Consider the following 70489-nt stretch of genomic DNA (forward strand, 5'->3'; position numbering starts at 1 on the left):
TCACCAAATTATCTTTATAAAAGTGGGATGCTTGTAATGTTTGATGCCCTAATAAGCTCTTGCACACCCAAGAATGGTATGCGTATGTATGAGAATTTATAAGAATATTATAGCGTTGCTGTAATACCATACTCTTGAAAACACTGAATTGTTTGGAGGAGTGGTTAAGTCACCTGGTGATATTCTCCCATAAGGATACCCTGCAACAGCTTTAAAAATGAGCTTTAAAAATGCATGTACATGGAAGATCTTCAAGGCAGAAGACAGCAATCTGTAGAATAATATATTCAGTTCCATTATGTGAACAAGCCAAAACCAAGCTGGATGATCAAGTATGGAAAGAACAGAAAACCGCTGGTTATACTCAAAACTTTTAGCAGTGGCTCTCTTTGGGGAGGTAAGTGGAATGGAGAGTGAGTGCAGACTATTTCTACATTTTATTTTTTTTAAAGATTTTGTTTGTTTATTTAACAGAGACACAGCAAGAGAGGGAATATAAGCAGGGGGAGTGGGAGAGGGAGAAGCAGGCTTCCCGCTGAGCAAGGAGCCTGATGCGGGGCTCGATCCCAGGATGCCAGGATCATGACCCGAGCTGAAGGCAGCCGCTTAACGACTGAGCCACCCTGGCGCCCCTATTTCTACCTTTTTAATCTATATACTTCTGTGCTGGAATTTATCCTACAGCAAGCAGGTATTCATGTTTGCAGTCTTCTAAATTAAGAGACTTTAAAGGAGCAAACACAAAATGATTATACATAGCCTGATTAACTAACAGTGTAGAAATGTAGAAATGTACAAAGTCAGAATTAAGTTTTGAGAAAAAATAGTTGGGGTTTTAACTTCACGGTCTCCCCCCCACTAGGTAATGTGCTTTACTGTACAAATTAAACTGTTAAAAAATAAGTGAACAAAATCACACCAAGGAAAATCTGCATGTCTGTTTTATTTCCATTAGAAAAATATTATCTATTAAAATTGTGGTCCACTTTCTTCTCCTTCACTTCTACCATTCAAATTTTAGTACTTTAATTTTACTCAAGTAAAGCAGAATTATATAGCTCATGTGAGAACTAAGTATTTCACATCATTCAATTAACAGGATTTAACTGAACTGCGTGTGCTCTTAATTATCAAGAATAGTAACCCCTCTTTCCTATGATTTATTTCCCTTTCCTTTCATTTATTTGTGTAAAGATGTAACGAGCGTCTCTCTCCCCACATCTAGGAACATGAGTGTGAGTGTGATTTATGTGTGTAACTGGAGTTGTCATCTGATCCCCAGTTCAGGCTTAACTCCCCTTATTATATGGTTATTTCCATAATGGCCCCAAATGTTTTAAGTCAGTCATACACTTTCCAATGTCAACTGTAAAAATTAAGATGTTAATCTGAAAACATTGTTAAAATTCCAGACTAAATAACGCTGGGCCCACTTAGAGCGATGCTGTTGTCAGAGGTCCTTGGACAGCCACTGCCTCAATCTCCACACGGCCTCCCTGCAAGGAAAATCATCGAGCAATGGGTAGGTAATTTTTTACAAATGAAGAGAGCTCTAGAATACCTACTAAAAACATATACAACTGATAGTGATACAGCATTATTAACATTACATTTTCCAAAGAAGGGAAGGATAGGGAAGCATTCACGGAGAAGCCTGGACAGGCCAGGCTCCCATGCCAGATGTGCTCATGTGCCTTAGCTCACAGGACGCTCTAGGCAGCTCTGTTAGACAGTGTTCTCCCTTCCATCCAGAGAAGCTTGGAGAGGGGGTTTTAACCTGTCCCAGGACACCATGCTAAATGGCAGAGGTTCAAACCCATGTCTTGAGATTCTAAGTTCAGAGCTCCTTCTACTACACCCAATACCTTAGTTTGAGAATACTGACCACTCCAAGTAACAACCGATTAAAACAACAAACATACCACTCACAGGAGACAAATTTTCGTTATAGGGAAGTCAGTAGGCTGCTTTTTTTGTAGGTAGGAATATTGTGCTGCTAGGGGCTTCTCATCACATTCGAGTATCACGGTAACAATGGTGAGAGAATATGTGGGACATGGGTTTTGAGATTATTTTTCGAATGGAAGTCTGGATATTTCGTTATGCAAGTGAATTAAAAAAAAAAAAGATTTTATTTATTTATTTGACAGAGAGAGCGAGATCACACGTAGGCATAGAGGTTGGCAGAGAGAGAGGGAGATACAGGCTCCCTGTTAAGCAGAGAGCCCAATGCAGGGCTTGATCCCAGGACCTTGAGATCATGACCTAAGCTGAAGGCAGAAGCTTTAACCCACTGAGCCACTCAGGCACCCCTCAAGGCAAATTTTTTATTGCAGAGCTCACTACCCTGGCTCAGGGTATAGTCTCTTAAGTATGTGAAAACAATACAGCTGATATTTCACTTTTTCTTACAATTCAAGTCCCTCTGATTCTGTTGTGTTCATGTTCATGTGTGACCCTGAGTTCTCATTTTCTTAATTTTTAAGACAAATTTAAAAAATTTCTCCAGTTTCTTAATACCCCCCCTGCATATAATATTGGGTATTTCCTTTTAGTCTTTAAGATCCTGGAAATCAGAGATTATTCCTTTTTTTTCTTTAAAAAATTTCCTGCAAAAGTGCTTAGTTTGTTATACTCAGAAAACAACATAGAAATTCATAACCATGTACATTAGTCAGTTTAAGATGTACTTACTTTGGGCAAAGCAGCAACCTGGTAAGCAGCTCTTGCAGGAAAACTATCCTTGAAATCTAAATGTGAAAGAATTTCATTTTAGTTTTCAGAGCTTGTATTGTGACTATACAATTAAGACTCTGGTAAGTGCTTCATAGATCTGTCCATTCTTAGATATAAGCAACACTAAGAAAAGCTCACTTTCGTATCTGTTTGATAAAATATTTTGCCCTAAATTCCTATGATATTGAATACTTTTTATGATATTCATAATAACATTCATAATATTATATAATATTATAATATTATATTATATATAATATAATAATATTCATAATACTCATATTGAATACTTTATGATACTCGAATACTTTCTGGAAAAAAATGAAAGTACATCCTTTGAGACTTTGATCTTGTTTGATATGAACGGGATCTCATGTTTAAAGCAATACTTACTGCTGTATGAACTCTTATTTAAGCATCCCAACAACTTTTTAAAGCTTTATCCCTATTTTGCATGTGAGGAAACCAAAACATAAAAAATGTTAATGAACCAGCTAATGATTCTGAGAACAGAGGTGGTGGTGAGGCCTTATCACAGCAGTAAAAAATAAAATCTCTGTGTTAAAAAAATCATCAGGAGGGCTTAAAAAACCTGAGAAGCATATAACAATATTAAGCTTGGGGAAAATGAATTCGTAGGGTTGTAGTATATTCTCCTAGGGAGTGCCATAGAAATGTCTTAGATCTTTTTCGTGGGGCCTCACTGCATGTTCTCAATCTGACTGTTCTTTTGGGACAGAATCTATGACCATTTCTTTAGCATCTCCTATCACTCTTGATGCCTAACAGACATTCAGTAAGGTTAAAAGATTCATGTCTTGTTAAAATGGAATACAGCAGTAACGCCAGATTCCTTACACTGTTTGTAGACGTCATTGACAGTGTTGAAGTCATTCATGTCCGCCAGCAAAACAGTTGTTTTTACCACTAGAAGAGAGAGACATTGTTAGCAGGTTCAGCTTTTCGGTCTCACCCAAAACATTACTGAGAGAAACATACAGTTCTGACGGTCTTGATTAAAATGGGCCTGAAATTAAAACAACTTTCAAAAGCAAGGAAGATGTGGCATGATGTATTACTGAGTGCTCTGTGCTCTTCAAAAAGCCCGCAGAAACATCAAACAGTAATCTGAAGGAGGATCAAGTCGCTCACCGTTAGAGAAGTCACAGCCTGCGGCTTTCAGAATTTCGCCCATGTTTTTAAGAGCCTAGGAAGCAAGGCGAGAAAGGCCAAAGGCACTAATGTTATATAGCAAAGCTTCAATTCAATGCAATTAATCAATTTTTGCTAATAACCCCTCGAATAGCTTACGCTGCAGAAAAACTCTCCCGTTCTAGGAAATTCTATTCTTTCTAGGCCTACCTTTACACAATCGAATTGCTTCTTGGCTTTTAACAGAAATGGATCTTTCTGACATACAGTGAGACTTTGTCTCTTTTTGTGAGTAAAAAGACTAGACTGAGGTTTCTTCTTCAGTGTTTGAGTGTGTGAAGTTCTTAGCCGATGTTCACTCAGCTGAAACAGAGAAAGCCCTTAGAGTTCCTAATCATCACTTGGAGGATAAGTATGGGCTGGGAGCATTAAAACATACTTTCTTTTATTTATTTATTTTTAATTTAATTTTATCTTTTCAGTGTTCCAAGATTCATTAAAACATATTTTCTTTTAAAGCAAAAATTCACTTTAAAGAGTACTTCTGTCTTTTTCTCAAAAAAAATCAGTAAACTAAGTATATGTTCGACACTCTGGACTTTGGAAAAACATTTTTCACTCTTTCCTTAACGTATTATTTTTTTCAATTCATTGCTCCCCTCCACTTTACTGGTCACATTATAATATTTGATATAAATATTTTTAAAATCCATCTTCTAAACAGGTAACATACGGATATGGCAAAGAATTCAAAAGCTATTAAAAAGCATATCCATTAAAAAAAAAAAAAAAAAAAAGCATATCCATTGAAAGGATGTTTCTCACCCTGACTGCCCTTTGCCCAGCTTCCTTCAGAGGGAACCACTGCTTCTGGTTTCTTGTGTATCATGGTGGAGACAGTCAGTGCTTATACCAGCATGAACAGGAATATGCACACACATGCAGATGGTAGCGTACTGTGCAAACTGTTTTGCATCTTGGTTTTATTTTATCACATATCAATTTACCTTGGGGGACTTTTCTGCATTAATTTAATGTATGGCTCCAGCATGATTTATTTCACTAGTTCTTACAGACAGACATTTGGTTTGTTTTGTGTCTTTGGATAATACCAATGACTCAGTGAATGCATAAAATTATAATTTAATTCTATTTATTGGATTAGAATTGTACTCCCCACTCTCATTTAGAAAAACACATTACACATCATCTTTGATAGTTCTTACTAACAAATGTTGACTTTTACTTTTGTGGTGTTTTTCTTGTAGGTCAGTGGCCATGATAAGAAATTTCCCAATCCAGGGACACCTGGGTAGCTCAGTCTGTTAAGTGTCTGCCTTCAGCTCAGGTCATGATTCCAGGGTCCTGGGATTGAGTTCTGCACTGGGCTCCTTGCTTGGCGAGGAGCCTGCTTTTCCCTCTGCCTGCCACTCCCCCTGCTTGTGCTGTCTCTTTCTCTCTCTGACAAATAAATTTATTTATTTTTAAAGATTTTATTTATTTATCTGAGAGAGACACCATTAGCAGGGGGAGAGGCAGAGGCAGACTCCCCACTGAGCAGTGAGCCTAACACGGGGCTCAATTTCAGGACCCTGGGATCATGACTTCAGATGAAGGTAGATGCTTACCTGACTAAGCCACCCAGGCACCCCATAAATAAAATCTTAAAAAAAAAATCCCAATCCATGTAGAAGTGACAAGATACTATCTGATTTCAATACTTTGAGAGTTAAGTAATTTTACTGAGATAATGGACACAAAATATTGTATCAGTTTTAAGTATATAATTCAATAATATGTATATACTGTAAAAGGATAACCACAGTTTAGTGAATACCCAATAATTCAGGTTTGAAGTCACCTTAGACGGTAGACTTTTGCTTGTTAAATGATTCCTCAAATTTCGAACTTTCTACTGACAAAGAACTGTCTTCAATCAATCAGGATGTAACTCTAAAGGCATTTACCTGATAATCTCTATAAAAAATGTCAGCCAAATGGATGCTTAACATGAAAAAGTGGTAAAGAAGAGAATTTCAAATGTGAAAAAAATGACTTACTTGTTTGGCTTCTTCTGCCACCCCTCCTGGCATGAGCTGTCCACTTGCAGGGTCCATGCCCAGCTGTCCTGAAATGTAAATGGTCCTGTCGACTAACACGGCTTGACTGCAATAAAGAGAGACTGGGTGTATGTATAAGATACAAAATATGAAAGTCAATGCTCAAAGATTTCTTTGCTAAGACACATAAAGCACAAAATGTCAAATAAAAGAATTAATAATTGGGCTGCATTAAAATTAAAAAGACTTGCTTTTTGAAAGAGATCTTTAAGAAAGTGAAAATAGAAGTCACAGATTGGGAGAAAAGATTTACAAAACATATATCCAACAAAGAACTTGTATCCAGAATATATAAAGAACTCTTATAATACAGTAAGAGAAGATAACCCAGCAAAAAAATAGGCAAGTGATTTGAAAAGATATTTCATAAAAGAAGACACATGGGGATGCCTGGGTGGCTCAGTTGGTTAAGCAGCTGCCTTCAGCTCAGGTCATGATCCCAGCGTCCTGGGATCGAGTCCCATATCGGGCTCCTTGCTCCGCAGGGAGCCTGCTTCTCCGTCTGACTCTGCCTTCCACTCTGTCTGCCTGTGCTCGCTCTCGCTCACTCTCTCTGACAAATAAATAAAATCTTTAAAAAAAAAAAAAAAAAGACACATGAAGAGCTAGGGAGTACAAGAGCGAGGGAGTTCAACATTTTTACTCACTAGAAAAATGTAGTGCAAAACCATAATAGATATCACTATCCACAAGTAGAGGTCACTGGTAATAATAAGTATTGGTGAAGATGGGAAGCAACCAGAACCCTATACATTGCTGGTGAGAATGCAAAACAGTACACACTTTGGAAAACAGTTTGGCAAATTTCTTAAAAACTTAAAACATATACTTAACCTGCAACCCAGTAATTTCTTTCCTAGGCAACTACCCAAAATAAATGAAAATATATGTCCAAAGACCTATGGAATGTTCAGAACAGCACTATTCACAAAAGCAAAAAAGAAAAACAAAAAATTTTTAAAAATCCAGAGATATCCAACCAAAGGCTATATAGTATTTGATTCCACTTCCATGAAATTCCAGAAAAGACAGAATAGCAGCAGAAAGTAGATTAGTGGCTTCCTAAATCAGTGGGGATTGACCACAAATGTATGGTATGAAAGAATTTTTTGGGGGAGACGGAAATGTGCTGAAACTTGCCTGTGGTGGCAGGTACACGAGTCCAGACACCTACAAAAACTCATGGAACTCTACACTTAAAAATGGGGGGATTTTTTTTTAAAAAGGTGAATTTTAATGTAACTTATACCTCAGTAGAACTGTGAAACAACAAAAACACAATGCCAAGAGCACCCTAAGAAAATAAGTATTCTCAGACAAGATTCATCTGGAAGGGTACACCCTTCATTTCTGCCAAGTACTTGCTTTTGGAAATGACTTGTGTAATGAGGACACTAGATTTCAGAATTAGGATAAAATAACAAGAAACAGAATAAGCCACACTGAGACCTGAAAAAGAACCAAACACATCAACTTCAATTTTTTTTAAAAAACTTTTTGGATAAAGAAATCCTCTCTCTCTTTTTAGCTGTGGTAAAAGGTATTTACCATTTTAACGATTTTTAGGTACACAATTCAGTGGTAATAAGTGCCACCATTTCTAAAATTTGATAAAGAAACCTTAGTAGCAGTTTAAATTCAGAAATAAAATATGTTGTACCATTTCCATGCTTATCTAGTAATAGCATCTCCTCATTTCTAATTTTACATTTCCAATATTACATCCTCATTTCTAATCTAGTTCCCTATGGCGTTTTCCAATATGCTCCAAGCTTTCTTTTATTTCATGATGTTTCCCCTGATTTTCCTGAGCATATGTTTTTTTCTTTATAATTTAAACAATGGCATTTATGTATGTATGGATGTATGTAAGCTCTGTGCCCGATGTGGGGCTTGCACCTATAACTCTGAGATCAAGAGTTTATCAACTGAGCCAGCCAGGGGCCCCTTTAAATTTTTAAAATTTTTTGAAGAAGATAACATTCCATGGTTAAAAAATCTAGAAACTATTCAAAGAATCTCAATGAAAAATCTCCTCCCTTCTTTCCTTATCTTCTTCCTGCTTTATTTCCAGTCCCTACAGATAACCAGTGCTCTTCTTGACAGAGTCTTCCAAAGTTTCTTCATTTATATGCAAATAAAAATGAATATATTTATCTTCTTCCTGTTTGTACATGTAGTATACTAAGCTCTTTTTTTTAATACAACATGAAGTGTATTAAACCGTTCTCTACATTTTGCTTTTTTTGCTCAACTGTATATCACGACCTTCCCATAACTGTATATAGAATACATCTTTACTCTTTTAACAGTTGTGTAGTATTTCACCCTGTGGACATACTTTAACTAGTTACTTTTGATTCCAGTACTTTGCTATTGTAAACAAAACGACACCGAAAACCATCACACATACATTTTCCCTGGGCAGGTAACTAAGCCTTTTTTTCATCTAAACCTCAGAGGAGCTTTTCCTATATCACGTGCAGGATCCTGCCTCGCAGCATAGCTCAGTCTGTTATCTTATCTCTGGGGTATGCCAGACTGTAAACTCCCGGATTACAAGAGCTGTGTCCCACTTTCTCCAGCTGCACAGGGCCCAGGTGACTCCTTGCACATAGTGGGCACACAATACCTTCTTGTTGATGTTTTGCTAATGACTTACTAGCTTAATTGACTTTGACTGTCAGTAAAGAATCTTTTTAGCAGGACCTACTGGCTTATTGTGTTGGGCTTTGAAGCGTGGAAGAGGGTAGATCTAAACTTGGTAACAAGACTTAGAAAGTCTAGAAATTCTTCTCAACTACCTGGCTTTCACCCTGGCCCAGAAACAGGTAACTACTGAATTTGTTAATGTGTAAGCTTTCCTCAGGTTGAAAAGTATCATCAGCTAACAAGGTTTCTTATTAACTGTCCTGTGTAGAACTAGGCTACCCTAGACCCTTTGCAAAAGTAACTTTAGCTCTCCCCATATATGAAACATAGATTAAGCCCATATACATTACCATTGGTCAAAAAATTTGTGATAGTAAAAAGGAGTTCATTTATTCTTAGAAAATTAACAGATGTCTAAGACTATCTGACCTATGTGAGTTAATCTCTTACAGCTTAGTAAAGAGATCGTTCATAAAGGTAATTAAATAGCTGACCCTCTGATCATTGCATCCTACTATCCATAGACAAGTCATTAGACTCTAAAACATTTAAAAGTCTACTGTTCCATTTCCAGGTCAAAGGGTAGTAACACTTTCAAAAGCATCTTAGTAAGAATTCTCATACTATAATCTATGCCACCTGGACTATCACTTCCAAATTTCACGACTATTTTGGTAGGGTGTTGGCAAAATGGAAAGCCAGGCAATGTGATGTTGAAATCTCTCAAGGTTCCGTCCTGATTTGAAAAGTGAAATGCGCTGAGCTGATTAGCTAATTGGTGACAACACCCTGTCTGTCACAAGGCCAGGGACTGGAGGTTCAACACATTTGAATTCTTCCTGAAGACCAGAATTTTCCAACTGTGCTCACTACCAACTCCATGCACAAAAATTGGTTTCCAAATGGTTCTTCAAATATGTCTAATTAACTTTATGAGGATATGACTAGTTAGTTGGAGTGTGGTTTTCTTCAAGATAAAATATTGAATATTAGCACCATTTTTAGTGGCCTTGTATGATCTCTGGGTAGAAAAAAGCACAAGAGGACAACGTCCTAGGAAGTCTGCCCATTGTGAAGCTGGTTGATGTTTTGTCTTTAATCACACTGGTATATTCATTTGATTCCCTTTTTTTCCCCTTGCAGCTTTATAAAGTTAGCTGACGTCAGGTCAATCAGGAATATTGCTGTTATGCTTGCTTTCCTGAACAAAGTACACACTTGAGGAAGGTCTATGCTCCAGGCTCTATAATCACTTCGTGTTTGTTTCTGGTAAGGGTTGCTTTTGCTCTGAAGTAAAACCAGTGGATAATGGAGGAAGAGGGACCAGGCAGAGGAGCTAAAATATTACTGATTTTTTACTTTTATTGTAATACCCCCTGAACTAGTCTTAATGTCCTTCCCAAATAATTATCAGAGTACTCAAAAAGAAAAGTGATCAAGTCACTTCCTCTTCAAAAACATCTGAAGGCTCTTCAGTGCCTACAAAATAAAGTTTCTACTCTCCAGGTTAGAGTTGGGAAAGATCACAATCCAGACTTTGGTAAAAGCTAATTTTTAGCAGGAGACAAAACAATTCAGAGTCAAAGTCCAACTGTGAACCAGGGTTTCCCAAAGTATAAGTCACACGCAAACTGAATCACAGTAAGGAAAGGATTCTTTTTTAAATCCTCTTTGAGTTCCTCCATGGTAGGAGACAGCAAACTAACTGATGAAGATTGAGCTCTAGAGCTCTGCCTAAGTTCAAATTCTGTCACAGCCCATCTTGGTGGTTGACCTTGGGAAACTTATTTAACCATATGTCTATCAGTTTCTTCATCTGAAAAATAAGTACTGTCACAATAACTGTGCACATAAAGCATTAAAGCACCTAGAACAGTGCCTTGTGCTCAGAGAGCATCAGTAAATGTTAGCAATTATGACATCAATCCTCTGATTACATCAAGGAGAAAAGAGATCAATTTTAGAAAAAAAGAAATGTATCACTTTTAACAAAGAGAGCTGGCCTCGGGTTCTGAGCCAACTGCAGCAGCTTCCTAGGATTTAATTATGCTTTTTATTTAATTGAGCTTATTTTCTTTTTTCTGTTACCTTCCACTGGGTTGTCTTCTATTTAGAGTACTGCTGTAAAATTTCCTTTTTAATTTTGTTAAAGTGAGCCTGCTTAAATAAAAATGCTAAGTAAATTATGATACAGGTGGTACACAGATTTGGCAAATGGGAAAAAAAAGAGAGAAGTCGTTGTTGGATTACTAAAATTTCCTCCAAAATATCTTTATGCCATGTATTCTTCTACAACTATGCCTCATGTCCTTCCCTCTGACTTCCCACTTAATTCCTTAGCAAAGTAATTTAAAAATCATTTACAACAGTACTATACAGATGGCAAACAGAACCTTCAAAACCCAGCCCAAGGACTACCTCTTGCAGGAGCCCTCCTAGATCTTTTTCTTCCTCTGCCCAAGTTCCATGAATTTCTTTCTTCTCTTTTCCCATCCCTCACCCCCCAACCCTTTACTTCCATTGCATTTTGTTTCTAACCCTGCTATAATAATTATTGTTCTGTACCTCTAAGTGTCATTTCTCACAGCAATGTGGTACAGAAGAGGGAGCTGGGGCTTGCTCAAATCAAGCTCTGCCACTTATGAACTATCTGACCTTGGACAAGTTCACTTTCAGGTTAAGCTTTCTTTTTGCAAAATGAAGATGGGACTCAGAGAAGGCGGAGGTCAGTTGTCATGATGCATGCCCCAAATGAAAATGTTACTTTTTCTTCCCCCTCATGCCCGAGTATCTTTCACACTCCTTTAATTCTTACACATTTTTTTGTAGCTTCTGCAGTGCGTGGCATATAGTAGGTGCTCAATATATGCCTATCATAGCTGAAGTGTTTCAGTTGTAGAAGTTTTCCATCTGTGGTTCTTTTAATAGTGAACACACACTATATTTTAAAAAGGAAAAATGAGAAAAGGTTTACACGGTATACTTTAGCGAAGAATTTAAAATAACAAAAATTACATTAAGGGAAAAACGTCTCCAAGAAGGCATAGGAGAGGATCTAATTGTTTTAAAGCTGAGACGTTTTAAGGAAAAAAAGAGGGATTTTTTTTTAAAAAAGAAATTAACCTTTTTATATTTGCAGCATTTCTGACAAGTGGAAATGCATGTACACAGGGTAGGGTTTCTGGCCAGTATACATATAGTTAGCTAGAGCATGTCAAGGCAATCTTAGGAAACGATTTTTGTTGTGATTTGTATTTGACTTTACTAGTGGGAAATGAGCATGGGCAACGAATTCATAAACATCCCAATGCATTTCGGTATCGGTCGTAAAAAAAAAGAGTGCCTTCGGTAGATGGGCATGTATCTGCTAAGCATTTCTGTGAAAAGAATTCAGCTCTCTCCAGATCCATCTGCTCATGGAATTTACTCCTTTTAATTGAGAGGGTTAGACCAAATATGATGCTAAAATGGAAGCTGTAATCATAAAGTCCACATGTTGTAGTCATTTACACAAGAAGTCCAGAACAGGCAAATTCATAGAAACTGAAAATAGATTAGCGGTTGCCAGGGGTTAGGGGAAAAGACTGGGGAGTGACTGCTAATGGATATGTGCTTTTTTGTTTGTTTGCTTTTTTTTTTTGGAGGCGATTAAAATATTCAGAGATTATATAGTGATGGTTGCACTACTTTGTCAGTAGAATTTTAAAAAATCACTGAACTGTACCCTTTAAAGGTGTGAATTTTATGGGTATGTGAATTATATCTCGATAAAATGGTTACCGGAAAAAAAAAAATCAAAACCTGACCGCTTATGGCCGGCGAAGCGCTCTGGCCCTCCAGGTCCGGGGTAGAGTCCCTGGGAGCACAGGCTCCCGCTCTACGGATCTCCAGGTGCGCTGCCTCTTTCCTGAGTTGTTTCCCGGGTTCAGCGAGTTCGAGCTAGGTTAGACCGGATGAAGCCCGCGGCCGGCGCCAGCTCTGGCCCGGAGTGGCCGCCGCTCCGGACCCCCGACCCCACATGCCCAGAGTGCATCCGCGCTCCCACACGTCTCGTTACCTGTAGGGACCAATGGCCCCTGGGGCTTTCGCAGTGCTGATCACCTTTCTTATCAGAGACGCCATGGCTAACCCTTTTAGCTTGCTGTCCGTCCCTCCAAGAGAACAAACCCGTACGCCGCCTCCAGTAGCGTCTCACCAGGACTAACCAGCCCAGGGGCCAGTCCCCTCAGTAACTCTTCTCCCGGAGCAAGTTCGCTCGGCATTCTGGGAGTTGTAGTCTCAGCCAGGTTCCCGGCCACGTGGAGGCCGCGGGGGCACTGGCGCATGCGCTATGCAGATTGCTCGCCGCACACGTCTCCACGGACGGGACTGTCGCAACACCTTGTCATTCTGACTCGGGGAGCCCTGGATTTCTCCCTCAGAGCTTCTGGCAGGTAGGTCGTGCGGGACTGGTGTGCCTCAGGGTCCGCGAGTTTGGGGGGAGTGGACGACGGCCCGCGCACCGGCCCAGCTCTCCTCCCAGTTTTCCCTCAGACCCCCCTGACCTCTGGCAGCCGGCGCCTGGGCCCGGCTTGCCGCCCCGCGCCTCCTTCGGTCCCTGAGCTCAAGCCCCCTGCGTTTGTCATTTCTCCGTATTGTCCCGCCGGGCGGACGCCGCCCTTGGAATGGGCTTGCGCCCCCGTCCTGCCGGGCACTCTGAAGGAATGAGTTGAGTCCTTAAGGGGACCGCGCTGAGAATCTGGGCGTCGTCCACCGTCCGCCCCTCCCATATCCCATTCCTGGGGGCTCCTCCGGCTTTGCAGGGGCTCTGTGCATTCTCCTTAGATCTGAACCGATCCCGAGTGACTGGGGTCTGATTTCAAAAAGGAAGATAGGCTGGTCGCTTGGCAGATAGTCCTGCCGTGTCAGAAGGCGTGGTACTTGGCCAGGTATTTCTTATTCTGTTAATAAAGGCATCATAAGCACGCTCCACTCCATTTATGCGTGCAGGTTTACATTCAACAAATACATACTGAGCCCTGCTTTGTGCAAGGCACATTGCTTGGAGCTGGAGGGACAACAGTGGAAAAGACAGGTAAGATTCCTGTCCTGCCCTGCTTCTAAACGTAATGTTAAGAAAGTCCTTGTTATTCCTTCTCCTTTGTCCTACATACTGCAACGGTTTGGTTTTCTTACTTCCTGCTCAAGAGCCTTCAGAGCTTTTTCATTGGTTTGGGGCTCCAAGCACGGAATGAAATAGAACTTCCAGTATGGTTTCCCTGGCCTGCTCAGTGTTACCCCTCCTACTGTCTCATCCTACTCAGGACATCCAGAGCCCTCGCTCCAGAAATCACACAGAAGATTCCTGAATACTCTTTCTTCCCCATCCAAATTCCAACCCCCTAAAATCCTATTTTTTCATTGACTTTTCCGGTGGATCCACATTTTCCCTTCTTACTCAGTTTCCTATTGTACCACACTGCAAAATTTGGTCTTTTAATGTTGTAGTCTTTTTTTCCTAATTGTTTTGGTTTTTAAAAATAGTGACTAGAGCGAGACTGCCTGGTTTGACTCCCAGCACACTTACAATCTTATTGGCCTGGGTGAGGTTATGTTACCTCTCTATGCTTCAGTTTCTTCATTTATAAAATACAGGTGGTGCTAGTATTTCCCTTATGGAGTCTTGAGAATTGAATGAGTAAGGCATGTAGAATAATGCTTAACACTTAACACAGTTCTCCATAAATGTTAGCTGTTTAAGACAACCAAATTCTGTAAGAAAAGAAGCTACAACCTTATGCTACTTTTGTATACACACAGCCTGAAACTAATAAGCACAGAATAGATACCAAAAGTCTGTTAAATTTGATTAAACTGGACAATTTAGGAGGTACTTTTAAATACAAAATAATTCACGATATGATTCTTTAAATAAGAAGCTCTCTTGGGGCATGACAAATAATTTAACTTGTGTGAAATATTTCTTGTGAAACAAGATACCTGCATTTTTTCTAATAAGATATTTATTTATTTGAGAAAGAGAGAGAGCGCAAGACTGTGTGTATAAGGGGGGGCGGGGAGCAGAGGGAGAGAGGGACAAGCAGACTCCACATTGAGTATGGAGCTGGAGGGGGACTTGATCCCAGAATCCTGAGATCATGACCTGAGCTAAAACCAAGAGTTGGACACTTAACTAGCTGGGCCACCCAGGTGCTCCAAGATAACCGTGTTATTTATTTATTTATTTTTTAATATTTTTAAAAAGATTTTATTTATTTATTTGACACAGAGAGAGATCACAAGGAGGCAGAGAGGCAGACAGACAAAGGGGGGAGCAGGCTCCCCACCGAGCAGGGAACCCGTTGTGGGCCCAGGACCCTGAGATCATGAACTGAGCCAAAGGCAGAGGCTCAACCCACTGAGCCATCCAGGCGCCCCAAGATACCTGTATTCTTAAGGGAAATTGTATATCTGTCCAAATCACCAACTTTTTAGATCTGGGAGAAATCAGGTTAATGGTTAATGCTCAGGTTGTCAAACTGAAGTAGTTCTAAAGGGGTATATCTCTGGTCAACCAGGTGATAGTAAGCGGTGTGAGAAAACATGATATGTCCAATTTATTTTATTATTTTATTTTTTTAAAAGATTTTATTTATTTATTTGACAGAGAGAGATCACAAGTAGGCAGAGAGGCAGGCAGAGAGAGAGAGGAGGAAGCAGGCTCCCTGCTGAGCAGAGAGCCCAATGCAGGACTCCATCCCAGGACCCTGAGATCATGACCTGAGCCGAAGGCAGCGGCTTAACCCACTGAGCCACCCAGGCACCCCTATGTCCAATTTATTTGAAGATTTTAGGGAAAACACATTTGAAAATACTGGCATATACTTAGTGCTCATTAATAGCTAAAGGAGTAACTGTGGAAACACACAAACTGAATATTAGGAATAGATGTAAAACTCACCTGATTGTCCAGGTAGGAGTTAAAATATCTTCTGGAAGCTATTTTTAAGCAAAATCTTTAGACCTCATAAGGATATAATCTATAGTCATTCTCTTCTGCTGTTAGAACTGTTAGAGGACCACTGCTAGTTCAATCTGCTAGTTTTTCAGTCTGGTATCAAAGCTTACTCCAGTCCCCGAGTGCCAGCCTCCTCCTGTCTGTTTTAGTGCTCAGTAGATTCAAATCCAGATTGAATCAGTAGCATACTTCCCTGGCAGTGTGCTCTGTCTTGCTAGGTAAGTTCTGATTCAAGCAGATAATAGTAGCTGAATGAAATTGTTTTGTGAAATCATTCTGAATCATTCTTAATGCAGACTGATCTGAGCCATGTCATTCACTAGCTGATTGGTTCTGCAGAACTTCATTTGCTTCCTATATATTTTTTAAATTTGAGAGATGGTTTTGGATGTACATGTACTTGTCTTTCATTTAGGTGAAAGTGAGATGACATAATCTTTGTAATTTCAATCTGGCCTCCCTGGGCCTGCTCAGTTTTATCTCTCCTCTGTTTGAGAGTAATAGCTACCGTAAATGAAGCCCTTAGTTTTTGCAAAGTGCCATGCTCGGTATGTTATGTACATTACCTTATTCTCACAGCAACGTTGTGATGATTCCCATTTATAGAGAAGGGGACTGAGGCTCAAAGAGGGAAAGTAACTTTCCTAAGATTATGTAACTAAAAAGTGTTAAGGAACATACTTGGTCCAGATTTTTCTAACTCCAAAGGAAGGGTCCTTAAATATTATACAACACTGGTTACTTTTATTTTGAATGAAGCCCTGCATTGGGAAGGAGGTAAGTGAATGGGTGGCAGTTAATTCAGTGGCATTCGGTGGGAGTGGTGCACGTCTTGATGTGGCAGTCTGTTAGTTTTTGCAGTGTTTTTGGTTGGCATAACTAGTGGGGTAACACTGCTGGCATTTCTCGGGCAGGGACCAGGGATGTTACACATGCTGGTGTGTGCAGGGAAGTGTCACAGTAAGTAGCCCAGTACCTGTTTTACATAAAAGCACAAACTATCCGATACATGGTTTTAATAGACACTGAACTTTCTCGGAGTGCAGTAAATCTAAAGGTTGTATTCCTTCCACCTCTCTTCCTTTCGCTGCTTTAGCAAGGGATGTTCACTAGTTTGGAAAGCTATGTTGACAGTGGCATTGCTGCCTTCTCTTTGAGGCTCTGGTACAACCCACCTACATTACTTTGCCTTTGTAGCTGTTGCATTCGTGGTAATTCCATGTATAGGTACCAGTAAGGACTAGTGTTAAAATATCGAAATGCTTTGAGAACGGCTTGGCTCTGCTACTCCGAGCTTCTTTTCTTCGCTCCAGACTCTTCAGATTCCCTATAGTCAGTAAGAAAAGAGTTAATGACCATGGCATGGGGGCTTCCAGGCCTCTTCTCCAGCTCTATAGGTTGCAGCAGTGCCTGTACTTGGGCCTGTGTTGTGATTACACCCCTGAGTTCAGACTGTCTCCCTATTACATAAGGCCACCCAGTAGAGGTGACATAGTTACACGCAGAAGGTACACGCTATTTTATTAAAATTACTTTTTAGTTCTCCTTTACATTATAGTTAGGCCACATATTGTAGGGTATATATTGTCAAAAGTTAGATGACTAGTAGGTTATGTTATTAATTTAATTTCAATATAGAAAACAGATGTTTCAGACCATTCAGGAAAGAAGAGGGAGGAGCGCCCCGGTGGCTCAGTTGGTTAAAGGGTTTGACTCTTGATACCGGCTCAGGTTATGAACTTGGTCATGAAGTTAAGCCCCATGTTGGACTCCATGCTTAGTGTGGAGTCTGCCCAAGACTCTCTCTCCCTCTCTCTGTTCTTTTTTTTTGTTTTGTTAAAGAGTTTATTTATTTATTTGTCAGAGAAAGCGAGAGTGCACGCACAAGCAGGCAGAGTGGCAGGAAGAGGCAGAGAGAAGCAGGCTCCCTGCTGAGCCTGATGCAGGACTCGATCTCTGGACCCCGGGATCACGACCTGAGCTGAAGGCAGCGGCTTAACTGACTGAGCCACCCAGGTGTCTCTCTCTGCATCTTCTGTTCCCCACTGCTCTGTCTTTCAAATAAATAAATAAACTGGAAAACAGAAAGAAAAAGAGGGCTGTTGAGTTTGAGAGTTGAGAACTACTGAGTAAATCCATGAGGCTACTGAAGGATTTTGTCCTTTATCCTTGTTTTAAATTGAAATCTTTTGGCTATTATGAATTACAGGTACAGCTGGCCTTGTCTCAGTGGCAGAAATGAAAACATCAGTAATTTATGTGTTTGTAGAGGGCATCATATCAGAGTAGCGAGTAGTCTAGATCAGTGATTCAGGTGGCTCTTGTTTCAACTAAGAATTTTTTGCCTTGGCAGAGGGATCTTCTCTCATAACTTATTTTTCATTCTTTCAATAGACTTTGTGCAGTGTCAGCATTGGGATGTGATTGAATTATCTGGCAATACATTCTGGAATATACTAATAATGGTCTCTTCCATCAGTAGACTTATTTTTTTCCTGTTGAATTGGTTTTTTGGTGTTAATACCATTCATGGCTCCCCTAGAGGTGCCCCTGGTGATGCATCTTCTGTGGATCAGTATCATGATAACATTTTGATCTCATCAGCCCACCTCTAAGTAAAGATTCGTTATAGTGAAGAATCAGATTTTGTACATGAATTTTTGTTTACTACACGTATTTCTATTTTTGTATGGAAGTTCCCTGTGCCTGTACTAAATTTATTACTTTCTTTCCAGAAATGTCTAATGCAAAAGAAAGAAAACATGCTAAGAAAATGAGGAACCAGCCCACTAATGTGACTTTATCTTCTGGCTTTGTGGCCGATAGGGGCACAAAGTACCATAATGGAGGTGGAAGACCTTTCCACCAAGCTCAAAAACAAGGTAAGATACACAGTACTTTCTCCACTCTGTTTGGATAAAAATGCTCTCTTTTTTAAGACTTTTATTTTATTTACTTGAGAGAGAGAGAGCGTGCATGTGAGCCTGAGTACATGCATAAGCAGGGGGAGGGGCAGAGGGAGAGGGAGAAGCAGACTCCCCACTGAGCAGGGAGCCCGACTTGGGGCTCGATCCCAGGACTCTGAGATCATGACCTGAGCTGAAGGCAGACGCTTAACCAACTGAGCCACCCAGGCGTCCTTTGTCAGTTCTTTTTGATAGTTTTTTTAAAATAGTGAATAACCTGCATTAAAAACAGATACAGTTGACCCTCATTATTCCCACGTTTTATATTTGCAAATAAGTTGATTTGTAACCCCCAAATTAATACTTATGGTACTTTGGTGGTCATTCGTGGACTTGTGAAGAAATGGGAGAAATTTGAGTCGCTCCATATGGACGTTCTTAGCTGAGATTCCCAATTGTGTTCTTGCTTCTGCTTTCTTTTTTTTTTTTTTTTTTTTGCTTCTGCTTTCTAACAGAGATGACCAGATGGGGGACACTAGCAGGGTTTCGCAGCAGAGCCCAGGGAGCTCTGTCTCCCACTGGGGATTGAGTTCCAGCAGATCACTTAGCACTTCTGAATCTCTTTTTTCCTTTGTAAATAAAGGAAACAGAATGTACCAGGATGAGTTGTTTTAATGGTGTGAGATGGCAATCAGTGTGATATGTGTATGTATTTCCTCTAGGAACAGTGGTTCAGTATTTGCTAATTCAATGTTCTTTGTGACTTTATAGTACATAACTGCTGGGAATATAATTGGCTATATTAGAGTGGGTAGGTTATAACTCTGCCTCAACACAATTACTATTAAAGCACACTATTTTCGGGGCACCTGGGTGGCTCAGTCTAAGCATCTGTCTTCGGCTCAGGTCAGAATCCCAGGGTCTGGGATGGAGCCCAGCATAGGGCTCCCTGTTCAGTGGGGAGCTTACTTCTTCCTCTCCCTCTGCTGCTTCCCCTGCTTATGCTTGTACTCTCTCTCTCTCTGACAAATAATTAAATAAAATCTTAAAAAAAAATTCACACTATTTTATTTCCTAAGAGGCACAGTATGTTTATTTTATATGCGTTTAACTTATGTGCTGATTTTAGAACCTTATGATATGAAGGTAATAGTTGTTCATTGGGTAGCAGTAGAAAATGCCAGTTTGGAAAGACAGCAAGTCGGTGACTAAGAACTTTATGGGGACACTTCAAAGAAGAGCATGGATTGGGTCTGATTAACTGAGTTTTAGACACATGTTCAAAATTTGAGATTCGGATCCAATAGTTGATGCCTACTATGCCATGTCAGAAGCCTTAACACATACTATCTCATTTAAACCTCCTAGCGACAAACTATAATGGAAGTAAGCTGGAACACCATAAAATTCTCTATTGAGGTCTCCCTCCATTTACAGATAGGGATTCAATGTTATCTCAAAGTCAGTGGTTTCATCGCCCAGACATTTGTATAGAGACTTTGCTTTTATTTCTTTCTTTAATTTAGCATGGGCTCCCAACTTGAGTGTGCCAGAAAATTATGATAAAAGATTAAATATACAAAATCATGTAAATTGTAGCATTTAAGAGAGCTGAGATTTAAAAATCTATTTTGTACTGTTTGGAGAAAAGGTCCCTTGTATCAGTTATATGCAAGGTTAGTTTGTCATGCTGACAACATTAGCCAGTGTAAGGCCCGCTAGCATGGTCACCTTGGGCAAGGTAATTCATTCACCTCACTCTCTGAGATTGCCTCCTCTTTAAAGGGAAGATAGTAATAACCTCCTTACAGGGTGGTTGTAGGATTAAAAACATGATTAGTGTTGCCACTTAGTGAATGTTCTCTACTGTAATGCAGATCCCTGGTAAGGCTGACCTATTTCTTTCTGTTTCCTTTCTGAAAATAAATCAGAGCCTTTCCCCGGAACTTCACGACAGCGGCAAACCAAAATGACCCACCACTCCCCCGTGGATCCTGATGTGAAGGAGCAGTCTTCCTCCAAAATCATGTTTAAAAAGAAGGGAGGTTGGAAAGCAGGTCCCGAGGGCATGTCTCAGGAAATTCCCAAGTATATAACTGGTAGGTGTTTGTGAAGAAGTGAAGTTTGATTACACGATGAGCTCTCCGTTTCCGATAAAGCCGGATTTCAGTATCTGTCTGGGCCCTGCCTCCCCATCTCCCCTCTCCTCCTCCCTTCTCGCCTCCGGCCTAGACTTTGGCTGTAGCTTCCCTGAACCTGATTGATCTCCTCTCTTCAGTCTCTCTTTTCCCTCTTGCTTGTCTTCTTATAAGTCCATATCTGTGAACTCTTCCTTTTTGTCCTAAAATCTTCTTTTCCCTTCCCCTACCTGTTTTTAAAATATAAAATGCCATCTCTGCGTCTCAGCACCCATTTTGCAAAGATGAAACCAAATTTAACACAGTCCTAGGATACGACCTCCAGGCCCTTTAGACCTTGTCTCCTGTCGCCTCTGCTATCCCCCAGCCCTGTATTCTGTAGGTGTGTCTTCTAACCTCTGTGCCTCCTGTTTACATCCAAAAAATTTCCGTTTTCCTAAAAGGAAAAGTAGTAATAGTTATGGGTACATATTTGGAAAAAGCAGAAAATATATATGTATATAAAAAAAAAAGCCTTTGAAGTCACAACCATTGTTAAAATCTTGCTTTTTCTTTGTTTTCTTATGGGATTGTTGCCCTTAAAAATGGCTGAGATTATATTGCCTGAAGGCCTCTGTTTTAAGAAATTCTTTGTAAACTTGCTTTAAACTTTTTATCTGATTAGAAAAGTAACACTGAATCCTGGTAGAAAAGAGAAGTTGAAACAGAATAGTTTCATAATCTTTAATACAGAAATAACCACCCTTGGTATTAATCTAATTGGGGGTTCAGGTGGTGGGTGAGTTGTAAGCCCACAGACTTCAGCTCTTTCTTCCTTCTGAGATCTACCAGAAGTACGGATTTGAGACTTAATCTTTATTGATGGTGCTGGTTTTGTTGACAGCTTCTACTTTTGCTCAAGCCCGAGCTGCGGAAATCAGTGCTATGTTGAAAGCAGTGACCCAGAAGTCTTCTAATTCGCTGGTTTTCCAGACCCTGCCCCGGCACATGAGACGGAGAGCCATGAGCCACAACGTTAAGCGCCTTCCCAGGCGGTTGCGGGAGATTGCCCAGAAAGAGGTATGAATTTCACTTAGTGTAAATGTTTCAGTTAGTAGTTCCTAAAAAAAATTGAGAACTGCTAACCTAATAGAGTTAAAATGAAAAAAGCAAAGTGCTCATTTTGCATATTTTGATTTAATCATGGTTCCTCCCCCACCCCTTGCTATCTAATTAGCGGGCATTTGGATATTACACATACTATTTGGAAGCCCCCCCTTTTTTTTTTATTTTCAGGTTGGAAGCCCTTCTAATGGCATTAAATAGTTGATGGTCCCCTGCCAGATTTAAAATAAAATCCTAACCTTACCAAATAAGCGATTTTAATTCTGTATTTTGGGGGTGTGGCCAGCTCAAAGTTGGAAGGGTAAGAGAAAAAAGCATCAGTGTCTGGTATTTGCCTTTTGAGTTTTTTAACATCGAAAACCTGACACTAGGGTTTGTCATTCAAGTCTAGTTGTTTTCAGCTTCACCAAAATCCTTGGGTTGGGCATTGTCAGATGTCTAGGCTACTCATGTCTCTGCTAGTTGATTCAAAAGTTCTCCATGGAACACCTTCTCTGAACTGGTATTATTCTGGTGGTGGGGTTAGAGTTCATCAACATAAACTCTTTATCCTAAGAGGCCCGCAGACTAAAGGGGAAGAGTTTTTGGGCTTGTTTCCCCCCCACCTAAAAGTTTTGCTCTGCTATGAAGGAGATTAAGAGTGAAAACTGAACAGGGATTTTGTGCTTTCTAGACATAAAGTAAGGTTTGTTTCCTAGTGATCAGGTTTGGCATTTGTCTCTCGGGACCTAGCCAATGTGAAATATATAGGTTTTCCTCGCTTGATATTTTTCATCCTATGTTTTGAGTTTCGTTCTAATCTCAGAGGTTAAAAGCCCAATAACAAAAAAGCTAGCATCTCACTGTTGTCTTGCTCTTTCAATGAATAGCCACAGTAAGCTTGTGTTATTGTGTGGAGCCTTTTATAAATATTCTAATCCTCATAGTCCACGAAGCTTGCCCAGTTAGTGATAGGACTGGGCTTCCTCTCTAAGTTTGCCCATCTCTGAGGTCTTCATTCTGTTGCCTCCCCTTCTGCTCTTTGGAGAGATAACCAAGTTAAAAAAATAAGCATACTGGGGTGCCTGGGTGGCTCAGTGGGTTAAGCATCTGCCTTCGGTTTAAGTCATGATCTCCATGTCCTGGAATCGAGCCCCGTGTCGGGTGCCCTGCTCAGCGGGGAGTCTGTTTCCCCATCTTCCTCTGCTCCTACCCCTACTTGTGCTCAGTCTCTCTCAAATAAAATCTTTAAAAAAAAATTAAGCGTACTAATGGAGTCTACCTAATCTAAAGCTAGTCGTTTGAATTCCTCACACATAACTTTGTTTTGAAACTGTTACAAAGTAGGATCTGCCTCTGTCCTTGAAACCGCAGGCCGAGAAAGCAGTACATCAGAAAAAAGAACATTCAAAGAATAAATGCCATAAAGCTCGAAGATGCCACAAAAACCGGGTGCTAGAATTCAACCGTAGACAAAAGAAGAACATATGGTTGGAGACTCACATCTGGCACGCCAAGCGGTTTCACATGGTCAAGAAGTGGGGCTACTGTCTGGGGGAGAGGCCGACGGTGAAGAGCCACAGAGCCTGCTACCGAGCCATGACAAACCGCTGCCTCCTTCAGGTGTGTGCTTCCGGCTGCGTTTCTTTTTCGATTTGTTTCGACAAAATGGAAGTGATGCCTGGGCTCAGTCCTAAGGGGTAAGACAGTGGGAGAGTCGGGGAGGCAGAGGAAGTCAGGTAAGACGGAATAACAGAAATAAATTCGATGTGATTAAGACGAAGAGAGTGGGATTGAAGATAACGTGAAGGGGAGGTTAGTTTGGGAAAAATAAGGAGGAACCAGGTCCTGCAGGGTCTTGGTGGTCACATTTGAGATTTCTTCAGTACTGATTCATTTAGAAGTCATTGCTCCACACCAAATATTTGTGTGCCCTTAGAGCTATGTTCAAAATGCTGCTCTGGATGCTTATGATTCAGTGGGATGCTGGGAAGTTTGTTCCAAATTCTTTGAGAGGACAGTTTGTTGTAGAGCTGGTGGTAGTATTAATCTTGTCCCTCTCCCCTATCCCAGTTGCTAACAAATTGCTTTCTCTCTCCCAGTAAATATTTAGAAATCTCCTCTAGGCAGAGGATCTTTCAATGGCAGGGTGGCCTTGGCCAGATTTTTTTTTTTTAACTTTTTTATCTGAGTGTAGTTGACACATAGTCTTAATGAGTCACAGGTGTACAACAGTGATTCTGCTTCTCTCTGTTATGCCACACTCACCGCAGCATAGCTGCCATCTGTCACCACACAATGCTATTACAGTATCATTGACTGTATTCTTTGTTGTGCCTTTTAGCCCCGTGACCTGTTCATTCCATAATTGGAAGCCTTGACCAAGTTTTGAAAGCCATTGATACTGTGATTCTTTGATACCAAGATCTGGAGAGCAATATAGCAAAATAATCAATATAAGAACCTTTAAAAAATTGTGGTTAAATGTGTATAGCATCAAATTTGTACACTTTAATTACTTTCTTTTTTAAGGTTTTTGTTTTTTTTATTTTGACAGAGAGAGGCAGAGCAAGAGAGGGAAAACAAGCAGGGGGAGTGGAGAGAGAGAAGCTGGCTTCCTGCCGAGCCAGGAGCCTGATGTAGAGCTTGATCCCAGGAACCTGGGATCATGACCTGAACCGAAGGCCGATGCCTAACCAACTGAGCCACACAGGCGCCCCAAGATTTTGTTTTTTAAATAATCTTTATACCCAACATGGGGCTTGAGCTTACAACCCTCAGATCAAGAGTTGCATGCCCTACAGAATGAGACAGCCAGGCACGCCCTTTAATTAAGTGCGTACTCCTGTGGCATTAACCGTAGTCCTGTTGTTGTGTAACTATGGCCACCGTCCATCTCCAGATCTTTTTCATCTTCTCAAAATGAAACTACCCCTGTTAAACAGTAACTCCCCGTTGCCCACCCTCTTGCTCCCAGCAACCACCATTCTACTTTCTGTCGCTAGGAATTTGACCATTCTAGATGCCTCATATAAGTAGAATCACACAATATTTATCCTTTTGAGACTGACTTATTTCACTTAACATAATGTCTTCAAGGTTCAGCCATGTCGTCTCATGTGTTGGAATTTCCTCATGTTTGAGGCTGAATAGTACTGCGTTGTATGTGATACTCCCATCTTGTTTATCTGTTTATCCAACAGTGGGCATTTGAGCCAGCTAGGAGCACTCACAGATATTCTTTCTGACAAGGATACCGTAACTTAACATTTTAAATGAAAATTCATTTTGACTTTGCTTAAGATTGGTTTAAGAATATTTGGGGTGCCTGGGTGGCTCAGTGGGTTAAAACCTCTGCCTTCGGCTCTGATCATGATCCCAAGGTCCTGGGATTGAGCCCTGCATCGGGCTCTCTGCTTAGCAGGGAGCCGCTTCCTCCTCTCTCTCTGCCTGCCTCTCTGCCTACTTGTGATCTCTGTCTATAAAATAAATAAATAAAATCTTAAAAAAAAAAGAATATTTGCTAATGTGCTAGGAATAGACAGATTTCAGATTTTGATTTATGAAATGATAGCTTTAGCAATTTGGTCTGTGTCATGGACCTGTGGAAGTTTTTCTGATGTGGCCTTTGGCTTCTCACAGTTTTCCCCCATGTCCTTTCCTGAGTATTTAATTATGTCTCTCCCTCTGTGCAGGATTTATCCTACTACTGTTGTTTGGAGTTGAAGGGCAAAGAGGAAGAAATCCTGAAGGCTCTTTCTCCGATGTGTAGCATAGATGCAGGTAAACCTTTTTCAAAGCTGAGCACTATTTTAGTCTTTGAGTATTTACTCATATCCCTAGCAAGGAAGCTTTTTGGAATTTAAACATATATCAAAATGCGAGAGTTCTTGTTCCCAAGGAGCGTGTTAATGTTAGAGAAGTGGGGGTTGTTTCAGATCATTTCTAACGTTGTCAGGTGTTAAGTGAGAGAGCCATTGTTCGGGTGGAGTGACTTCAGTCAGGCAGAAACCTCTTCAAATCATTCATTCACTGTTTATTGAGAACTTACCATGTGCCAGGCTTTGATCTATGCAGTGATCAAAAGCAAACCTCATCCCTCAGGGAGATAGACAACAAGAAACAGTGTGGCGATTGGGCGATAGCACCGCCATCTAAGCACCGAGATCATGACATGTTACGTGTTGTCTTTGTTTACATCAGGACTGACTTTCGCGGCAGTTCACTGCCTGTCTGGGAAGTGCCAAGGAAGTGTCCTGCTCTATCGGGCAAACAGATACCCTCGAGAGATGCTGGGGCCTGTCACGTTTATTTGGAAGTCTGAGAGGACCCCCAGTCACACTTCTGAGAGCAGGCAGTTGTGGATCTGGCTTCATCCAACGCTTAAACAGGTATAATCCTTGAGATGATTTCCTCACAACTCTGTTACTGCATTCTTTTTCTTTTTTTAAGATTTTATTTATTTGACAGAGCGAGAGAGGAAATGCAAGCAGGGAGAGTGGGAGAGGGAGAAGCAGGCTTCCCGCTGAGCAGGGAGCCCGATGTGGGGCTTGATTCCAGGACCCTGTGATCATGGCCTGAGTCTAAGGCAGATGCTTAATGACTGAGCCGCCCAGGTGCCCCTGTTACTGCATTCTTAATTACCATTGAAATCAGTGCTTTGGAAGTTTAAGTAGTATAAAAGTTGGGCGGATAGCTTGGTATTTGAATAGAGGGAAAAAAATGTTATGTGAATATGAAACGAAGCAAATCTTGACCTTTTACGTTTTGGTAAACCATATGCAAAAGTAGAGATAAAGACCCACTGAATAAATAGTGGCTTGAAGGGCTGCATTTGGTCTGATGCTCCCATGATGACTGAATTCACTGGTATCTATGTGCTTGTCAGAGCCTCTTTGATGAGGAGTAGCTGTTTTAAGTAAGTCTGATGATTTTTAATCTCTGTTAATCTTTTTTTTTTGGTCTATTCACTGGTTTCATATGGTAAGCCGTAAATTTTCTCTTTAACCTCATTTTCAAAAAAATGTTAACTGTTCAGAGTAGTCATGTTGTTTTCATTACTCTTTCATTAACCTTCACAAACTTAGGAGTTTGGTTTTTTAAAAAGATTTTATTTATTTAAGATTTTTTCTTTCTTTCTTTTTTTTTTTTTTGGTCAGAGAGAGAGAGCGCAAGTAGAGGGAGAGGCAGGCAAAGGGAGAAGCAGGTTCCCTGTTGAACAAGGAGCCCATGCAGGACTTGATCCCAAGACTGTGGGATTTTGACCAACCGAGCCAACCAGGTGTCCCAAGATGTTATTTATTTATTTGACAGAGAAGTGCACAATCAGGCGGGACTCAATCCCAGAACCCTGGGATCATGACCCAAGCCTAAGACAGAGGTGTAACCAACTGAGCCACCCAGGCGCCTCTGACACTTAGGAGCTTTTTTGTTTCAAATGCCATGCCATGTTTAGAAGCAACAAAAAAGCTTTTTTTTTTTTTTTTTTTTTTTTAAGATTTTATTTATTTGATAGAGTGAGACACAGCAAGAGAGGGAACACAAGCAGGGGGCTTGTGTGGGAGAGGGAGAAGTAGGCTTCCCACTGAGCAGGGAGCCCAATGCAGGGCTCCATCCCAGGACCTTGGGATCAGGACCTGAGCTGTAGGTAGACACTTAACGACTGAGCCACTCAGGCGCCCCAAAAGCTTTTTGATGATGGTGAATTTCATTTAATTTGTAAAGGGATAAAGATGTAAATTTTTTATTTATTATTATTATTTATTTATTTATTTTTAAAAAAGATTTTATTTATTTATTTGACAGACAGAGATCACAAGTAGGGAGAGAGGCAGGCAGAGAGAGAGAGGAGGAAGCAGGTTCTTCTCTGAGCAGAGGACCTGATGTGGGGCTCGATCCCAGGACTCTGGGATCATGACCTGAGCCAAAGGCAGAGGCTTTAACCCACTGAGCCACCCAGGCACCCCAAGATGTAAATTTTTTAAAGGGAGTAAAAAATCATATGAACTAAACCCCCTGAAGTGTCTCAATATTTCCTTAGGATATTTTAGAGGAACTCAAAGCAGCGTGCCAGTGTGTGGAACCCATCAAACCCACCATCTGCACCCCCGGCCCCCTGCTGACAACATCCGAAGAAAAAAGCCAAACTGAACTGCCTGATGAGAAAATTGGCAAGAAAAGAAAACGGAAAGATGATGGAGAAAATGCTAAACCTGTTAAAAAAGTCATCGGTGACGGAACTAGAGACCCACACCAGCCATATTCTTGGATCTCCGCAGCCACAGGCATTATAATCAGGTACAGGCTGGATTCGCTCTGAACCCACTGAATAGTTTTAGTGAAGACTTGCTCTGTTTTCACCAGTGGCTCAGACACTGTGTACGGTGGACGTTTCCATCTCGAGACCTTTTCTCTCTTTCAGTGATTTGACGATGGAGATGAACAGGCTCCGGTTGATCGGTCCGCTTTCCCACTCCATCCTGACCGAGGCGCTGAAGGCCGCTTCTGTCCAGACCGTGAGAGTAAATGCGACTGTGGTGCTTTATTCCACTCATGTCCTTCTTAGCAAATTTGTGAGACCTAACATATTTCGGTACCGTTTGGGGCCACAGCCTATAAATGTTTCTTTCTCTGTCTCTGCTTCTTATCAAAGACTTGGTCACCTTCCACTTCTAGAAGAACAGATCTCAGTGAATCTAATAAGTAAACAGACTTGTTCTTATTAAATGCAGACTATCCATGTAGATGGTGAGTTTTGTGAGTTTTGTGGGTAACAGAGCCCTTAAAGTTAGTAAAATTCTGTGCCATTTTTTGTTTGTTTGTACTTGTGTGGTGCATATTTTCTGGGGCTATTTGTTTTTTTTTTAATTTAAATTCATTTAACACAGTGTATTGTTAGTTTCAGAGGCAGAGTTCAGTGATTCATCAGTTTTACAGAACACCCAGTGCTCATTATATCACGTGCCCTCCTTAATGGCCATCACCCAGTGACCCCATCCCCCCACCTCCCCTCCAACAACCCTCAGTTTGTTTCCTATGATTAAGAGTCTCTTACAGTTTGTCTCCCTCTCTCATTTCATCTTGTTTTATTTTTCCCTCCCTTCCCTTCTGATCCTCTGTTTTTTTTTTTGTTTTTGTTTTTGTTTTGTTTTGTTTTTTAAATATTTTATTTATTTATTTGTCAGAGAGAGAGCGAGCGGGAGTGAGCACAGGCAGACAGAGTGGAAGGCAGAGTCAGAGGGAGAAGCAGGCTCCCTGTGGAGCAAGGAGCCCGATGTGGGACTCGATCCCAGGACGCTGGGATCATGACCTGAGCCGAAGGCAGCTGCTTAACCAACTGAGCCACCCAGGCATCCCTGTTTTTGTTTTTGTTTTTTTTTTAAAGATTTTACTTATTTATTTGACAGAGAGAAATCACAAGTAGACTGAGAGGCAGGCAGAGAGAGGGAAGCAGGCTCCCCGCTGAGCAGAGAGCCTGATGCGGGACTCAATCCCAGGACCCCGAGATCATGACCCAAGCCGAAGGCAGTGGCTTAACCCACTGAGCCACCCAGGTGCCCCTGATCCTCTGTTTTGTTTCTTATTCCACATGAATGGAATATTCCACTCATTCCACATGAGTGAAATCATATGGTATTTGACTTTCTTTGAGTGACTGATTTCACTGATTTATCATATCATAAGTGACTGATTTATCATAACATACTCTAGTTCTATCCATATTGTTACAAATGGCAAGATTTCAGGTTTTTGATGGTTGCATATTAGTCCATTGTGTGTGTGTGTGTGTGTGTATTTTTTTAAAGATTTTATTTATTTATTTGACAGATAGATATCACAAGTAGGCAGCGAGGCAGACAAAGGGGTGGGGGCAGGCTCTCTGCTGGGCAGAGAGCCTGATGCAGGGCTCGATCCCAGGACCCTGGGATCGTGATCTGAGCTGAAGGCAGAGGCTTTAACCCACTGAGCCACCCAGGCGCCCCTCCATTGTATATTTATATCACATCTTCTTTACCTGTTCACCTGTTGATGGACATCTGGGCTCTTTCCATAGTTTGGCTATTGTGGACATTGCTGCTATAAACATTCGGCTTCACATGCCCCTTCGGATCACTACATTTGTATCTTTAGGGTAAATACCCAGTAGTGCGATTGCTGGGTCATAGGGTAGCTCTATTTTTAACGTTTTGGGGAACCTCCATGCTGTTTTCCAGAGTGGCTGCACTAGCTTGCATTCCCTCCAGCAATGTAATAAGGCTCTCTGGGGCTAGTTTTAAAGGTCTGTGGTCCCGAAAAGGTTAAGAGCAGTATGTCTAGCGTGGCCCTGTCCAGCTTTCGGCAAGGGTGCGCCGAGTGTGGTAGCTGTTAGCCCATGTAGCTCTTGAGCACTTGAGATGTGGCTGGTGTGACTGAGGAGCTGAATTTGTACCTTCATTGAATTTTAATTACCTAGAAATTAAATAAAAATAGATCTCTGTGGCTGGTGGCTACCAAGTTGCCCCTGCAGCTCTAGAGAAGAGCGACGAGGTTAGGAATCAGATGCTCCAGGTTCAGATTTGGTTTGTTTCCTTGTGTTAGCACAGCTGACCCTTGCGTGCCGGGGCCTCCCACAGAGTTCATGTGGTTAGACAAGATGTAGGTGGGAACAGATTTTGAGCTGTTAGAAGAAAAATACTTTAAAAATCAAAAGCTACTTCTCTCTCTCTCTCTGCTTCTACACCGGCCTCAACCAGTGTGTCTCACCGAAGCAGCTTCCTCACTTCCTCTGCTCTTCCTTCCTTTCACCACAGCCTCCACACAGGGAACAGAATGGTCTCTTACCAGTTGGTTCATATATTGTCATTTCCCGATCTAAAGCTATTGAGTAGCTTCTTACTGTATTTGTGGTCATTCATGTGACTGCGTGCTCTCATGGCTTCCTGCCTCTGGCTCTGTCTCTCCGCACTGCAGCTCAGCCGTGCTGTCCTTCTCTCAGGTCCTGGAATATGTCAGGTCTCCGCTCCCTTAAAGCCTTCACACCTCCTTTCTTCCCACCTGGCCAAATGTTCTGTCCTCGCACCCTCTTTGCTTGGTAAACCTTCCTTAGTCTTCAGATTTCAGCCTTCATCTCATTTCTCTCTGGAATCCCTTCCTGACCCTCAAGTTAAATGAAATCAATTATATTGTATTTCATTGCATTTTGTACATTTCTCAGTTTATATGTTTAGATTTGCTTGTGTACTTAGGCGATGTTCATATTGAACTTGGTGAGGGCAAGGACTCTGTCCCCCAGTTTTTAGCGCAGAGGAGGGGCTCCATTCCAGCTCGTAAGTCGCTCAGGGAGGATTTGAACCTGAGAAGTTTGGTTCCGGAGCCTGTGTTTTAAACCAATAAGCTATGCTATCTGAGTGACATAAATAGCTTGTATGTTAACAGGTTGCTTCCATAGAATCTGTAGGAGCACGTCCTACTTCAGTGAACTTCCGTATGAATCATGGCTGTAAGTCTTGTGCTCTGTGTGCACCTGGTAAGGAGGTGCTTTTTGGTTTTCTTTTTTCAAATTATTTATTTATTTATTTAGATTTTATTTATTTATTTGAGAGACAGAGATAGCAACAGCATGAACCAGGGTGGGGAAGGAGAAGCAGGCTCTCCGCTGGGCTTGGGGCCCGAGACGGGGCTCAATCCTAGGACCCTGGGATCACAACCCAAACCAAAGGCAGATGCTTAACTGACTGAGCCACCCAGGCACCCCAGGTTCTTATATTTTTATTCATGTAAGTAATCTCTGTACTAGCATAGAGCTCAAACTCATGACCCTGATATTAAGAGTTTCAGTCTCTTCTGACTGAGCCAGCCAAGTACCCCTGAGATGATTTTTGAAACCTTGCTCAATTCCTCATTCTATCTGGGAAAAATACAAGTAGAAGACTTGTGTATCTTATTTGAAGTTTCTAGGAATGAAGCAGTTGTAAGATATCCTTTTACCAAAGATTTCTTCAGACTGTGTAGGTTTGGTGTTTCTTTTTGTGGGGAAAGTCTTATTGCTTAAATTGGTATGAAGTTGGCAGTAGTGGGAGAGGAGCAAGGGGCAGGCCTCTTTCCTCAGTAGTGTGCTGAGAGAAGAACACGTGTCTCTTTGAAAACCATAGGTGTGGTTTTTAGTGTGTGAAATCTTGAGAGAAGTGTAATGCTATGTCCATGCCTCTGATTAGAAGAGCACTTAGGTTGGTATGAATTAGTGTGTTAAACAGGGGAGCAGTTGTCTACAAATCTCAGCCCTAACAATGATCAAGTCTGATTCATCATTTCTCTGGTGAATAGGAGTTGTTATTTTTCAGGAGGGAGAAGACACGGAGAAGACACCTCACCACTGGTGGATTGAAACCTGTAAGAATCCTGATAGCGTTTCCCTTCATCACAGACAAGAAGCCATTTTTGAGTTGTTGGGAGGTATTCAGAGGGAAGACTGACCGGGTGGTTTGGGGACGGAGGGAGGAGTGGGAAGTGCATTAAAAGAGTGTTTTACAGTTGGGCTAACTACATGGAGCAGTGCTTTTTAACTTGGAACTCCTTGTCATAATACAGCAAGAGAACATGGAAGAGTGGTGCCTGACTCAGTGAATTAGGAAACTCTGAGTTTATGTTAATATGCCAAATAACTGGCATTCTGATATGATAGGTAAACACATAGCTCAGGTACTGAAACGAAGGTCTCTACTTATCCGTACACAATTACGTTTGTTTGTGAAGCTACTGTAGTTATCACTAATGGAAATCTACATGTCCATGTTGTAAAATAATCTGTTATGTTAACTTAATGTTTTTGGTAAGAAATGTTACTCTCTATGAATGTTAATTTACTCTCTTCAAGTATTAATGGGACAAAAGAGGAATGTAGGTTTTTTAATAATTAGCCCAAGAAGCAATTTTTATTAAAAAATTTGAATATTCAAGCAAGTGTATATATTGTGAATGACTTTGTAAAAGGTTGGGTTTTATTTGTTTTTTGTTAAAGGAATTACATCACCAGCAGAAATTCCAGCCGGTACTATTTTGGGACTGACTGTTGGGGATCCTCGAATAAATTTGCCTCCAAAGAGGTCCAAAGTTTTGCCCAATCCAGAAAAATGCCAAGGTAAAGTTTCTAGAACACTCCTGGTTTTCCTTTCAATTTTGAGTAGTTTAGTTCTATGAGAAGAGTTCTGACAGGTCTGCATTGACTTCATCTGTAAAAAGTTAGGGTGATCTTTACCTGCCTCCCTTTCAAGGTGATTATAACCAAAGGAGATGGTGTGTATGGAAGTGTCTTTTAGCTAGGAGACGTGTAGCCTTATCCTTATGTTCATTTTTTTTTTTTCACCTGAGTTCTTTATTTTTAGTATCTGGTAAAAACCTGTCGTTCTGCAAACCGGGTTCTCTGAAAATGCCTGGCATTTCAGAATTTTAATTGTGAGGAAGGGATCTGCACCCGCAGCTGGTCTTGTGCTCATTGGAAGCCTCTGTCTGACCATACAGATGATCCAGGTTCGAATCCTGGCAAGGCCATCCCAGGTGCTGAAGGGTAAGAAGTCTTGGTTTAGACTCAGTAGAGTGGCCTGTGGGAGGTTGTTGGGTGGGGTGGCATCAGATGGTGGTTAGGAGCCTGCTAAAATTTTAGTCTGATCTGATTCTCAACAATGGTGATAATATCGTGTTGTATTTACTGTCATTTAAATACTGAATTGGAAGAATCATTAAAATTACCTTCTGAATTTTGAGAGGAAAAATACAGGTATGTGTAGTAATAACTTCAGTTTTGTTTTTTTTTTAACCTCCACATGTAGTTAATAGCTTATTAAAGGAGCAACAAATTAGTCTGTCAGATCCTTACATGAAAGGGGGGTTGGATGAGAGGAGTTTGAAGCTCTGTCGGCAGGTTAGTTAATCATGGAGCCTCAGATATTACTCAGTGAGTTGTTGCCTCTTTTCTTTTTTAATGGCATTATTGTCTGATGCAACCCTCAAAGTTGCAGTGTTGACTGAGCATTAAACACTGACTATCTTAATTGCCTTAAAGCTGTAGTTTCAACTCCACTTACTTTCCCTTGCTGCCTCAGATCCCTTTTTGGAATGAGGTAGTTACGTGTTAAATTCTTTTTAATGCTTTTATCTTCATAGGAATCAGTTCCAGGAAAATTAAAGTCTACCTTAAGACATATGATTTAATTTCTTTAAGAACCTACCATCTTGGTAGTCCTTGTTGTATTTTATTAAAACCTGTTTTAGGTAATTTCATTGAAGAAGTAATGGTATGTGAGCTACATAAAAAATTAAACTTTTTGAGGAATTAGGATTATAACAATATCACTAATAGATGTAACATATCATCTAGGATGATAACTTAAAACTAAAGTTAGAAATAGACTTTGATGAGCCGGGTCAATTAATAAAAGATTAATCCCTTGGAAGAGTCTCGGTGTCATGATGATTGAAAACTTAATTCTCTGATGTACTTCCAGTTTCTCTTTCTACATCTGAAGTCGTTCTCTGCCTATTTTAACTGGGACAAAATGGACCAATTTTGGTGCTACTTAAACCACAAAGAAGGGTTTGCCCTTCTTATTTGCAGGACAAACTGTCTTGTGTGTACTGGGGATTTGAGGATTCTGAAAAGAAGGGGTATATGAATGTGATATTGCGATATAATAAGAAATATGTATTTTGGTCTTCGTGCAGCTGCCCCTTTCTTGGTATAGAGCTCCTAAAGTCCTTGTAATTCCCTAAGTGATAACAGCCTTAAAGCCTTAAAGGCTAAAGGAGTGTCTTTTCTTATTCATTAAAGCCCCTTTCAGTCACAACTTTTATGTTAATGAGGTTAAAAAGTCTCTAGGATGGTGGGCTGGTTAACCAGGGGAACCAACCTCAAGGTTAGAGCGTTAGAACTTTCTCAGACACTTCTACCCCTGCCCCATCCAGACCTGCCTCTGGGAGGGGGAGGTGGGTTAGAGATTGAGTTTGATTGTCAACAGGCAATGATTTAATTGGTCATGCCTACTTGATTATGACTGTGTAAAATCTTATACAGTTGGGGTTTGGAGAACTTCCCGTTTGCTGAACACTTGAAGATGCTGGGAGGGCAGTGAGTTTGAAGAGGGCCAGGGCCTCCTTGTTCCCTTGTTCCCTCATACTTACCCCGTGTTTCTCTTCCATCTGGCTGTTGGCTGAGTTAAATCTTTTCATTAAAAAACAAAGCAAAACAAAACAGTAATGGAGTCAGTAAACTTTTCTTGAGTTCTGGGAGCCATTCTAGCCAATTACTGAATTTGAGGAGGGGGTCGTATAGGTGGGACCAATTTCTAGCCAGCTGGTCAGAGGTATTGGAGACCAGGGACTTCCAACTGGCATCTGAAGAAGGGGCAGTCTTGTGGGACTGAGTCCTTAACCTCTGGGATCTGACACCATCTCCAGGAAGGTGTGTCAGAACTGGTGTGAATTGTAGGACACCCAGCCCGTGTTGCAGGATTGCTTGCTCTCGGGAAAATGGCTGCACGTTTGAGTGTCAGAAGTGTTCGGAGTAGAATAGCAAGACTGTAGGGAGGGAAATAGTCTTTCGGTGAAGAACTTGAAGTAGCGGTGCATATTGTCAGATGCACTGAAGAAGTTTACTTGATCGTTTGATCCTGGATTTTGATTTGAATATTACTAATTTGTTTTTGCAAATCTTTTCAACTTAACAACAGCATTGCACTATGTAAGTAACTGGCTTTCCATGTGAGATTTTTGAAATATAATTCCTGTTGCACTGTCATTGTAGGATTTATTCTCCTTAATCTTTCTCTTTATGTACTCTTCGATAGTGTCTACCCAAAACACAGGAAGAATCGAGTTGGCTTTAGAGGGATAGGTGAGAGATCATCCCTTTTTACAGCTTTTCCAAGTACCTTTAGAGCACGGAGCTGCAGGTGACTTCATGAAGTGTCGAATTATTGGTCATTTTGCACTGACTCCTCCATTTCTGCTCTTGGGAGAAAAAGCCCTCATAGCTTCAGTTGGTCTCTTTTAACTGTTCTGCAGGTTTAATTTAGAATAGAGTGAATTTGAAGACTAACTTTGGTTTATTTGATTCCCAAACGAGGCAAACTTTAATTTCCTTTGCTTCCCTAAGGAAAACTTATTAAGAAAGTTTTAATTTAAAATTTGGTCATCTTCAAATACATTTAAGAAAGAAAAACTATTTCCTTCAACCTTTAAGTTATTCTGTAGTTATGCAGTGAATTAGAAGGCTTTTGCCTGGTATGAAAGAAAGTATTCTTTATTTGGGTCTTGGGCCAAGGATTTAGAATTCCATTCAGAATCAATTGTCATTCTAGGCCCACTTAGGTACATGCTGGCTCAGCTGGTAACATTCTTTTTCCCTCAGTACTAGACTCTTGACCTAAAAGGGTCTTTCCCTTTGCCTTCAGGCATACTCTGATATGTTTTAAATAGAGTTTATATTTTAGAACAGTTTTAGGTTCACAGCAAAGTTGAGTAGAAGGAATAGAAAGTTCCTGTATTCCCCTGCCCTCACATACACACAGCCTCCACTGACACATCACTGTCGCCCAAAGTCCACGGTTTCCATCAGGGTGCGCTCTTGGTGTTTTATATTCTGTGGGATTTGACAAATTTGGAACAGCATGAGTCCATCATCGTAGTATCATGAAATAGTTTGACTGCTCTAAAAATCTGTGCTCTGCCTATTCCTCCCTCTCTCTCCCAGCCCTTGATCTTTTCACTGTCTTCATAGTTGTGTTTTCTCGAATGTCATCGCATTGGAATCATACAGTATGTAGCCTTTTCAGATATCTTCTTTCACTTTGTAGTAAGCATTTCAGGTTCCTCCATGTCTCTTCGTGGCTCAGTAGCTCATTTCTTTTTAACACTGACTGATATTCCATTGTCTGGATGTCCTACCTACTTTGTTTCATCTATTTATTTATTATTATTTTTTAGAATATTTGGAGTTGTGGGCATCTTTTTTGTGCCTTTGCAAGCCTCAGGCTCAGCCCTGTCTTTTGTAGAGTCCCAGTTCTGTCACTCACATTGTTGGCAGCTCTCCACAGGAAAGCGATTCTGGGTGGACAGAGGCTGTTTGAAACGGAGCCCGTTTGCTCCTAGACAGGCCGTGGGAACTTTCACATATACAGCATTGGTACTCAAGATGCTGTTGGTTATTATCTTCCATGAGGAAGATAGAGGACTAGAAGCAGTTTCTGCTTTAAGGAGCTTTGATCTCAGATCTTTACATCAATGTAATTTTCTCTATCTTTGCTCTCCCCTGAAATCTGTCACATTGTGGGCCAGTCGATTCCACCTTATTTTTTTCCAGCCATCAGACCCATGCAGGTATGTGCCTTTGAGTGTGACCTTTCTGTGTAGGTAGTTTAGACGTTAGCCAAAATTCATGAATTGTCTGATTTTCTTTCTTTTAATTTTTCAGTCCAATAAAAGAGAGTTGGAAGATTTTTTTCCCCCTAGTGTTTCAATGACTTCATGTGGGAAATCTCTTCTATCAGTATATGTGTTTCTAATTGAAAAAGTTTCTCCTTTTTTTCCCACTGGAGTACTTTTTTGCATGGTGCAGTTTCTTTAAAGGGATGAAACAAAACATTTCACAGAAAATAGGCTCATTTTAAAGGAATGAGAAAAACATGTTTTACAGAAGGAATAAATATTCAGTTGAATGGAAAAGGATTGATTATAAGAGACTTGAAATAATAGAGCAGAAGAAAAAGCTGGTATCTATTGGCTCACAGCTGTAGGGACAGGAATGGTATAAAGAGCCCTTAAATGAACAGTTAAAATATGGCTTGTACTGTCCTAGTGTGTTATAAAGAAATTGTTCACCGTGCAGGGGTTCCTAGAATTTGGTTATCTTAAATGTGGGATTAGGCAGTTATTTACCTGAATGTGATCTTTATATCTTATACATTAAAAATACATGTCAAAAAAATAAGTTTAGGAGCTTTGCTCTTTTATGAAACCAATTATAGGAGTAGCTTAATTTCTAGTCAAGTAAATTCATCTAGAGAAGTTAAGTGAGCACCTACAAAATATTTTCTTGTAACAGAAGGCCAACCAGCAATGTTGAGAGTTTGACTTCGTTGATCTAAAGGATGTAGTTTGAAGGCTCTTTCTTTTCCCTCTTAGATAATGAGAAAGTTAGACAACTGCTTCTGGAGGGTGTGCCTGTGGACTGTGCGCATAGCTTTATTTGGAACCAAGCTATCTGTAAGAATGTCACAGAGAATAAAATCTCGGATCAGGTAACTAATGGTGTAAGGATTGTTGGTCAAGTCCTGAAGACAGGTTGAAATTCCTCACTCGAGATGCCGTAAAAGTTATTTTGTCCTTTAGAGAATCCCATAGACTCCCTTTTATTTTCAATTTATTGATGCCTTACTTATGATTTTTTTCTGTTCTTAGAGAAGAATAATCTCAAGAAAAATTTACTACGAAGACTTTTTCTTAATATGATAATTCCACGATTTAAATATATGTTTTTCTTTTATTTTCTTTTTCCCTTAAATGTTCTATCTTTAATCTCACAGTGATTGAGCTCTTACCCAGATCAGGGATTATAGTAGATTGATGGGCTAGATGGCTAGGATGTGTTTGAGAAAGTACAGGGTCAAAGGAAGCCCAAAGAAGGGACACTAAGCCCAGACTAGGGAAGTTGGGAAAAGCTTCCTGGATGGGGGAGCTGGTGTTTGACCTGACCCTTAGGTGGGTGGACAGAATTAAACCAGACTTCTTGAGGGCCAGGAGCCAAGGCTGCTGGAAGTGAGACCAGCATGTGCAAGGGTCCAGGATGATGTGTTCAGGAATCTCTAAGTGAGTCAGTAGCTTGGAGTTGAGGGTGGGGCAGGAGATGAAGAAGTAAAAGGGTTCAGAGCATAAGAGACCTTGAAGTATTTAAAGGATTTGGGCAAAGGACATAGGGCGTCACTGATGGTTTGAAGCTGGGCCGTGACGTGATCAGATTTCACCCAGCAACACTGTAGAAGGTAGATTAGACTAGGAATGGGGGTTCCAGCAGAGGAACTGAAGAGAGGGCTTGTGGTTGGATGGCCTTAAAAGAGACCCTGCAAATAGTCCTTAATTGAGGACATGAGGGGGGCCTGAATTGAGACCATGTGGGTGGAGTGGATTGGATGGCGGGAAGTGGGAAAGGAGGAGACATGTAAATTAGCTCCTAAGAGGCTAGCTTGAATTCAGTACTTCAGGTAAAAGAGACCCAGAGCCTGATTTATCACTGCTGTATTCCCAAGTTCTAGAAGAGTGTTTGTCACATAAAATGTACTCAGTAAACATTTGGAATTCAATGAATGAAGAGCAGACATGTGAATGGATGAATGAATGAGTGAGTGAGTCAGTCCCCCAGCTAGGTGGGGAACACAGGAGGAGAGCAGATGCTGTAGGGAAGATGAATTCAGTCCTGGATAAACTTGAGTTGGAAGGTCCTCAGGACTTCGCCGTCGGAGTAGATGCCCAGGAGACGGGTTTTGATCCCAGGAGGAAAAGCTGGGGCTAGGAGATGGATATTTTAGAATCAACACCATGTAGAGATGGTAGTGGAAACTCAGCCCAGAGGTGAGAAGATTACTCAGGACTTGGTCATGATCAAGGAGCATCCATGAGGTAGGAGGCAGACTGGCTGCGTGGCGGCGGTCTCTTGTGTAGTCTTTCCTGTGGGTGCTAGGCCTCTCTCTTGCCCGTTCATCTCTTTTTACAGCTGGCAAGACAAGTCTGAGGGGCTGTTGTGCACCACTCCCTACAGTCCACATAACAAGTAATTTATAGCATCTTTAAATCTTTAAGACCTGGTGAAAAAATTTCTCAAGCGCCCCAGAGTGTTTGCCCAGTCACCCCTCCTTGAGAAGTTATTGTTTGTACCTTTTTTTGTTTGTTTGTTTGTTTATGTCACCCACCATTTTTTTTTTTTTTAACCTCCTGACAACGAACCTTAACCAAAGTAAATGTAAGGACTGAACATCCAAATACAAAATTAATCCTGACATAAGAATTAGCAGAATGGATGTGGGTTATTATATAACTTTGAATCATCTGGTATAGTGTAGCTCAAATTTAAGATAATTTGGCATTTTCTACCGAAACACTTGTATAGAGGAAAATCACTGAAGGAGGAATACCATGTATTTCAAATGGCTTCCATTTATTTACTGAGAACATTTTTTTCCCTTGTATTTTGAAAGAGCATTTAACTTTCTAAAGCTGTTCATCAGGAGAGCCAGTAGAATCTCCCAGAAAATTAGGGTTGTTTGTCTTGAATGATTTTCTTCCGCTTTAGGATTTAAACCGGAGAAGAAGTGAATTGCTGGTGCCCGGGTCACAGCTTGTTCTAGGTCCCCAGGAATCCAAGATACCTATACTTTTGATTCAGCAGCCAGGGAAGGTGACCGGTGATGACCGACGAGGCTGGGGAAGTGGCTGGGACATCCTGTTCCCCAAAGGCTGGGGCATGGCTTTCTGGATTCCATTTGTAAGTTCTTTTCCGTTCCCACTGTAGAGTGTAAAATACATTCCTAGTCCATTCCACATGCTGAAAGTATTCCACACTGCATGCCCCACTTAGAAATCGAGGGCTGTTTTTCTACCCTTGGAGCTATAATTCTGATCCAGGGTACTTCATAATGTCCCCAGAGCCGGGTTGTCATTAATAAGAGTTGGGCTGACACAGTATGAATTTCTGAGATTTTGAAAATGTCCTGATTTTTATTTGACAGACAGAGATCACAAGGTAGGCAGAGAGAGAGCAGGGGAAGCAGGCTTCCCGCTGAGCAGAGAGCCCAATGCAGGGGCTTGATCCCAGGACCCTGAGATCATGACTTGAGCCGAAGGCAGAGGCTTAACCCACTGAGCCACCCAGGCACCCCAGAAGTGTCTTGATTTTTGAATAGTAGTGGTAACAAACTGGGCAGGGAGCCTGACATGGGACTTGATCCCAAGAGCCTGGGATCATGACCTGAGCCAAAGGCAGATGCCTAACCAACTGAGCCACCCAGGCGCCCCTGAGATAGCTTTTTGTCTTGTTTTATGCGTGTGGTGTTTTTTTTACTCAAAAGAATTTGTTACAGTTTAAAAGCAGTTTTTATAATTTTCTAATTTTTATAGATGTATAGCATAACTTTTTTAGTTTTAAGTGCTGACCATGTATTCCTACTAGCTGCAGCTAAAAGCTTTATTAAAATCCAGTGCTTTTTTTTCTTCTCAATAGTTTTTTTATTATTATTATTTTCTAAAGATTCTATTTATTTATTTGTCTGAGAGAGACAGAGCGTGTGTGCACAAGCAGGGGGAGGGGCAGAGGGCGATGCAGGCTCCCCACTGAGCAGGGAGCCCGATGTGGGTCGATCCCAGAACCTTGGGATCATGACCTGAGCTGAAGGCAGATGCTTAACGACTGAGCCACCCAAGCATCCCTCTTCTTGATAGTTTAAATATTACTTTGAACCAGAGAGTATAATAGATAAGACTGTTAGAATCACATAGGTAAATTTTAGCAATTATGCTTGGTATAATAGACATTCGGTTAATCATTTAAGATTCATTTCTTGGGCTCCTGACTGGCTCAGTTGGTAGGGCATGCAACTCTTGATCTCGGGGTCATGAGTTCAAGCTTCACAGTGAGTGTAGAGCTTACTTAATAAAAAATAATAATAGGGGTGTCTGGGTGGCTTAGTGGACTGCCTTTGGCTCAGGTCATGATCTCAGGGTCCTGGGATCCAGCCCTGCATCGGGCTCCCTACTTTTCAGGAAGCCTGCTTCTCCCTCTTCCTCTGCCTGCTGCTCCCCCTACTTGTACTCTCTTACTCTCTCTCGCTCTGTCAAATAAATAAAATGATCATCATCATAATAATAATAAAAAGAAGGGGAATATTTTAAAACACTTCTAATTTTTAAACTATGATCTGTTTTAAGCATACAAAAAAGTATAGATACTGAAATAATACATATGGACCCTTCACCCATCCTGCAGCTTAAGAAAACATTACAGGGAAGCCCGGGTGGCTCCGTCTATTAAGTGTCTGCCTTTTGCTCAGGCCATGATTCCCACGTCCCAGGATCAAGTCCTACATCAGGCTCCTTGCCCAGTGGGGAGCCTGCTTCTCCTCTGCCTGCTGCTCTCCCTGCTTGTGTTCTCTTTCTCTCTGACAAATAAATAAAATCTTTAAAAAAAAAAAGAAATGAAACATGACAGAATTATTGGAAGCACTCTCTCCAGCTCCATTGCCCGTCCTCTTCCTAAAAGAATCACTATTCCTGTTTTCAGTGTTTGTCACTACCTTGCCATTTTTTATAGCTTTCTTAAGTATGCTCTGTATTCCCACATAAAATAACTATATTTTGTTTTTAAACTTTATATATCTTACCACATTTATGCTTTTGCAACTTACTATATTCACTCAACATTGAGATTTTTTCTGTGTTGATTGATGAAGCTGTTCCATCATTTTTGCTCGTGTATAACCCCTTTTAGGATTATTCCACACTCACCCATTCTCTTTTTGATGGGCATTTAGGTGGTTTTGCATTTTCTCCATACAAACATTAAACACTAATTTTACTGTAGGTTGGTGTATTAATAGGGTCTTTTTGACATTTCTGTTAGATCTATCGAGGGGCAAGAGTTGGCGGGTTAAAAGAGTCTGTGATGCATTCGCAGTACAAAAGGTCACCGGACATCCCCGGAGATTTCCCAGACTGCCCCGCGGGTGTTGTGTTTGCCGAGGAGCAAGCCAAGAACCTCCTTGAAAAATACAAAAGGTAAGAAACCAGCTTCTCCAGTTTCCTAACATCTTGTGAGGAAGAGAAGGGCCTTCTCAATGTTGGCCAGTGATGCTTGGAATGGCTTCAGTAACTCTTACATAACGTGGAGGGTTCATAGACTTTTCCTTGAATTAATAAAACAAGACGTAGTGAAGTTAGGAGATCGTCTTATATGTGGCTCTTGTAGGCCTGTCCAGGTTAGAGACCCTTCCCACGGTCATTTGCTAACATTGATGTTGGTGCGTGCCTAAACTGGGGGCCTGTCCCTTCCAAATAGCATTTGCGTTTTTTTACTACCAGTTATAGAGGTATGTATTTATGAGACTTTAATGAAACTATGGGAATGTGTAAAAGTGCTTTGTAAACAGGTGTATTCCTTCCATCCAGACAGATAAGTAACTATTTTTACATGTCGGTATCTATCCAGCTAGCCTTATTTTTTTCCTTTCTTTTCTCTCCCTGGGGGACTGGCCAGCGAAGGGGTTTGCATCTCTTACACTGTGAAGTGCATGCCACCTTTTAGAGCCTGACTCTCACCTCCATTCCAGGCTTCCGGGAGCACAGAGACTCCCTTGTTTGTTGTGGCGTCAGTGGCATCTAGCCAGTGCCTGGTGCATGGTGTCCTTAGTAACTGTCTTTGTTGACTGATGAATGGAGAGATAGTGGGATGGTGTAGTTCCTTGACCATGAGCTCCATGATTGTGCTTTCTTGTTCACCATCCAACCACAGAGGCAGGCAGTGCGTGTTCGGACTTGGTCAAGTGACAGGTGAATGAATGAGTAGAAAGACAGGAGTGCTTTCCTGGATTGCTGGCTTATGGGCTCTTTTGAAGGCAGTAATCATGTATTTCATGCCTCCCAGAATACTAAGTCTTCTATGTGTTTGTTAAGTACTATTTGACAATAGTACTTATTTCTCACCCTTTAGATTTCTTTATCCATGCGGATTTTTCTTAGGTACAAATTTTCTTGAAATGGGATTATAGTATATATACTATTTCAAAACCTGTACTTTTTATTTAGCAATCTATTATGGATAGTTTTCCTGTATCAATAAATGTGACTCTAAACCAAGTGTCAGCAAACTTTTTTTGTAAAAGGCCGGATGATAAATATTTTTGGCTTTGCAGGCCCTTTGGTTTCCATGGCAGCCACTCAGCTCTGCTCTGCTTTGTGGCACAGGGACGATCACGGATGATACACAGAGGAACGGGCATGGCTGTGGGCCGGCCTCATTCTGTTTGTGGACACACAAGTTTGAATCTCATATAATTTCATGTGCCATAAAATCGTCTTTTTTTTTTTAACCATTTCAAAACACAAGAGCCATTTTTAGCTCCTGGGTCATAGAAAAGCAGACAGTGGGCCAGGCTTGGCTTGTGAGTCATCAGCTGTCAACCTTGCTCAAAATAGAACTCAGCAGTTACCTCCAGGGCTCCCATATATTGAACTGTAATTTATCAGCGGCTCTTTAGTTTATTTCTAATTTTTTGCTCTGCGCTTCTGTGATGCATCTCTGCTTTCCATATGCATCTTTACCTGTTTGTCTTGACTTACTCATTCATTTAATGTATTTATTTAGAGCCTACCATGTGTCAAATGTCTTCTAGGCACTGGTGCCTTTCCCCATGGAGCTTATGTTCTTGATGGAAGGACATGTTTCTAGGCTGGTGGGGGAGGGACCCAGCAGAGGGAGGGAGGCTGACATTGCAAGAGCAAAGCCCTTGAGTGGGGAAGAGAGAGGCTCAGATCGTTCATTTTAGTCTACTGGAAGGCTGACTCTGAGATGCAAAATGCAGATTTAGGGAGGGTAGACTCTGGCCCAGAGATAGGTAGAACTCTCCTGATCATGACCGGCTTCTCAGTGAAAAGAGAGGCGAGGTTATCAGTTAGGACTAAGAAGGGGAGAGAGGCTGTTGGAGATTCAAGGAGAGAGGAATCTCTAGAGACCATTTTCTGGATGAGCAGAAGATAGAATTGACTGGAGAAATGTCAGGGCGTGCACTTGTTTACAGCAGGACCATTCAGGGCTTCTGGGTGTTCTTCCCCAGCCCTGTTCTGTTGATCGGGGCTGGCGTGGAGGTAGTTAGAGAGTTGGATGTAACCAGGATGGGCTTTACCAGGTCAAGGGAGTTGAGGGTACCTGTAAGGGAATGATTCTTCTTATGAACCGGAGAGTTTAAGCTTAAGAAGAGACAAGTGAAGGTGCGTGGGTGGCTCAGCTGGTTACAGGTCATGATCTCAGGGGATCTCAGGGGATCGAGCCGTGGGATCGAGCCCCACGGCCAGTTCCCTGCTCAGAGGGGAGCCTGCTTCTCCCTCTCCCTCTGCTGCTCCCCCTGCTTGTGCACTCTCTCTCTCTCTCTGTCAAATAAATAAATAAAATCTTTAAAAAACAAAAAGAAAAGACATGCAAGAACGGTGGTGAGCTATGAGGAGATGGTGGAGGAATAGTAAGTTCCAGCGCTTGAGGAGTTGTGGTGAGGGAGGGGCAGATGGGCTGGAATGGGAGGTATCGCTCTGAGGGTAGACACTTGAAATTGAGATGTTAAGGAGGAGCAGGTGATAGCAGTGACCAAAAACTAAGTGGCACCAGGAGAGTGGGTGTCTGAGTTGAAGTAAAAGATGGGAAATGAGGACATGAAGTTTCTGGTAGCCCAGGGCGTCAGAGCTGATCTTGGTAGGTGCCGAAGCCGCTGAGTGACCAGAGTCGAGAGGGCGGGGGAGGGGGTGTGTGGGTGGCTGGAGGAGGACCTGGCTGAGGAGGGAGAGCGGAGGGTCTGTCTGAGGGCGTGTGCTTCGGGGGAGCTGGGATCTTGGAGGAGGAAGGAGAAGACAAAGTCTGGGGGCATCAGGGGATCATCTGACACCCCCCCCCACCCCCCAGGCCCATGGCATGTAAGAAAGAAACTGCGGTCGTTGGAGAGGAGTTGGACAGGAAAGAAAGCACACATCTTAGGCTGAATCCCATCAATAAGATTTCGTTTAAAAAAATATATATATAGCCCAAAGATTTTTTTGTACTATCCATCAATTATCGTTTGTATTAATTTAGGATTTCACCTGTAGTTAGGAGCGTGGCTGTTTTCCCTCACTCTGAATAATATAGGATATTACCAACTTATAATATTGATAGAACTGATGGATGGAAAAAGTAACATCTTATTTTAATTTTTTGTTTAATGAGTATAAACTATTTACTTTTAAGTGTTTTTCACCTTTTTTTTTTTTTTTCTTGTTACTAGCTCATTTATTTCCATGTAAAGGTCTTCAGGGGAGGCAATTACCGTGAGGGTGTTTTTTACCAGCTGCCTGTCTTGGGAGGCCAGAACACATTTGGTTCAAACTTCAGAGCAGAGGCTCAAACTGAACCCCTGATTAAGTCTGCAGGTTCATTGTCTGCCTGGGGCCCTGGGGCATGGCACAAAGTAAGAAGCATGTGAGGGAAGGAGTATCAGGGCCTGTCCCATAGGACGCTGTCCTATGGGGTCTGGGACTCCCTAAGAGTCCTTCAGCCCAGAATGGCCAACGGTACGGCTGCTCCTTGCCTTTCAGGGTCCTGGTTCTCATTAGCTTGTGGTATTGCTAAAAGGCTCTTCTTTCATACATTGCTGAAAAAAGCTGATTACTGTCACCCTGTGATTTTGGAAATCTCTCTCAGATTGCAAGTGCTCATTGTCTTTGCTTTAGCAGTTCATTCAGGAACTTATCCTGCGGATATACTTGTGCTTGTGTGACATGTTCAAGGTCATTCGTTGCAGCATTGTTTCTAGAAGCAAAGATTTGAAAATACCAAAATGCCGTGCAGTAGGGGACTATCTCATCAGCTAGGGTATAACCCAGGACTAAGATAGGCAGCCCTTTGCAAAAGAATGAGGGATCTCTTCGTGTACTCATATGAAATGATCTCCAAGGTATGTTGTGAAATGGAAACAGTTAAACAGAAGTACCGAGTCTGGGATATCACCACCTGTGTAAAATGGGTAACAAAACAGAAAGAAAAGGGTACATATCTGCACATAGGTCCACAAAATGTCTCTGGAAGGATGCATTACAAAACAGATAATGACATGATCTCTTGGAGGGTGGCTGGGTCATTCATTTCCTCCTCCGTGTCCCCAAGTGAGACAAGTACCCCAGGGCCGTTTTTCACCAGCTACAGGTCGAGTGGGGGGAGAAACCTCACCAGCACCCCTTCCGTTCCCGTGGAACTTAGAACATTGTCTCACGCTGGGACATTGCAGCACGACTCCAGGGACACTGTGAACTTGTGGTCTTTCAGGAAGGGCGTCCCCTGGAGTTCTGAGGTGGCCACGTGGGGCCGCTTTGCTGGATGTATTACCTTTTAAAAGTAAAACCAAAGGAAACAAAGAAGCTTGGCCAATAGAGTTGGTTGTTATCTTTATCATACTTCTTGGAAAACTTTGTTTTGTAGGTTTGTTTTTCAAGTAGAGATGTAGTGCAATGGCCGTAATTATTTTTGTGGTTCCGATCCTAAATTGTTCAAAAATTGGTTCTCCTCCTTGATTTTCACTAGGCACCCTCCTGCAAAACGGCCCAACTATGTGAAGCTTGGCACCCTGGCTCCTTTCTGCTGTCCCTGGGAGCAGTTAGCTCAGGAGTGGGAGTCAAGAGTCCAGGCCCAAGAAGAACCCTCTGTGGCCTCCTCTCCAAGTGGTGAGGACAGTGACTCGAGGAGAGACAAGTTGCCTTGCGCTCCCACACCTGAAAACACGGATCTGTGGTCTGACGAAGGGGGCACATCTCTGAGCAGCTGCAGTGAGCCCCGAGAAGCCATGGACACAGAGTGCCCAGCCCGGGTGGGGACCGAGTGGGTAGCGTGCCAGGATGCCACCGGCAGTCTCCTCTGTGTTCTGCGGTAAGTGCCCATGACCCCTGGATACAGTTTACGTGGTCTCTTTTCCTCCTGACCAGGCTATAGGCTGTAAAGGTTCTCATTGTCCCTTTATGCAAAGCCCTGGGGAACATCTGGACTTTCTGGGTAGGGGTGGGGGTGGGGGACAGCCAGTCCTGTGTCACCCAGTCCACAGAGAGCTCGGGGACATAGCTGAGTCACATCTGATATGGGGCACGATACTAATGTGCCCAGATGGTTTAAAGTACCGTCACCCACTGACATAAACCAAAGCAGTTGTTTTCTGTGACCTATTTCATTCAGTCTTTGCTGACAAAGCTGTCCCCTTGCGCCAGAGGGTGCCCCGAGGTAACAAGGAACGTTCCCTCTGTGAACTCTGAGTAAGCATTCTTCCCTTTACATCCCCGAATTCCGTTTCTTCTGGTTCCTTTGGAATGACCAGAGTTTAGGAGTGATTCCATGTCCCCTCATTGTAACATGGTCCTGTCAGAGAGGCCGCTGTACGAAGGGTGTTCCTGCCGCTCCCTGCTCGATGGGGCTTCCCAGTCCCGCTCTGGTCTGTGCTCAGCCCTCTTGCCTCGCACTTCTTTTCTGTACAGTAACTTCATTTCCTGTCCTTCCTTCATTTCAGAGCTGTCTCTCTCAGCCTTAGATTCTGTCTCATTTTTCTCTACCTTCAGCTTCTTAAACCTTTAGGCCTTCATCTACAAATGGTAGACCCATAAGAAGAAAAATATATTAATGTCTGTTTTCAATTTTTGAAGAAATTACCATTTTGATCCTTCCCTACATGGATTATAAAAAAACCAAGTTAACTCCCAACAGTGCCCAGTCTTCTGACGGCATGTTTTCTCCCCAAACAAAGTCTCCTCAAACATGTGTCTCCCACTTCACGTAGGAGTAGGAAATGGCTGAAGCAGCTGTCGACCTGGTGTGGGCCCAGCTCCAGGGACAAGCGGGCAGCCCGGCGGGCTTCCGGCAGCGGGGAGCCAGCACCGACGAGAGCGGCCTGCCTGCCCCTCCTGGAGCGTTTCCCCAGGGCGCTGGTGTGGGTCAGCCTGGCCCTGCTGAGGAAGGGCAGCCCCGAGCCGCACTCCATGATCTGTGTCCCCACCGAGGAGGACTTCCTTCGGCTCCGTCAGGATCAGCTGTACTGTGGGCCCCAGGAATCCAAGCACAGTGACCCCTTCAAGAGTGAGATTCGGAAGCAGAAAGAGAGGAAGAAAGTGGAGAAGAGGCAGAACAAACAGGCGCCCACTGAGCGTGAGGGTCTGGCCGGGGGCCCCCCTGCAGCCGGACACCAAGCTCTGACCCTGGGCCTGTGGTCAGGCCCCCTCCCTGGGGTGACTTCTCACTGCTCCAGAGTTCTCCTCGGCTTTGTCACGCAAGGAGACTTCTCCATGGCCATCGGCGGCGGAGAAGCCCTGGGGTTTGTCAGCTTGACGGGCTTGCTGGATATGCTGTCCACCCAGCCGGCAGCCGAGAGGGGGCTCGTGTTGCTGAGGGCGCCCGCCTCCCCGCAGTATCGGTTTGCGAGAATTGCCGTGGAGGTGTGAGCACCCATGGACACCCCACAGCAGAGACAGACTAACTGCTTGTTTGCCAAGTCCCCCCGTTGGAGAGTTTTTTTTTTTGCCATCCTCTGCTTCGAAATATCACACGAAATTCCTTGGAAATGAGAATAAAGATAAGGCATTATGCAGACGAAGGGATACTGACATCATTCCGGTAATCTCATGGTAATCTCCTGGATTGCTTCCATCTTTCCTTGTCCTTACTGTAACACTTGAAAAGTATTGGGCATGGATAGCTTTTGTATTGATTTCTTGGTCTGTGTCACTCTTGCTGAAAATCATTAGATGCTCTGTATGTTTTCTTGTTCCTTTTTCATTAGGAACAAAGGACTGTCAAGTGTATTTGTAAGCCCTGTAGACACGAGATAAGCAACAGTGGTTGCTTAACTGATTGTTACAGGCGAGGGAAAGGCTATAAACACTTGGCCTCTGTGCATGACATAGGGTCCCCCCATCTGGACTATGTTCGAGTCCGTCCTGGAATCAGCGTGCCTAACACTTGACACCATGCAGAAGGAAACCGTGGAAAATTGCTGCCTGTTTCAGGCAGGCTCGGTGTATGGCAGAGGGTTTCGGGTAGAATCAGAATGGGGCTCTGGTCTTTAGGACCCATTGTCCCTTTGCTGTTGACCAACAGATACATGATCCTAGAAGCTACTTGGTTCTTCTGTGCTTTTTGTTTCTGCAAAATTTTTTTCAAAGCCATGGAGGTTGGTTTCTCAAAATATGTTCTATGAAGTGTGTTATCTAAAAAAAAAAAAAAAAAAAAAAAAGATTCTAACTTCATTGATTTGGGAAACTATGGGTTAAAGGAAGCTAAGCATTTCTTTTTGGGGGATTTCTAGAACCTTCCATCTGATAATATGCATTGTGTCTCTCCAGGAAGCAGATAACAGCCTACAGTATTTTCTAAATCTTTTTGATTCCCAAACTCCTTTTGCAAGGAGCACTCTGTAGGACCAGTGTTTTTAGGGACACACTTTGGGGAACGTGGCCGTACCATTGTAGTACTTACCTCTCTGACAGGTGATTAAAAGGACGGCCTCTTTTAGACACTCATGCAGTCACGATGTCCACCTGACAATGGAGCAGGGTGTCAAAGAGGTCTTGTCCTGTCCCACACAGGAGTGCTGTCATTGCTTTTTTCACTTGCGGAGAAACTGGGTGCTCATTCACGTTTCGTTACCCTGTGTGTCTCACACCCTCAGACCCTTGTCATCCCGCCCCCCATTTCTAGCAGAGCCCGAGTGGGGTTTGTTTCTTAATTTAAATGTACAGTTAGGCGTTATTTCGTGTAAATGTATTGGGTTTTGCAGTAGCAGTCGTTAGAAATGTCTCTGGGGGAGACGGGCTGCGGGGAGAGACAGCAGGTGTTCCAGTGGCTACTGAGCTGTCCCATGTGTCTCCCTCTCACCATGCCTCTGGATGTATTTGTGTCCAACCCAAATGAGACTGCAAAAAAATAAAGAAAGAAAGAAAAAAACACCAGTGTGACTTAGTGGTGTCTGTAAACAGAATACATTCAAATGTCACCTGATGTTCAGTTGTGAGTGTTTATTGGGCCATTCCTCATTGGTTTTCTTGGCTCTAGGCCACTCCGTCTGTGGCTCAGCTCGCTGGATGACAGAGATGCCTGAGCATGCCTTGAGTCCCCTAACCTCTTTCTGCCTAGCACCCCGCCTGGGGCCTGCCGCCCTGCCGTCACGACAGGACAGGGCACACTTACTCTGCTTTGTGTCAAAAGGCCCAGGAACTATGTGCTGAAAGGATAGATTCACGTTTCCCAAAACTGGTTCATGGGAGCGCTGGTCCCTGGAGCTGTCTCCTGGAAAGTGATGGCCAGACAGATTTGGGAGGGCTGCAGTCCGCATTCTCCTCTCGCTGGTTCACACCGCACGAGTGTCACCCAGCCCCTGCAGATTCCAGGAAGGAAATCGAGCTGTCTCTCCCAGACTCCCCCCTCTCCCCCGTTGTTCTTCTTTTGGCATACCTGTTATCCAGAGAACATGAGTTTCGGGGAATATACTTCGCAGAATCACTGACAAAATCTGCACATATGCGGGAAGGAACCCATTTCTCCTGTGAAAAGACACAGGAAGGGCGTTACTGTCCACAGCAAAAAATGAATAAATGTGTTTATTTTGATTCTACCGGTGCTGCAGAACTGCCAAAAAAGTACGACGTGGCCCCTGGACTCTTGTCATAGGGGTGAAGCCTCCGGAGTTTGCAAAGTCAGGAAGTGTCCCAAAAAGCAGCATTGTGAGCTCAGCACCTGGAGACCAGCTACACACCACCTGAGTGGTGTAAGACAGAACTGACTCCTTCTGTAAGATGATGCCCAGCTTTTCAAAAATATTACACACAAGTAATATTTTTGTATTAATATTCATCATAGAAAACCTAGAATATGCTGGTAAGCAACAGCAACAACAGTTAAAATCACCGACATGTAACCTACGTTATCTTTCTGGCACATACCCTTCTAGACCTTGAGATGTGTACCAGTAGCTTTCTTTTAAGAAAAATAGGGTCATGGGTGCTTGGGTGGCTCAAGTCGCTTAAGCATCTGCCTTCGGCTCAGGTCATGATCCCAGGGTCCTGGGCTCAAGCCCGGCATTGGGCTCCCTGCTCGGAGGGGAGCCTGCTTCTCCCTCCGCCTGCTGCTCTCCCTGCTCATGCGCGTGCTCTCTCTCTCTTTCTCTCTAACAAATAAATAGAATCTTAAAAAAAAGAAAAGAAAAAGAAAAACAGCGTCAGTAATTGCTCATATAAAAATCCATTGGGTACCTCTCAGGTTCAGAGCGCGTTGCCAGTTCCTTACGGAGCTTCATTAGCATGAACCCGAATGTTCCTCCTCTTTCACTGGTAGGAGGAAGTTTGTAGGTAATGGCTCTGCTGGAAACTCGCCGCAGCATTGCTGGCGGAGCTGCTGCAGGCCTAGGGAGGGCCAGTGGGAAGGGAGGTGGACAGGTGACAGCTGGATGGACAGCTGGGTGGTCTTAACTGGTCAGGACTGGGCTGCTCAGCAGGGAACAGTACATCACACAAAGACCACCGGGGGTCCTCAGAGTCACACCCCCTGTTACACAGCTATCCCTGCCACCAAGGGCCAGTCCAGAACTCAGGGGTATGGGTACTGTCCTTTGGACAACCAGGACTTTCACTCCTGGCTGCTCGTTAGAATCCTCTGACTGCCCAGAAAGCCATCTTGGGTCGGGCCCAAGCAGCGGTGTTTCTTCAAAAGCCCCAAGGCTGCTCTGACATGTGACTTGGGCTGAGGCTGTAGGGGTGGGAGGTCTGGCTCTTCTGAGCCCTTGCACCTTGGGAAGGTATGACTGGACCTTACCACCCTTGTGGCTGGAACAGGCCCAGCTCACAGGTCTGTGCACTGCGCTGTGAAACAGCCAGGCGGGAACTTCATGGGAATGTCGTGGTGGGCCTGGGCTGCCCCGAGTGGGGGCTTCCACCTGGGGAGAAGGCCTGAGCTTGAAAGAACAGCCTGGTTCATGACTTACATAACCTTCACCACTGAGTACAAAATGAGGTTTCTGTTTTCTCTTCCCTTTCAGAGCCTCTGGGATCTCAACTTTCGCTCCATCTCGGGAGTCTCTTGCGGAGTCTTCCAAGCCCGGGTGCCTGGGGCCCGCATCCGAGAGATGCTGAGTTAACTGGTGAGGGCTGTGACCCAGACACTGGGATTCTTAAGAGCCCCTTGAGGTGACTTGCAGCCACGATAGAGAACCGCTGTTCTAGACTTTTAATGTGAGGGTCCCATGTAGTTAGGCAAGAGCACAGAAGCCTATCAGTGACGGGGAAACCTGCAGGGTGGGAGCAGACGTAGGCTGTCTTGAGTGAGGCACCCGGCTGACACTGATGGCCACGAGTAGGGTCCTGCAGGGTCGGAATGAACAGCCAAGTTCATGTAATGGCATTTCCCTTCCCTGCTTTTTTAAAATGAAAATTTAACCCCAGTCAGGTACTGTTCTAGAAGAACCTACCCTAACCATTGTGTGCTTTCACTTCAGGAAATGTTTATAAACACCGGATCCTCCTAGTTTCTCCCTCCAATCGCTGTTCTTTTGGCTTTTTTTTTTTTTTTAAGATTTTATTTATTTATTTGACAGAGAGAGATCACAAGTAGGCAGAGAGGCAGGCAGAGAGAGAGGAGGAAGCAGGCTCCCTGCTGAGCAGAGAGCCTGATGCGGGGCTCGATCCCGGGACCCTGAGATCATGACCTGAGCCGAAGGCAGCGGCTTAACCCACTGAGCCACCCAGGCGCCCTCTTTTGGCTTCTTGGACAGCTAAGCCCTTGGTGCCCTCAGGACTTGGAAGACGGAGCCGTGTTTGTGGAAGAGCCCCTCCTCCCCGCTCGCTGCACCCTTGTCCCCTCTCACCCCATCCTTCCTAGTTGATTTCATATTTCTCGGAGAGGCTTCCTCCTGCCTACGTTATTTTTTATCACAGAAGGGTTTATTTCTTGAAGGGCATCACAAGCTATAATACTTTGGTTATTTACTTTTCATTGTCTACAGCTGTGAGCCTCATGAAGGGGCTACTATGTCTTATTTGATTACTGTTGCACTCCAGGCTCTAGCTGAGTCCCTAACTTATGCCTGGCATTTATTTTTGTTGAATTGCTGTGCTAATCAAAGAGCGTGTTGATAGTAAATTGTATGAGCCTGTTTTAACCCAGGCATGTGTTGCAATGGACTAATGCGCCACTAGGTGGTGCCAAGACCTCATGAGAAAACAGACACTTTGGAAAAACATCAGAACTAAAATACGATTCAGTTGTGTACATCATTGTGTAAATTGGGGCGCGGGGGGTTATGAAGTTATGGGTCAGTCAATATTCCTTCTTTTGGGGCAGAAACATACTGTTAAAAATCTTGATTTGAGGGGCACCTGGGTGGCTCATTTGTTAAGCATTTGCCTTCGGCTCAGGTCATGATCCCAGGGTGCTAGGGTGGAGCCCTGCATCAGGCTTCCTGCTCAGTGGGGAATCTGCTTCTTCCTCTCCCTCTGCCTGTCGATCTGCCTGCTTGAGCTCTCTCTGTCAAATAAATAAAATCTTTTTAAAAAGACTTGGTTTGAGATGTTTCCATTTTATAAAAAAGATTTTATCTATTTATTTGAGAGTGTGAACTCGAGAGAGATCACAGAGGGAGAGGGAGAAGGAGAAGCAGGCTTCCCACGGAGCGGAGAACCCAATGCAGGGCTTGATCCCAGAACCTTGGGATCATGACCTGAGCCCAGGGCAGTCACTTACCCGACTGAACCACCCAGGCACCCTAATCTCCAGGATTTTTAAAAGAGGGTCCTAGATAAGAAACAATTTCTCAGCTCTTTTCTGAAAAACGAATCCCCTCCGCATTGTCCCTGGTAAGTTTGCCCTCCCTCCATTCCAAGCTGAATGCCCCCAGTGACAGGGAGACAGTCTCCCCTCGGCACTGTACAATGGCTGCACGGCCCCTTCAGCCCCAGCATAAGCCTATCACCCCTCATCCTTACTTCTGTCAGCTCAGACTGAGAGCCAGCCCTTTCTTAGGGCCTTTAGCCCCTCATTTTTAAACATTTTATTCCTTTATTTTTACTTATTTGAGAGAGAGAGAGCGCGCTATCAGATCACAAGTAGGCAGAGAGGCAGGCAGAGGGCGAGGGGGAGGTAAACCCTCTCCTGAGCAGAGAGCAGGATGGATGCAGGCCTGGATTCCAGGACCCTGCGATCATGACCTGAGCCAAAGGCAGAGGCTTAACCCACTGAGCCACCCAGGTGCCCCTTAGCCCCTAATTTTAGGAAGCGGGTTTTGCTTTCTCCTCTCCAGGAGAACGAAACAATCCTCATTCTTTAGCTTTCCTTCTGGTTTCCAACATCTCACAGAGGATCTTCAATTTACTTTTTGGACACAGCATAATTTGTTCCATGAACAATCCTGCACAGCTGCGTGAGCCTCGGGCAGGGCCTCTGGCCTCAGGGAGTCTCAGATGTTCTGGGTCACCGGGGGCCCTCTCTGAAGTCTCCAGCTTCCTCTTCCCTTGCTCTGCAGGGTTTCGCAGCTACTACTTGAGGCAAGCGTGAGCGTGGTAGTTCTCAGAAGCAGAGCCCGGATAGCGGACCTGCAGGTAGTTTATTTCAGGTGACTTCAGGAGATGGGAATGTGGAGCCTGGCAGAGCGAACTGAGAAGGCGTGGAAGCCGATCCAAGCGAGCTTTATTCAGCTGCTGACCTATGGAGACAGGGGACGCACCTCTGAGAGAGGAGACAGTCTGTATTTACCAGCTTGCAGCCCCCCCCCCCCCCCGCCCGCCCCGTGCCCCCGCCCGCCCCCCCCCCCCCCCCCCCCCGCCCCGGTCAAGGGCTGCCCCAGGGAGTGCTCATTTCCTCGCATCTTCGCACAGGTGCTAGAAGGGCTGAGTCGGCTCTGTGGGCACCGCAGGGAAGGGCCCCCAGAAGCCCCAAGGGCAGAAACAAGAGGAGCAGCGAAGGCAAGGTGCCTTGGGGCCACACCTGCGGCCGGCTGGTTGCTGCAGAGAGGGCTGGACAAGAAGTGTCCTGCGGGAATGTGAGTCGGGATAAAAGATACCTGCACCCGAGCCCTCAGGAGACGGGCTGTTACCTGGTGCAACTTTTCTAGGAGCCAAGGGGCATGTGTGCGTGCCCCCTGCCCGCCTCATTGTTTTCTAACCCCTCCCCCACCCCGCACCGTGTCTGCCACTCAGTCTACCTGTGTCCTCGGTGGGATGGAGGAGGTTGGGGAAGGGGGTGGGCCTGACACCAGCAGCATCAGCATGAGAAACATGGCCTCTCGGGCTGCAGCCCAGACCTGAAACAGGTCTGCATTTGAGTAAGACCGCTAGGGGCTTCTAGTCACAGAAAAGTTGCAGGAGCGGTGTGGACTGAGTCAGTGGCTTCCAAACCTGGTTATCACCCAAAGCAGCTGGGGAACTTGCTACAGACACACGTTTCTGAGCATCTGCGGCGTGGCCCTGGAATCTGTAATTTTTATTAAGCGCCCGACATGATTCCAACACAGGCCAATCATGGGATCGTGTTTGAGGATCACCAGGATAGGCATCTTCTGGGGTTTTTTTTCCCACTCCTAACATTCTTTTTTTTTTTTTTTTTTTTTTAAGATTTATTTATTTTAGAGAGAGAGAATGTGTGTACGAATGGGAGGGACAGAGGGAGAGAGAATCTCAAGTAGACCCTGTGTTCAGGGCAGAGCCCCACGCAGAGCTCCATCTCATGACCCTAAGCTAAAACCAAGAGTCGGACGCTTAACCGACTGTGATATCCAAGTGCCCCCAAAGATTCTGGTATTTTTGACACTGACTTTTCACAAATGTGAATGTTACCCTTTTGGGGAGTTAGGTATTTATGGGGCCGAAGTGTGTGTGTGTTTGTTTTAATAGCGAGGCCTAGTTTCTGGCTGCTGACTCTTCTGTCAGGAACTTGAGTTTCTTCCAGCATTTAATAGATGTCCCTTTAAGCCATCTGTGGGTACTCTGCCAGGCCCTGCAAGCTCCCACGACCTCGCACTTAGGGGATCCTTCAGTGGCGCCTGGGATGGCGTTTTGCTTTCACCCCTCAGCTGTTAGGCACTGGAGGGATGTGTCTGGGATGTCAGGTCCTGACTCCCTGTTGAGAGATGGAGCCCGAAGCGTGTCCAGAGAGAGGTCAGAGTGTGTTGGTATTTGGTCTCACCCAGCATTTTGGATGGCCCCGAGTCATTCCTGTCCACCCACATCATGCCCGCGCAAGCCTGAGTGGCCTTTGAGGGAGCATTCCTCTCCTTTGCCCTGGGAGCCGTGGCTGGGACGTCTATGTGGATACCCACTGAGAGGAGAAAAGCCGAGTGGGCACTTGGCCTGAGCTGGCCCTGGGACCACTGAGCCCTGGGAGGCGAGAGCAGGGAGGCTGAAGACCTCGGGGCACCCGCACCAGGTTGAGAGGTGACAAGCTGGCCAGAGGCTCCAGAACAAAAGAAAGATTTCCTCAGAAAGGCCTGGAACTTGGGCTCTTGTGCAAAGCCATGAAATTCCTTTATGCATCGTTCATTGTTTTCTGTCAGGGGTCTGTAGAGCTGTCCTTTTTTTGGAAATTTTAGGAATTGCTTCTTACCAAGGGCAGAGCTTGGCTCCCGCGAAAGCTTGTCAAACATACCAGGGCTGGGAACGAAGTGGTAACGAAAGAGAAGTGAGCTCTCTCAGGATGCGGGTGGGGGTGGTGTCAGTGAGGACTGGAATTTGGGGTTTTGTTTTTCCTGGGGCAGCATTGTCACAGAGGGCTCTGTCTCTCCCGGCCCTCCCCAAAGGCCAGAGATGAGGATGGCTGTGGACAGGGTATCCACCCTATTCCCAGTCCTGATCTGTGGATACTTCCCCTAGTCAAGGCCGAGAGGACAGGGGGAGGAGGGGGCTGCGTTAACCACAGAGTCAGGCCAAGAGCAGGGAAGGCTAGGGAGCCCCCAACCCCAGCAGGACACCTCCATTTTCATGGTCATGGCTCCTCAGCCTGCATCTCCCCGAGGTGTAAGAAAAATTAGTTTCACCAGTTTGGCCAGTGGAATGGTTCTTTTAGTTTCCAGCTACTTCATGCGGTCATTAGTAATGATAAAGGGGGAACACTGGGTACCCCACTATATGCTAGGCTTTGTGTGCAATATTCCAGTTAAACTTGGAAGCCAGATTTCTATTATTATCCCCATTTTACAGACCAGGAAAGTGAGGATTAGAGAGGCTTAATCATTTGCTGGAAAGACACAGATTCCGGGTGTAAGCACAAGGCAGCTGACTTCAAGGTTGAGTTCATCCTGGTCTGCGATGAGGCCGTGCTGCCTCCTGCCATCCATCCAGGCACAACGAGTCTGCTGTCCCAGGCCGGGCACCCGAGGGGTTAGATCCCAACCTCGATCAGGCCTGGACTTGCCCTCAAGTGCTTCAAGGTCAATGCCGTGCTGCTTTGGTGCCATGTGAAGAGTGTTGAGGATTTTGGCTCTCGGTCTGGCACAGGAACCAAGTCTCTCATCCCGATGTTTTCCTGGGAAAGATGGCCCTGGAATCCCAGTAGATTTATTTCACTCCCTTTTCTCGCTCTTTAGTTTTGCCCTGATATGCTGCTGTTATTTATGACTCCAGCACCACCCAAACCATTCATCTTGCCATCGTTAGGCAGTTATGAAAGGCCTGTGATTACGTCTCCCAGTTGGCCCGCTCATGTTTGAAACATCAGCCAAAAGCAAAACACGAAAACACACACACAGCCACCCCTTCCCCAGAAAGGAGCGGGTACACCATGGAGCCCTCCCTTTTTGAACCCGGAAAAGTCTGCACGAAGTCTGCCTCTCCTCCCGCTCTGCCCCATGTTGGTCTCCAAAGCCTCCGCTCACTTCATTTTCTGACTGTTGCCCATAAATCAGGGGGCCCGGCTCCCCAGCCTGCATCGCGCTCAGCCTGCTGCTCCCCCGGCTGCTGGTGCGGCCTCTTCGGGCGGTCACTCAGGCCCAGCAAGGATTAATGCTAATCTCCCGTTCATGTGATTGAGTTAAGAATTATTCTTTCCATCTGTCGTCCCTCAGGCCAGAGTTCTGTGTCCTTTCTTCCTCCTTCCCCGAGGTCTCTGAGGGCAAATGGTGACACTCCTGCCCAAGGACAGTGCAGGGTGACTGTTGGGCAGCTTTCCCACCTGCAAGGCACAGGCCGTTGACGAGTGACTAGTGAAAGACGAGAGGCCCGGAGCAGGGGAGTCCCACTGGCCGGCGAGGAAGTTCACCCAGTCCCACAGCTGCCCCTCAGCAGAGCTAGCACCAGAATGCACATCTCCTGACTGGGCTTCTTCAAGACCAACTTTCGAAGAAAGAATTTTCCAGAAAGAATCTAAAATCCAGGAAGGAAGAGAGGTTGCTGGGTGCAAGTTCTGTGTCTCCTCTTCTGTACTGTCTTTCGACCATTCTGACTTTCCTTCAGGGGCTCTGCCCTCTGCCCACCTTCTTTCAAGGGAGGCAAGAACCGAAGTTGCCTTCAACTCCTGTCCCTCCTTGGCTGAAAGACAACAGGCAGGTCACTTAAGCAAACTGACCCTTAGTGTTCTTGTCCATAAACTGAAACTAAAGTTGCTGTCCACCTCACCATCCGAAGTCGAGACTCAGAGCAGTCAGAGAAGCACACGTGTTTTATGTTTGTGTCTGTTGAGCACTTGCTGTGTACGATGCCTTGGCATCTGCTCTTTTATCCTCAAGGCAATTCTATGAGCTTTACCGTCCCCATTTTACAGAAAGGGAAGCTGAGGGCTCGGGGACGTGACAGAGCTTCCCAGGGTCACACAGCTGGTTGGGCTCGAGCCCGCATCTGTCAGCATCCTTACCCGACATGCTCTTTGGTAAGAGTTCACGGCACCCTTTCTTTGCCCCTGTGTCTCTCTCATACATTTTGGGTTCTCACAGTGACCCATTTTAAGTATCTGGTTAAACAAGGGCTTAACGTATAAGGATCAAAATAACTGGTCCAAGCAGCGCCTGTCCAGTGTCAGAGACCTCGTAGGGGAAGAGGGTGGGGCTGAGGAAGAGCAGCTCCGGATCTGGGTTTTCTTCAAACCCAGGGCCCCAGAGGATGATGCAATGACAGGGGACAGGGGCCTTCTCGGCGCAGTTCTCAGGCTTGACCGCGGGGTGGCGCTGTGGACCGACACAGGAGACCTCGTAGGTCCCAGGGAGAGGAGCCGCCTTTCAGTCCCGGGACTGCGGTGGACTGTGGCCGGAGAGATTTCCAAGGCCCAGGAAAGTAGCCCCTGGAGGGGCGTTGGGTTCTGTAGTTCAGTGCTGCAGCCCCAAGAACTGGCTGAGCCTTAGGTTCCTTTGGACTCAGCAGGTGTTTGTGGAGTTCTCTAGTCGCAGACCGGGCCTTGGCCTTGGGGAGCCCAGGGGCTTGTGGGAACAGGTCTGTCCCTGGCGTCCCCCCGCCCCCCGGGGGTGGGCACACACCCCACCTGCGGAGGCAGAGGAGCACATTGTCGCTCTCTTCAGAATGAATACGAAGAAAGCAGGACAGTTTTTCACAGCCTTAAAAAAGAACGAAAACCTATATTTTCTTGGGGCGCCTGGGTGGCTCAGTCAGTTAAGCATCTGCCTTCTGCTCAGGTCATGATCCCAGGGTCCTGAGATTGAGCCCCTTGTCTCCCTGCTTAGTGGGGAGGCTGCTTCTTTCTGCCTCCCACTCATGCCTGCGTGCTCTCTCAAATAAATAAAATCTTAAAAAACAAAACAAACACACAAATACACACAAAAAAAAACCAACCTGAATTTTCTTTACCAAGACCAGAAAAACTTGATGCTTTCCCTTGTCCACCCCTGGCTGCTCACGGAGGGTGGGTCATCCCCAGTTGAAAGTCGTGTTTGAGGATTCTAGGGCTTAGATGAATGTTCTGAAGAGCAATAAAAGATCCCCCCACCCCGCACCATTATTTAGCAAAGTGTGCTTACGACTGAGAACAGAAAGACGCGGTGGGAGAAAACTCCTAGAGCCGCAGGCGAAAGGGTGATGCCGCTGGGAGAGGATGATGTTCTCTCCGTGTCTGAGGACAATAGTTCTGGAGACAGCAGTTCTTGGGCGGTTTACAGAGAAGAGCAAGACATAATCCTTGCAAGATTTAGCTTGAGCATCTGAGACAGTTGTTTTATTGCGTATCCCTAGTTTGCATATATATAGAAGCAGGAGTGGCAGGAGAGAGACCTACCCCTCCTGCCTCACCCCGGCTTTGTGCTGTGCCCTCCAGGGGGCTGTTGACAGCCGATGGGGGAGGTGGAAAGCAACCTCAGGGAGGTTACCCGATGACATTTTAACATTATGGAGCCTGGAGGTGACACGTCTTTGTGGGAATTAAAATATTTGGGCCAATTATAAAACAAACATGCCTTAAAAGGAAAAAGAGAAAAAAGCAAACGTTTCTAGCCCTTCTTGTTGATTGAGTTCTCCCTCTCCCTCTCAGGGGAGGCCTGGAATGAGTGTCTGAGACACAAAGACATTCTTTCACCAGGACATTTCTGGCCCCTCTGGGGTGATGATGAGATGCCCAGGGAGCTTCTGGTTTCACTCCAGCAACTCAATCTGGTTTGATCAGCTTTCCTGGAGTGACAGCTGGAGCTCGGTGCCTCCCAGGGGACTCCGGACAAAATGTTCTCTTGCTTTCTGCCCGCAGGGAGCTTGCAATTTGGAAGAAAGATAACACACTAACACACGCGCTAAGATAAAGTGGCTGCAGGGTGTGTGTGTGTGCGTGCGCGCGCGCGTGCCTGCGCGGGTGCGCAGGGGGGAGGGTGTGTGGGCGTCTTCAGACCAGGCTTCGGAGCAGGGCTATGACTCACCCTTCTGACCTGGGAAGAGCAAAGATTAACGCGCATGCCCACGGAAGCTCTCTCAAGCACTGTGGGGCGCAGGGGACTCTCAAAGCCAAGTTCAAGGGAAGGATGGGGAGGAGGCTGGAGTCACTGGCCACAGCTGCGGTGCACGCTGGGACATATGACTTCCCTTGGCCATCAGAAGCCTGCACTGGGGGCCTGGGTGGCTCACTCAGTTAAGCATCTGCCTTTGGCTCAGGTCATGATCCTGGCGTCCTGGGATTGAACCCTGTGTCGGGCTCGCTGCTCAGCGGGAACCTGCTACTCTCTCTCCCCTTACTGCTCGTGCCCTCACAAGTGCGCTCGCTCTCTCTCTCTCTCTCTCTCTCAAATAAATATCCCCACGCGAGCTCCAGTTCAACGGAGGAAGCTGCATCTTGCAGTCAGGTCATGGCTCATGGGAGGGGGAAGGCTCGGAGGCTGAGACATCAGTGTGGGGAAGGGGGCATGGGCCTCCGGGACAGGGGCTTGTCTGTGTGGGGTCCCCCCTCCACACCCAGGCAACAGCGGCCAGGACAGCTGTCTGAACTGGAAGGAAACATCATGACCCTCATCCGGGGCCAGGCCTACTGTCCCCTGAGCGTTTACCGAGGGCCAGGAAGCCTACGGCATGCCGTCCACGTGGAGCCTGGATCTCTGCCCAGCTCCCCTCTCTGCCAAGTTTATAGACTTTTTCAGGCTCAGTGTCCTTATCTGTAAAGTGGGGGCAAGCGATGGCAAATCCTGGTTGAGCGCTTACCCTCCGTCCGGCTGTTGGTTTCCTGGGCCTGTTAGCCACAAAGTTCTGTCTTGCGCAGCCGTGTGAGGTGAGGGCAGAGTGAGGTAATGGGGAAAAGCCTTCAGTGCCGCGCCTGGCACCCAGGGACATCTCGGGGTGAGATGTTGGGATGGACGAAAGTATGTTGTCCCCGCCCCCAAATTCGTCTATCGAAGTGGTGGCTTCTGGAGCTGGGGCCTTTGGGAGGTGGTTAGGCTCAGATGAGCTCATGAAGGTTGGGCCCCCAAGATGGGATTTGTTTCCTCCTAGGAAGAAACCCCAGAGAGCTAGTGGTCTCTCCACGTTTGCACAAAGAGGTCACGTGGCACACAGTGAGCTGGCGGCCACCTAGGAGCCCCGAGGACAGGCCTCAGACTGAGAGTTCAGTTCCCCTACTGACACCTTGATCTGGGACTTCCAGTCTCTAGAAGGATAAGAAATCAATTTGAGTTGTTGAAGCCACCCGGGCTGTAGTATTTTGTTAGGGATCAGATAGTTACATAACTTAATCCTTAAATGCCCAGGTCGGTACATGTGACGTGTACATGTCAGTGACATTGATGAAGTCCCAGAACCTAAGTCAGGTTCGGTGGGGTGAGGAGGTTCGGAGCCGACGACTAAAGAAAGAATTCTTAAGACGTCATTGGTGCAAAATGGTGGTTTATTAAAGCACGGGGACAGGGCCCGTGGGCAGGCAGAGATGCGGCCGCCCCGGGTTGTTAGGAGTGGTTGGTTATATACACAGGAGTTGGGTAGGTGAGGACAAAGGGGTATTCAGAAGGGCTATTGGGGCAAAGAATACTATCAGAATATTGAAGGCTTAGTTACTATCAAGTAAAGACAATTGAGAGTCTCCTGGTGGAATGTTACATTCCTGCTATCAAGCATCCCTGTTAATGAGATTTAGGTTTAAAGACAATTGGGAGTCTGGTGGAATGTTACATTCCTGCTATCAAGCATCCTTGTTAATGAGATTTAGGTTTAGAAGAAATTTAACTTTATTTACTTTTCCTTCTACCTCCACCTCCTTCGGTTTTTATGGAGGGGAGGGTAACATTAGGCTTGAGGAACTGAGTTCTGTGTCTTTGGAAATTGGGCTATTGATAAGGTAACTTCTTTGTTGTAATCTCAAGGACATTTGCAAACCAAGGGAGACTCCTGTCTTGTAGGATTGTGATCTCAGCAAGTTAACCATTTATTTTATGGCAGTCAGGGGTGCCTGAGGAATGCCACACATATGGAGGGGAGCGGGCGAAGAGGGGGTGCAAGGCGCCAGCCCCTGCCCTGTCCTCAGCCAGCCCCCTGCTCCCTCATCAACATGACCTGGGCAGCACAGCCCCAGTTCTAACCCCGGCTCAGGACCGTGCCTCCCAGGGCCAGGGGAGCGCTGTGTCGCCAGGTGCCAGCCTCTGTCTGAATCCTGACGTTTTACCCTCCTGCTCTGGCAAGTCTCCTTTCCTCTGACTGTTCGCGCGAGAAGTGAGCAGAGCTGGGAAAGCTTAAGGTACGGCAGCAGCTCTGAATGCAAGCGAGGGAAGGCTCTCTACTGGGATTTGAGCCCAGACGACCAGTTGTGGGATGGAGACCCAGTGAAGGTGCTTTGCCTGAGGCTGCTTTCACTAATGATTCTATTATTCATAGCTGTTAGATAATAATGATCTCAGAAAATGATAAGGTGCCATCTCCAGACAGTAAAAACAGAATTACCATAGGGTCTAGCAATTCCACTTGCCCGACACACCCAAAGGAACTAAAAGCAGGGACTTGAACAGAGTCAAGCACCGTGATTCACAGCCGTGGAGACGGGGAGGCAACCCCACATATCAGTCAAGGCATAAGCAGATAAACGCCATGTGGTCTGGACATACAATGGGATATTATTCAGCCTTAAAAAGGAAGGGGATTCTGCCACCTGCTGCCACCCGAATGAACCCTGAAGACGTTTTGGGGAGTGAAACAAGTCAGCACAAAAAGGCATACACTGTATAGTAACTATTACAATTCTCATGCTAAGAATTAGCTTCCACCTCCAGCCAGCGAGGCTGGCACCGGGCGTTTGGAAGACTGTCACCTCAGCGAGGGCTGTGTGCCCAGATGGAGTCGGGCGAAGGTGCTACCGAGCTTCATCTCCCCGGTCACGGAGGTGACACGGGGGCAGCCGCTTGTCTTTGGTCCTGCTGGGCTTCATGTTGGTAAATGGCCGTGGGGTCTCTGCTCGGTCCTAGCCCTCTGCCTGTTCTTTTGTAACAGCCTCACGCCCCTGGCGACAGCCGAGAGCCGTGTCAAACAGGACAACCTGCCAATGTGCCGTATGTTTGCTAGAGGTCAGGAGACTTGGCTGCGACCCCGCTTTGACAGTGAATGAGATGCTCAGTCTTTTGTGCCTATTTCTCTAACTGACAAGGACTGGGAAAGCTCACTTCACTGGTGTGTATAGTGATGCCTCCTCTGTGAAGCCTTCCTGGTCTTCCCCACCCCCCACTACAGATTCCATGTAGTTCTTTCTCTGTGCTCCTTGCACAGACCTTGACTATCCCCACATGGGAGCATAAGTCCCACGGAACTCTGAATTTCGGATGGGCGGGCTGGGTCACTGCCGGATCCCTAGCACTGCAAGGGTACCATCGTAGTTTGTTCTAGAGATGAATGAACCATCAGGGGAGCCCTGGGCATGCGGGGGAGGGGGGGACCCTTATCCAGCTTTTCCCTGCTTCTCCTGCTCTCACTTCCCTTCCTACCTCTCCCACTGTCCCTCATTGTCATGTCCATTGAGCCTCCTCTTAGACTTTGCCTCCGGCCTGGGGGGGGTGGGGGGAAGACCTGATTGGAAGGAACCTCACGAAGTCAGTTCCAGTAGGATCAGAAGTGGGTTGACAAGATTTAATTGCTGCCTCTCCCAGAGGCCCTGTAACCCAACTGTGGGCCATGACTTGAGGTCACAGGAGACAGTGCTGCTCCTTGACTTCCAAGGCAGCAAGTACATTTCACCTCTGGGCATCCCTGCCCTGGGAAGCCCCTCCCCCACATTGAATCAGGGCGGGCTGGCCTGCAGGCTGAACAGAAGACAGTGGAAGGTCAAAAAAAAAGACATTGCAGCCTTTGCCCTGGGCCTTGAATCACGTGCTCTGGAGAAAACTTTCGGCACTAAGGGTGGAGCTGTGCAGCCCCGCAGAACTTTAAAATTACATGCTCCGGGTTGTGCCCCACTGCCGGGCTTCCCCTTCTGCAACCTCAGTGCTGCTCAGCCCCCCCCAGGGGGCACCCACCTTCCTCAGTGAGGCCCCGTGCTCAGTACTCCGCCTCAGCCCCCAAGCCGGCGGGTTTGGGCGAGGACCACAAGGCAGCAGATGACTTTCCTCTTTGTTCCCTTCAGAGTCTCCGGCTGGGATCATGACCAAACGTTTAGGAGGAAAGGACTGAGATCGATAGGGTTTTCTGCTTGGGATGGGCAGGGCAGGGCTGCGAAGGCGGTGACATTTTTAAACACTGGATAAGAGAAATGAGCTGTATTGCTCCTAAGATGTTCTAAGCAAAAGGACCTACTCAGCCCGACAGCGAGGGCCTTGGAAGCAGGGGCTGTGTGCCTTTTTCTTCTTTTTCTTATTTGTCCTCTCTCTCTCCCTCCCTGCCCTCCTCCTCTCGACAATGCACAGGTAGATCCTAGCTGCCAGGCATGGTGGTGAGCCCTGGACAGAGGGGCAGGAACGAGACAGACAATAATCTCGGCCCTCCGGACGCTTGCATTCTGCTTGGGGAGGTAGACAATAAGCAAAAAATAAAAGACATTCAGTTGGGTATTTGGTGGCAAGAGGTACTGTGGGGAATAGAAGGGGCAGCGTGAGTGTCAGGAGAGGCTGTGGGTCTAGTGAGGGAGTCAGGAAGGGCTGGCAGAGCAGGGGACATCTGAGTCGAGGCCCAAAGGAGGCAAGGGCCCAGGGCTGTGACTCCTAGGAAAGAATGTTCTAGACAGAGGAGCAGTGGTGGCAGAAGCCTGAGCAGCCAGCATCCTATCTGAGGCAGGAGCGGCCAGGAATTTTTGAGAGACCACGGAAGCTGCGTGGCTGCCTCGGGAACCAGCAGGGGAAGTGGGGGCCGAGGTCACAGGGTGAGGGGGCAGACCAAGCACGTTGGCTTTTACTCCAAGCGAGCTGGGTAGCCATGGGAGGATCTTGAGCACCGGAGCTCCTTACCGCAGTGTGGCCTCCACCTGTGTCCCCTGTCCCTGGGTGTCCTCCGATAGATGGGGACAGGAATCTAAAATTCCAGCCCCCGTCTGCTGATGAAGGGTCTCACCTTTCCTTCCTAAGGGGGCATCAGGTGTATCACGCTCTGAGCTCTCGGCCAGGGCTACAAGGCTGCAAGGCTGCAGGCACGCCCGGATCTCGGACACGCGCTCTCCCAGGAGCCACCAGGAGCCACACCGTGGCTTGTCGGCTGGGGACACCGATGCAAATGTTCCTAGTCCCTGCATTCTTGGAGTCAGCCAAGGGCAGGTCCTGGTGCCTGTGTCACCTGTGGTAATGCCCAGCCACACTGCTGGGGGACAGGGCAGCTCAGTGTCCCCACCAGCAGCCTCCGCAGCTTCGCTCTCAGCTCTCTGAGAGCTCACACCCGGGAGCCAGGACTTTCTCCGGCTCAGTCTGGCATTTTTTTGCCCAATATGAACACTGTCCTTTTTTTTTTTTTTTCTTTTTTGACACAAAAAGGCCAGATGCTGGCATTATGGGAGGAGACAGAGGGCTGTCAACACCAGCGGTGTCTGAGGGCCTGGGCCAGAGGCCAGAGGCCCTGGGAGGCTGGCCTTACTGCCCTGAGATCCCATCTACCCTCCTCTCCCCTTGTCACCTTCCGGGTCCCCATGACTGCCCTGCAGTTCCTGGAAGGTTGGGGCTGGCTCCTGTCCTCCCCTCAAGGCCCATCGGTTTCTTCAGCACCTACCGGGTGTGACCCATGGGGGACCTCCAAGGCAGTACTTAAGGTCTGACTCATGCGATCAGCTCATCAGACACGCTTTGCCTGATAATCTTAGACACACCTGGTGCTCTCCTTGTGCTCCTGACTCACACATGTTACGTGTTGTGTGTCCGCCCACCGCACGGTCTCTGCGCCCCTTCCCTAGGCCACCGTCAAGCCAGGCCGGCCGTTCTCCTTGCGGCCCCCACATGGTCTCCTCGCCCTTGACTTTCTCATTCCCCAGCCCTCCTCTGAGATAAATCTTCAAGCCCTCCTCTCCTCCCCGAGCTGGTCTATGACTCAAGAAGCCCCAACCATTCTTCAGAACAAACAGGCTGTCCCCAGTCTCCCCGACTCTGCCCTCCCTGACCCAGTGCTCTCTCTTTCTCTCTCTCTCCCCAGCGATGACGGACTTGACTGCAGGGCCGGGTTAGGGTTTGGTCCTGGGTTGGTAATGTTATTAAAAACAGATTTAGTAATGCTCCGGGCAGTCAGTCCGCCTGTCCAGTAATGGTTTGTCATTGTCACAAAGCCAAGCGGGACCATTAGGGGTCAGCTCATCTCTGCTCTCAGGCACGACTGTGCGCAAGTCATTCCAGAGAGAAGGAGTGATCTTTTCTCTGTTGTTAGTTTTTAAAGACCTCCAGAGAGAGCTGGGCCTCCCTCGGAAAACCCTCCGGTGATACCGTGTTCCCCAGGCCGTGTTGCTGCGCTGTGCACGTGTGTGCATGCGTGTGTGTATGTGCATGTGTGTGCATATGTGTGGGATGCGCATGCTCCAGGGGTTCTGCCCACCCCCCCGCAGGTGTGCCGTCTGAGACAGTGGTCGCAGAGGGGAGCAAACCCGGAGGGCGGGAACAGTGTGCCCAGGGTTCTGCCTTGGACTCACCCACCACAGAACTGCTCTGTGACCCAGGGCACGCTGTTCAGTCTCTCTGAGCCTCAGCCCCTCAGCTCTGATGGGGGAATAATAATGGTTACTTTGCAGTGTTTTGAGGCGCGGAGATAATACCCGTAAAGTGCCTTGTCCTTAGAAAGTGCTTCGTAAATGTCTGCTATTATTGGGAATAGAGAAAAAAACGATTCCTGGGGGAGGCGATGGGCACTTTCGGACTGGAGAATCTCCCGAGAACAGAATGTGTGGTCTGTGTGGGCAGATGTCAGCCAGGGGCGAGTCCTCCTGAGATCCTCCACGGCTCACTGCTCGGGGTCCTGGAGAAAGACCGAGACCGCCCCAGCAGTAGAGGTACTGGTCCTAGGTCATTTGCATCCTGGATACTTTCAGCTGGCTGGCCATGGCATCCTGTACCCGGGCTGTGGGGGGCACGGCACACCTCTGTGTGTTCGGGGGCAGGGGGCGGGGGGTGATACACACTGCCTGACTTGATGGGAAGCAACTTGTCCCTGGGCTGTTGGTTTCCATGGCAGCGCCAGGAAGAGCAGCCAAGCAACCAGGCAGTTATGTTTGAAAAAAAAAAAAGTAGTATGATTTGGGAACCCAGTGATTGTCAGAGCTCTGTGTATGCAGCATACAGAGAGTCATTTATGTAACTAATATTTTCTGAGCATCTACCACATACCAGGCATCAGTGGACAGAACAGACACAGATCCCTGTTTTGGGGGAGTTCCTGTTGTGGCAGGTAAGGGTGGAGAGGCAGACGGTGAATAATAAATATAATAACTACATAAATCATACAGTATTGTAGGGGTGAGTAATGTTATGGAAAGAAAGAGGAAGAAGAGGAAAAGGTCACGGGGCCTAAGAGTGCTGGGTGAAGCTAGGATGGTTTGTGATGTTAAATAAGATGGTCAGTGACATTTGAGCAAAGATTTAGAGAACTTTCACCGTTAACATGGCAGCAAGAGCAGCATGTGCAAAGGCCCCGTGGCAGGGGTATATGTGGTATGTTCAAGGAGGCAACGAAGGTGGAAAGGAATTAGGAAAGGGGGTAGGAGGGGCTTTCCAGGGCAACCTCCTGGAGGTTGGATTACATCAGGTTTTTGGACTTGGGCTTTTCTACTGAATGGCCACTCAGAATGGAGCAATGATCCAGTGTGAGACAGAAGTCATGGCAGTGGAGGTGGTGACAAGTCCAGGGCCCATCTTGTTTCACAGACTTGTAATTGGACAGCAGGAATCAGATGGGCATGCACGTGACTAACTCAGAGTGGGACAAGCTAAGAAGGCGTACATCTGGCTGATAAAATCATTATATCTCTGTGTTCGATTTAGGCTTTGCAGGGTAGAAGATTTCATCCAGGGCAAGGGGTGGGAAGACAACTAGGGCAGGAGTCACAGCCTGGGCAAAAGGGGGAGGTGAGAGAGACAGGCTCAGGCTGAGTCCTGAGTCCATGCCTGCCCTTCTGTGCCAGCCTGCAGCACGCGGCGGAATCTGAGGGCACGGGGACCGTGGGGTGAACTGGTGGGAGAGCTGGGGGAGGGAAGAAGGACCTAAAATGAAGGCAAAAGCTGGGAGTCTAGGAAGAAGGGGAGGCATGAGTGGGATGCTTGGGAGAGAGGTCAAACGTGATCTGTCCAGTGATTAGGGGGCAGATAAGGGAGGAGTCAGAAATGGCCGTGAGGCCCAGCTTGGGCCCAGGGAGAACAGGGGTGCGGTTTGGTGCCAGGGTTGGAGCAAAGAGAAGAGGAGGAGGGTGATGACTTTGCTTTTGGACATACTGAGAGCAAACTGTCCAAGGGACACTGGTCAAGCAGGGGTTGGAAATGCAGGTCAAGACGCTGTGGCCACACTCAGCTCTCTGCAGCTCTGCGCTGAGTTGTTCGTTGAGTGGCTCGCAGAATCAGTGGGAAGACTGTAGGACTGGGCTTGGAGAGGGGGCAGGAACCATGTGAAACCCAATGGCTGGGTTCTGGCCAACACTGAGTGGCATCACCCCTATGGGAGCGCAGGGTGATAACCGGATGCTGGATGCCCCCTACTGGGGGCGTGCTTAATGGCCTTAATGGCCTCCAGTTCCAGACTCAATGTTGTGGGAAGAAGTGTGAACTCTCAGGCTGGGGACAGGGAGTCCTGCTTTTCCAGTTTTTATAGTGGGAATGTGTGGGGGTGGTGGTGCTGGTGGTGCTGGGGGGCTTCTGCTTCCCATGCAGGTTAGTACCATGGAGGTGCCCCAATCATGGGCACCACATGCTGGGAATCGCCCCAATCATGGGCACCACATGCTGGGAATCGATGGAAACAAAAGTTTTGCTGCAACAGAGTGCCACAGACTGGACGTGCGGAATACAGAAATGTCTCAGCTTCCGGTTCCAGGGTCTAGAAGTCCCAAGATTGGGGTCTGAGCAGAGCTGTCGCTTCTGAGGGCAGTAAAGTAGACTCTGGGGGCGCCTGGGTGGC

The 70489-nt window shown here is 45.1% G+C and overlaps 2 protein-coding genes across 4 annotated transcripts; one reads left to right on the forward strand and one right to left on the reverse strand.

The window, feature by feature from the left end:
* Positions 1–923: 923 nt before the first annotated feature.
* Positions 924–12906, reverse strand: RIDA (reactive intermediate imine deaminase A homolog). Its single transcript, XM_059392920.1, has 6 exons — positions 12718–12906; positions 5949–6054; positions 3889–3943; positions 3595–3663; positions 2695–2750; positions 924–1496 (listed from the first exon to the last, which is right to left on the reverse strand). The coding sequence occupies exons 1-6, from the start codon at positions 12780–12782 to the stop codon at positions 1434–1436; spliced, it is 414 nt and encodes a 137-aa protein (XP_059248903.1). The 5' UTR covers positions 12783–12906; the 3' UTR covers positions 924–1433.
* An 87-nt stretch (positions 12907–12993) lies between these two features.
* On the forward strand, positions 12994–51177 carry POP1 (POP1 homolog, ribonuclease P/MRP subunit). 3 transcript variants are annotated; one of them, XM_059394920.1, is made up of 16 exons: positions 12994–13093; positions 18393–18539; positions 20495–20662; positions 21585–21760; positions 23159–23407; positions 25480–25567; positions 25988–26175; positions 27825–28081; positions 28206–28305; positions 32104–32215; positions 32781–32900; positions 37937–38052; positions 40098–40289; positions 42420–42574; positions 47115–47456; positions 48352–51177. In XM_059394920.1, exons 2-16 carry the CDS (start codon positions 18395–18397, stop codon positions 49007–49009), a joined length of 3066 nt encoding a protein of 1021 aa, XP_059250903.1. In that variant the 5' UTR covers positions 12994–13093; positions 18393–18394; the 3' UTR covers positions 49010–51177. The 3 variants fall into 3 exon arrangements, with proteins under 3 accessions (XP_059250903.1, XP_059250905.1, XP_059250904.1); XM_059394922.1 differs by having other exon boundaries at positions 42474–42574; XM_059394921.1 differs by having other exon boundaries at positions 28206–28299.
* Positions 51178–70489: the final 19312 nt, after the last annotated feature.

The sequence above is a fragment of the Mustela nigripes genome, chromosome 3 (genome assembly GCF_022355385.1).
Source record: "Mustela nigripes isolate SB6536 chromosome 3, MUSNIG.SB6536, whole genome shotgun sequence".
Lineage (NCBI taxonomy): Eukaryota > Metazoa > Chordata > Mammalia > Carnivora > Mustelidae > Mustela > Mustela nigripes.

Bases quoted from the DNA above. Each gene is read 5' to 3' on its own strand.
- RIDA (XM_059392920.1), bottom strand. From the start codon at position 12,782: ATGGCGTCTCTGATAAGAAAGGTGATCAGCACTGCGAAAGCCCCAGGG. The intron at 3,944-5,948 runs GTAAGTCATTTT...CTTGCTTCCTAG, and splicing joins TGGCAGAAGAAGCCAAACAA to GCTCTTAAAAACATGGGCGA. The intron at 1,497-2,694 runs GTAAGTACATCT...TTTTCCTTGCAG, and splicing joins AGGTTGCTGCTTTGCCCAAA to GGAGGCCGTGTGGAGATTGA.
- POP1 (XM_059394920.1), top strand. From the start codon at position 18,395: ATGTCTAATGCAAAAGAAAGAAAACATGCTAAGAAAATGAGGAACCAG. The intron at 28,082-28,205 runs GTACAGGCTGGA...TCTCTCTTTCAG, and splicing joins GCCACAGGCATTATAATCAG to TGATTTGACGATGGAGATGA. The intron at 47,457-48,351 runs GTAAGTGCCCAT...CACTTCACGTAG, and splicing joins AGTCTCCTCTGTGTTCTGCG to GAGTAGGAAATGGCTGAAGC.